The sequence below is a fragment of the Dendropsophus ebraccatus genome, chromosome 2 (assembly GCF_027789765.1).
Source record: "Dendropsophus ebraccatus isolate aDenEbr1 chromosome 2, aDenEbr1.pat, whole genome shotgun sequence".
Classification (NCBI taxonomy): domain Eukaryota; kingdom Metazoa; phylum Chordata; class Amphibia; order Anura; family Hylidae; genus Dendropsophus; species Dendropsophus ebraccatus.
In genome coordinates this window covers 201,361,376-201,433,464 of record NC_091455.1, presented here as the reverse complement: position 1 = coordinate 201,433,464, position 72,089 = coordinate 201,361,376, and the positions used below count along the sequence as shown (strand labels likewise).

The 72,089-nt window shown below is 44.4% G+C and overlaps 3 protein-coding genes across 4 annotated transcripts in view; 1 reads left to right on the top strand and 2 right to left on the bottom strand.

Moving 5' to 3' along the window:
* LOC138784217 (mycolipanoate synthase-like) overlaps positions 1-2,751 on the bottom strand; it is a 15,229-nt gene extending 12,478 nt beyond the window's left edge. The window contains exons 1-3 of the mRNA XM_069959724.1: positions 2,681-2,751; positions 1,360-1,439; positions 736-889 (exon numbers count right to left, since the gene is read on the bottom strand). Coding sequence (XP_069815825.1) covers positions 736-889; positions 1,360-1,417 — 212 coding nt within the window. The 5' untranslated portion in view covers positions 1,418-1,439; positions 2,681-2,751. The remainder of the gene's footprint in view (positions 1-735; positions 890-1,359; positions 1,440-2,680) is intronic.
* A 16,669-nt stretch (positions 2,752-19,420) lies between these two features.
* Positions 19,421-26,577, top strand: LOC138783858 (patched domain-containing protein 3-like). Its single transcript, XM_069959127.1, has 4 exons — positions 19,421-20,200; positions 21,554-21,675; positions 22,047-22,192; positions 23,800-26,577. The coding sequence occupies exons 1-4, from the start codon at positions 19,460-19,462 to the stop codon at positions 25,659-25,661; spliced, it is 2,871 nt and encodes a 956-aa protein (XP_069815228.1). The 5' UTR covers positions 19,421-19,459; the 3' UTR covers positions 25,662-26,577.
* A 7,431-nt stretch (positions 26,578-34,008) lies between these two features.
* Positions 34,009-68,043, bottom strand: YME1L1 (YME1 like 1 ATPase). 2 transcript variants are annotated; one of them, XM_069959120.1, is made up of 19 exons: positions 67,869-68,042; positions 60,495-60,626; positions 59,905-60,070; positions 58,776-58,868; positions 58,530-58,639; positions 57,663-57,813; positions 44,817-44,900; positions 43,614-43,696; positions 43,229-43,319; positions 41,822-41,974; positions 40,569-40,701; positions 40,382-40,444; positions 38,546-38,658; positions 37,574-37,729; positions 36,908-37,059; positions 36,672-36,798; positions 36,516-36,589; positions 35,573-35,659; positions 34,009-34,244 (listed from the first exon to the last, which is right to left on the bottom strand). In XM_069959120.1, the coding sequence occupies exons 1-19, from the start codon at positions 67,899-67,901 to the stop codon at positions 34,101-34,103; spliced, it is 2,145 nt and encodes a 714-aa protein (XP_069815221.1). In that variant the 5' UTR covers positions 67,902-68,042; the 3' UTR covers positions 34,009-34,100. The 2 variants fall into 2 exon arrangements, with proteins under 2 accessions (XP_069815221.1, XP_069815222.1); XM_069959121.1 differs by lacking the exon at positions 44,817-44,900 and having other exon boundaries at positions 67,869-68,043.
* Between the last annotated feature and the right edge of the window lie 4,046 nt (positions 68,044-72,089).

Below are 72,089 nucleotides of genomic sequence, written 5' to 3'. Positions count from 1 at the left end.
CTCATCTCTATTCATTGCTATAGCTAAATAAATTAAACTGGTACTAAAGTACAAGTGCAGTGTATAATAGTAGGGATCTGCTGATCACTCTGAAAGCCCCCTTATGGGACTAGTAACATTTAAAATAAAATGTACTGTATATAAACTATAACAAAGAAATACCATTAGACCTAGACTTCTGGTAAATTTCACTTAAAGGGAAAAAAAATGTTTTCAGATAAACTGGTGTCAGAAAGTTAAACAGATTTGTAAATAACTTCTATTTAAAAATTTCATATATTCCGGTACATATCAGCTGCTGTATGTCCTGCAGGAAGTGGTGTATTATTTCCAGTCTGACACAGTGCTCTCTGCTGCCACCTCTGTCCATGTCAGGAACTGTCCAGAGCAGTAGCAAATCTCCATAGAAAATCTCTCCTGCTCTGGACAGTTCCTGACATGGACAGAGAGAACTGTGTCAGACTGGAAAGAATACACCACTTCCTGCAGGACATACAGCAGCTCATAAGTACTGGAAAACATGAGATTTTTAAATAGAAGTAATATACAAATCTATATAGCTTTCTGACACCAGTTGATCTGAAAACAATTTCGTTTGCTTCACCGGAGTTCCCCTTTAAAAAGTCTCCCCTGGTTTGTTCCTCGGAAGCATGGCTATTTCTGAGTACCACAGTTCATAAAATTCAAGGTAAATATTTACATTGAAAAAGGTATAAAGTGAGATAATATACTTACCCCTCCACAATGGCAGCGCGGCTAGTACATATTTTTCCTGGTTTATCGTGGTCCGCGTCATACCAACGTTTGACATTAAATCTTTCCTCTGGGATCTCTATGGTGCAGTTTTTTCCTTCAACAAGAACTTTCCAAAAGTTGTCAATTCCTTCACCTGTTCAATAGTAATATGGCAGAAGGGAGAGATAAACGTTTCATCCGATCCAGATACCGGAGAGTTACACCATAGTAGCACCCTGTATGATGGACTGGATGCTTGTTATATAATCGCTGTATAGCCATCAACCATCTATCATAGCCAAAAGCTGCTATGCTTATAAGTAAATTGGCGCCAACATATAGTCAGTGTAAAGAGTGACTGGACCTAGATGGATTTTCCCATTGAATAGAGGCCCTCATAGAAAAGAGTAGGAATAGCCCCCTCTGCGGGTTAGGGATGGGAACTTTGCTCACATCAAGACCAATACAGGCCCTGTAGTAACCGTACTAACTCATAACTTTTAAAGGGGTTATCCAGTTATCCAGAGACACAAATACATTTGGCTTTCGTTCATGTTAAGAATATATTATACACAATCTCTATGGTATTACATTGTATTGAACACCACACAGTAAAACACTTACCCCCCGGGAAATGACATCCTATACCAACTACTGCTATCTGATCTTCTGGTTCATCCATTTTACAGATTTTTCTTGAAGACCTGCAAGACGATAAGAAATCCGTCCTAATAGAAGAATTTTTGGCGAAGATTATGTTTATATCAAGTTTTTCTATCCTATTAAAATCTCCTGCTGTACTTGTACTATGTTCCCACAACAGCTTTTTTTTGGCCGTTTTATGAACAGGTGTCATTTAGACGTCAAAACGCGGCCTCAGATTGTGTCCTCTTGTTCTTGAGTTGTTTTTTTTATTAAAAACACTTCCCTCCTGAACCATATTTAGTCCTTAATATAGCTTGACATATTTAAAGAGGTACTCCGGGCTATGTGAATTTTCAGTGTATGCCCGGGGAGGGGATGGATATAGAAGCTGCCGGTCACTTACCTCCCTGGTTCCAGTGCCGGGTCCTGCCTCGGGCGCTGAGTGGCGGAGCTGCCTTGAGACGTCACGTCTCAAGCCGCAGCTCAGACCAGGAAGTGGCAGCCAGATGGCAGAACGGGGCAGCGCGATTCGGGACCTGGCGCTGGAACCGGGGAGGTAAGTGACCGACGCTTCTATATCCACCTCCTCCCCTACTGGACACTCAAAATTCACATAGCCCGGAGTACCCCTTTAAGCTATATTCCCACAACGTCTTTTTTTGTTTGTTTATTTTAGCCGGTTATCATTTTGGCATCAAAACGCTGCCTTTTTATGCAAATTTCGGTTATGATTTGCTCAAAACTGCCGCTTTTTGGTGCCAAAATGACGGCCATCCCAAAAACAGCTGCGAAATGGCCAAACACAAACAATGTGAGAACATAGCCTATAAGGTTTCAGTCATGTCCCCCCTTTCCTGATACGTTTTAGGCCTCACACCTTCCACCATCTTTGTAGCCATCTTTGCACCCGTTCTATTTTATCGATGTCCTTTCTGTAGGTGAGGTCTCCAGGACTGGACACAGTATTCCAGACGTGATGTCACTAGAGCTCTATACAGCGGGATCACAATCTCCCTCTTCCTACTGGTTATACCAATTGAACCTATTCTGATATAACAATAACATATTAACATTATTTAATAATATTTAATATTATTATTATTATTGTTATTATTGTTATATCATATTAACTTATTATTATTAATCATCATATTAAGATATAGATATAACAATAACATTGATGTCACAAAATATGGTAAAAATGAAAAAAAGTTGCAAAATCAGATCAGGCCGGTCATAAAAATAGTGATATAAAAGAACGACAGGTCAGGCGGTTAACCCCTTCCCAGGTTATACTCACCTCCTGATTTGGCATACAGAGCAGGACAGCTATATCTCTCAGCTGCAGCCTATATACTCTGTTAGGTCCTCAGTGAGGCTGCTCTCCGCAGTGCTGGGATCTGTCTATAAATAAGGAGGTGAGTGCTTTGAAGTGTGTTTCGGGATCAGACCACTCCCATTATCAGGAATTACACAATGAGGAAAGAACAGAAAAAGGTCAATAGTGAAACAAGCTAGAATTGGGTCAACCATGACCAATATACGCAGTACTGTTATTGCTATGTTGTATCTGGATTCATATTAGGAGAATCATAGACTTTCAAATTTCTATGGAAGAGGGTGTGTGCCAGAACAGAATGTAGGTTATAGAGATCGGGAAACACAACCTGATGGTCAAAAAAGAAGAAATAACCATCTAATAAAAACTTTAAATAAAAAAAAGAAGAAATAACTTGAGTGGTGTCTTATTGCTGTAGGTGTATCATTTCACCAGTAGAGGGTGGAATTGTCTACTTTTTTAATATGATGTGGGTTCGCTCTTAAATTGCCATTGTAGTCAGTTTAATCTCAGAAAAACTGACTTTTAAAAAAAATGAAAATCAGACGCCTTTTTAATATTTTTAACGTTGTGTGAACATAGCCGTACTTTGCAATTTCACTTTGCATTCACTTCCTATGCGACTTCTGAACATTTTTAAAATCAAGCATCCATTAGATGCAAAATCTGCAATAATGTATCTCCTGCGTAATTTTTTTGAGCAGCTGGTACTTTTTATGGGCTACGCAAAAATTTACGGTTGTTGCACAAATATTATATTAGGCGAAAGCGTCTTGGTCAGTGGCGGATTAAATGTACCCTGGGCCCCGGGCAACCTGCCCCCCCCCCCCCCCGGTCAATCCGCCCAAACCGCCCACATTATAATCCACCACTGCCCCCCCCCCCCAATGCTGTCCCCAATAAACATAATGTTTGGTCCCTTGCTGCACAGAGGATGTCAGGAGAGGAGGGGGCTGATCTTATAGGGGAGGTCACAGAAGCACAGAGGATGTCAGGAGAGGAGGGTGCTGATCTTATAGAGGAGGTTGCAGGGTGCCAGCAGCACAGAGGATGTCAGGAAAGGAGGGTGCTGATCTTATAGGGGAGGTCACAGCAGCACAGAGGATGTCAGGAGAGGAGGGTGCTAATCCTATAGGAGAGGTCCCAGCAGCACAGAGGATGTCAGGAGAGGAGGGTGCTGATCTTATAGGGGAGGTCACAGCAGCACAGAGGATCTCAGGAGAGGAGGGTGCTAATCCTATAGGAGATGGTCCCCCTCTCCCCCCCCTTATAGATGGTCACCCCCTCCCCCCCTTATAGATGGTCGCCCTTTCCCCCCTCTCCCCCCCCTTATAGCTGGTCCCCCCTCTTCCCCCCCTCTTATAGCTGGTCCCCCTCTTCCCCCCCCCCCTTATAGCTGGTCCCCCTCTTCCCCCTCCCCTTATAGCTGGTCCCCCTCCCCCCCCCTTATAGCTGGTCCCCCTCTTTCCCCCCCCCTTATAGCTGGTCCCCCTCTTCCCCCCCCCTTATAGATGGTCGCCCTTTCCCCCCTCTCCCCCCCCCCCCTTATAGCTGGTCCCCCCTCTTCCCCCCCTCTTATAGCTGGTCCCCCTCTTCCCCCCCCCCTTATAGCTGGTCCCCCTCTTCCCCCCCCTTATAGATGGTCGCCCTTTCCCCCCTCTCCCCCCCCCTTATAGCTGGTCCCCCCTCTTCCCCCCCTCTTATAGCTGGTCCCCCTCTTCCCCCCCCCCTTATAGATGGTCCCCCTCTTGCCAGCAGATAACACAAGAAAAAACAAAACACAACTCATCTGCCGTCCGTTTCCCCTGTCGAGCCTTACGTCTCCTTGTCTGTCCCTGGCTGATGTGCGGCTGCCGGGGGTGTCCCGTCCTATCCCCAGAAGCGCGTGCATCAGAGAGCTCCCCGTGCGCCGGAAGTCACAGCCACAGGCGCAAGTGGAGCTCTCTGATGCGCGCGCTGCCGGGGATAGGACAGGACACCCCCGGCAGCCGCACATCAGAGAGTCAGTGGTGGATTATAATGTGGGAGGCGTGGCGTGGGCCCCCTGGAGCCTTGGAGCCTTTTTGGATCGGTTACATAAGGAAGTTCTGTGTACTCTGTCATATTTCCTTGCTTATAGTCCATCTCTTTGTTATTCCATATGGATTAGATGGAAGTGACCTCTGAACTATGAGTAGCTGCCCTGCCACCAGGAAGTCAATAAACCTTCAAATACCTGGGCTATCACATTAAAGGTGGCAGCCACTTAATAGAAGTGGCTATATAAAGAAAAATACTTACAATGTGAACTTGGCGCTGATGGATCAGTTATACAATGACATTTTGTGTGTTGTCCTATTTCCTTATTTACAGTCCATCTCTTTGTTATTTTATATAGATTACACAGAAGTGACCTTTAAAATGTCAGTAGTTGCTTTGCAACCGTGAAGTCGATAAACCTTTGAATAGCTGGTCTATGAAGTCGTTTTCACTATACGGTATATTCACTTCCTTATAAACTTTGTAACATAGTTAATAAGGTTGAAAAAAGACGAGAGTCCATAAGGTTCAACCAACAGAAACCCTACTGAAACCTATTGATCCAAAGGCGATCAGAATAATCCCTGGATCAACATTGTATCACATGTACTCTATTGCCCATAACTTGTATATATATTGTTTCAAGAAAAGCATCCAGGCCTCCCTTTAACTTATTTAATGACTGAGCCAGGACAACATTATGTGGCAGAGAGTCTAATGCATCCCATTATTTTATTAGCCTTGGCAGCCGCTGCCTGGCATTGATCATTATAGATAAGGTTACTGTCCACCAATACCTCTATGTTCTTTTGGGAAGACGTTTTACCCAGTGTTTTATTATTTAGCTATATGTATTATTTCTATGGCCCAAATGCATAACCTTACATTTATCCACATTAAACTTCATTTGCCACTTATCTGCCCAAGCCTCCAGCTTCTACAAATCCCTCTGTAATATGCTATTATCCTCCTCTGTGCTGATTACTTTACCCAATTTAGTATTGTCTGCAAATATGGAGATTCTACTCTGTAGCCCCTCTAAAGGGTCATTAATAAATATATTTTTTAAAAAGTGGACCCAATACTGACCCCTGCGGTACCCCACTAATAACTAAGACCCAATCTGAGTATGTTCCATCAATGACCACCTTCTGTTTCCTATCACTCATTTACATATATTTTCCTTAAGTCCCAGCATCCTCATTTTGTAGACCAGCCTTTCATGCGGCACAGTATCAAATGGCTTAGAAAAGTCCAGATACACAACGTCCACAGCCTCCCCCAGGTCCAGTCTATAACTGACCTCCTCATAGAAGCCGATCAGATTAGTCTGACCAGTCTATAGGCCCTTATAAATCCATGCTGGTGCTGCGTTATAAGATTATTTTTATTAAGATACTCCAGTATAGCATCTCTTACAAACCCCTCAAATACTTTACCCCTTTGTTCTATGTGGTACGCATCTGATACCTTATTTGCTTCAAGTCTAAATTACTTACAACTGATCTGCTCTAAAATCAGTGTAGGACTGACATATGAATAAGGATATTGTGCACATATACTGTATAACTGGTATAAATATGTATTCTATGGCCAAGTTCACACAACGTAAATTTTCAATAAAAAATGCCCATTGCAACACTGGCCGCTATTTATTGAAAATAAAATAACATTGTGTCCTATGAAATCCAGGCCAGAGAGTATACAGTCTATATAAACTCTGGTTAGGATTCCATGCAGTTGCATAGAAAACTGAAATGTCAGTTTTGTGCGGCTGCTATTCGCAAAAGCCTGTACTTTCTTGTAAGTGTATGGTGATGTAGTAATGATAAAGTTCGCCATAAGATGTTGCTATCGTAAGTATATATACTTAGTGGCAGGGCCGCCATCAGGAATTTCGGGGCCCCATACAACCAAAGTGTCTGGGCCCCCCACATTAATAAAAAAAAAAAAAAAAAGTGTGTGTTCGCCCCACGCCTTGCTGGGAGGTATAATTTGGTTCAGATCAATTCTAGAGAACTGGCTCATATTCCCCATTTTCCCCAGTGGCTTAAAATGTAACCTCTGTTATACAGTTATAAAATTGTAGAAATTAAATGTGAACAAGGTGCAATTCAAATAGACACTTACTTGTATAGCTGCCTCTTGTGCTCTGTATGCAGTGCATTATATTCACCCCTGCAACGTACAATTTATAGCGTGTCTACAAGCCCAGCGGGGCTCATTATGATGGAGACTAAAACTTATACAAGAGTGGGGTAGGGGTTCCCCTGTATTCAGAATGCTGTTAAGTACTAGGCAATGCCCCGTTTGGGGTTATTGAATTTCGAGGGTCTGGGGGGGGCTGTTTGATTTGTATTTGTTCACCAATATCCCCCCCCCCCCCCCCCGGTATGCTCACTAACATAGAATATGTTGATAAGGCTAATATAATGAGGCTGTTCCATGTTAGTGAGCATATACAAATCACCCCCCCCCCCCAGGCAGACTAGTTTAGCTCACCCAAGCCAGTGATAGCGAATACATGGCGGTGAGAACGCTTTCTAGGAGATCCTGTTTGTGCAGCAGAGGTGTCTTTATCCTGCTCTGCATAGACCCTCGAAATTCAATAATCCCAGATGGGGCATTGCCGAGCACTCAGCAGCATTCTGAATACAGGGGAACCCCTACCCCACTTTGTATAAGTTTTAGTCTCCATCATAATGAGCCCCGCTGGGCTTGTAGACACGCTATAAATTGTACGTTGCAGGGGTGAATATAATGCACTGCATACAGAGCACAAGACACAGCTATACAAGTAAGTGTCTATTTGAAATGCACCTTGTTCACATTTAATTTCTACAATTTTATAACTGTATAACAGAGGTTACATTTTAAGCCACTGGGGAAAATGGGGTATATGTGCCAGTTCTCTAGAATTGATCTCACACACAGACACCAGCACACATGTATACAGACACCAGCACACATGTATACAGACATACAGACACCAGCACACATGTATACACACATACAGACACCAGCACACCAGGGCACGATGAAGTTTGAACTTCTGCAACCTGGAGAAATCACCTGATATCACCTGCAGTCCTATGTAACACCACATAACACAGTGGTATATCTGAGTACAGATAATGTAGTAGATTTCACCTGCAGTCCTATGTAACAGCACAGATAACACAGTGATACCTCTGAGTATAGATCATGTAGTAGATGTCACCTGCAGTCCTATGTAACAGCACAGATAACACAGTGATATCCCTCTGAGTACAGATAATGTAGATGTCACCTGCAGTCCTATGTAACACCACAGATAACACAGTGATATCTCTGAGTACAGATAATGTAGTAGTCACCTGCAGTCCTATGTAACACAACAGATAACACAGTGATATCTCTGAGTACAGATAATGTAGTAGCTGTCACCTCGGGGCGCCCCTACTAAATGATGTTCTACAAAATAAGAAAAGTGTCATACAGTGACTCACCGGTGACGTCTTCTTTGATCTGAGGCGTCACTTTCCCTTTTCCTCTCCATCCGGCCCAGACCTCCATGATGATTCCTTCCAGATACGTTTCATCCCCTTAGAACCTGCGAGACAAACAATTTAGGCTCCGCACATTTCTAGCAACTTCCTTTCCTTTCTCCCCCCTGTAGGCTCCCATAGTAACTGCGCTGTGTGGGATGTCCCCTGTATGTAGGATCCCCTGCTGTGCCCCCTGTATGTAGGATTCCCAGCTGTGCCCCCATGAGCTAATAATGCCCCTAGAGGTGGCCCCCATGAACTAATAATGCCCCCAGAGGTACCCCCATGCACTAATAATGCCCCCAGAGATGCCCCCATGAGTTAATAATGCCCCCAGAGGTGCCCCCATATACTAATAATGCCCCCAGAGGTTCCCCCATGAGCTAATAATGCCCCCAGAGGTGCCCCCATATACTAATAATGCCCCCAGAGGTGGCCCCATATACTAATAATGCCCCCAGAGGTGCCCCCATATACTAATAATGCCCCCAGAGGTGCCCCCATATACTAATAATGCCCCCAGAGGTGCCCCCATATACTAATAATGCCCCCAAAGGTGCCCCCATATACTAATAATGCCCCCAAAGGTGCCCCCATGAACTAATAATGCCCCCAGAGGTGCCCCCATGAACTAATAATGCCCCCAGAGGTGCCCCCCATATACTAATAATGCCCCCAGAGGTTCCCCCATGAGCTAATAATGCCCCCAGAGGTGCGCCCATACACTAATAATGCCCCCAGAGGTGCGCCCATACACTAATAATGCCCCCAGAGGTGCCCCCATATACTAATAATGCCCCCAGAGGTGCCCCCATATACTAATAATGCCCCCAGAGGTGCCCCCATACACCAATAATGCCCCCAGAGGTGCCCCCATACACCAATAATGCCCCCAGAGGTGCCCCCATATACCAATAATGCCCCCAGAGGTGCCCCCATATACTAATAATGCCCCCAGAGGTGCCCCCATACACCAATAATGCCCCCAGAGGTGGCCCCATATACTAATAATGCCCCCAGAGGTGCCCCCATACACCAATAATGCCCCCAGAGGTGCCCCCATACACCAATAATGCCCCCAGAGGTGCCCCCATACACTAATAATGCCCCCAGAGGTGCCCCCATATACTAATAATGCCCCCAGAGGTGCCCCCATACACCAATAATGCCCCCAGAGGTGCCCCCATACACCAATAATGCCCCCAGAGGTGCCCCAATACACTAATAATGCCCCCAGAGGTGCCCCCGTAGACCAATAATGCCCCCAGAGGTGCCCCCATACACCAATAATGCCCCCAGAGGTGCCCCCATACACTAATAATGCCCCCAGAGGTGCCCCCGTAGACCAATAATGCCCCCAGAGGTGCCCCCATATACTAATACTGCCCCCAGAGGTGCCCCCATACACTAATAATGCCCCCAGAGGTGCCCCCAGACACTAATAATGCCCCCAGAGGTGCCCCCATACACTAATAATGCCCCCAGAGGTGCCCCTAAAAAAAACAAACATCCTACTCACCTAATCCGCGCTGTGCAGGCAGCAGCTCTTCCTCCTCTTCTTCGGGCTCCATCTTGCGAGCCGCAGGGACGGGACTTCCGGCAGACGTGATGACGTCACATCATCACGCCTGCCGGAGGGGCACATGACCACGGCCCGGCCTCCCATAGGCTGCTGGTATGAAGTGCCGGCAGCCTATGGGAGAGAATACAGGAGGAGGACGCTGACAGGTCCTTCTCCTGTATTCTGATCGCTTTGATGTTCCGCCCGCTGTGCGGGCGGAACATTAAAGCGATCAGTGCATCCCGAGAAGCTGCGTGGCCGCAGCTTTTCGGGATGCTCAAAAACAGTTGGCAAGGGGGGCCGTGCGGGCCCCCCTAGCGTAGCGGTCGGGGGGCGGCGGCCGGCGGGCCCGCCGGGCCCCCTACCGTGTCTCTTAGGGTCCGGGCCCCATACGGCAGTACCACTTGTACTGCCCTATCGGCGGCCCTGCTTAGTGGCTGCACAGCTAAAGTATGGAAAGGCTTATTGTTTGCTTGTGTGTCACATGGATCTGTGGACCTATGAGAGTGTCTTCTTATTCTGTCCTATCATCTCCTTCTTTACTTCTTCTTTATGCATTCTTTACCCATTTACAGCGCACCTTACAGGGAGCTAAGATAGGAAGTCACGTGGGTAGAGTAAGTGTGTGTGTCTTTGGATAATGGACTTTGTAGGGTAAGGACGCAAGCTAGCTTGATCCCTACAGTGGTTTATTTGGGCCCTGGCCCTCTGCCAGGTCCCCAGCCTTAGTATGCAGTCTTAGGCAAGTTCCTGTACAGTGAGGAAGCAAGACAAGATGCACCAGACAGTTTCTCCTCAAGTCACTCTACTTAGCACTATGCAGTGTTAAACCCTTTAAAGGAAAGGGAAAGTCAGAGATCATCTCAACCCACACCGTGGACTAGGAGAGTCAAAGTGCAGGACAGTATCCACAAGGAAGCATAATGCTAGGAACTGCTCCGGATAGAGCAAAGTTGCTAGAAGCCTATGAACTCTATCTCGCAGTATGGGTGTGGACAGGGAACCCTTAGCATTCCACTCATCCCAGGTAACAGGGTCTGGGACTTGTGTCAACCACTAGGACGGGTCCCCCTGATGCATGGGCACAAGTATTCTCTCTCAAGTCTCCTTCTATTTTCTACCTCCGAGTACTAATTGGGTTGGGACTCTCACAACATCATCCTCTCTGTTCTTCTGATTCTTCTACCTCTCAACGCACAACTCAGTCGACACGATGGTAACACCCTCTACACTCTCATCACAGATCTGGATCCTGAACTGTTAAGTGTCCTATCAAATATGAAGTACTTTGTCAATGCAAAACTGTATGTTCTGCTGCACACAAGTACCTTCAGAGTAAACAAGATTTTATTTATGGTAAAGAGACTCTGTGATTCTTCTTTCCACACCAACACAGTATACATTCACTCCTTGGGACATTTCCCCTTTCTGTGGGTGGAAGTGCCAATAGTCCTGGTGGGTCACTACTCCACTCCGGACCACCGTGATAACAGCCCAAGGGACCCAGTGATAGCTCGACAGGTCACTGACCACAGGGGAACAAGGTATAACTGGCCCTTTAAAATAAAAACAGGTGTGCCACCATACCAGTGTGCCCAACCGGCACTGGCATCACAACATAACACCCTTGGGTCCGGCTACATCTCGGCCATCAAGCATAAAGCTGGTGTCACACTCTACCACCTAGCAAGTGACCGGCCGTACCACCTCCAGATCAACGCGGGGGTGGCTCACCACACAATGAAGTTCTGTGTGCTGTCCTATTTCCTGATTTACAGTCCATCTCCTTGTTATTCCATATGGATTAGATATAAGTAACCTTTAAACTATCAGTAGTTGCCTTGCTACCAGTAAATCGGTAGACCTTCGAATGCCTGGGCTATTACATCAGAAGTGGCAGCCACTTAATGAAAGGATTAAAAAAACACATTGTGAACTCATATTTCCTTGTTTACAGTCCATCTCCATATAGATATCCCATATAGATTAGATATAGATTAGTGACCTTTAAAATACCAGTAGTTTCCTTGGCGCTGGATCATTAGAGATAGATTTTACTGCTATTCTGGGCTAGCCCTCATTTTTATGTTTTCACTATACAGTACGTTCACTTTCTCATGAACTGTGCTGTTATTCTGCTGTCAGATATTAAGGTTTTGTCAAGAAGAAAACTAGGTCTATACTGATGTATTATGTTAAATGAAACATATTTCAAATTTACAAACATTCATTTGGAAGATATATACTCACTAATCCCCCATGTGCTGTGTTTTTCCATAACCTGATGCCTTTAGTTAAAGGGGTACTCCGGTACTGATAGATAAAAACAATCAATCATAAACATAGTTTTTACATTTACCATCCCTCCGGAGTCTGTCTCCGTTTGAATTTCCTGCTGTTTGCAGGTCCCTAAAGCTCCAGTTGGTGTCTTCATTTTTTCTTTACTTCCTGGTTTGGGCTTTCCCATGATGCACTTTGTCTCCTGTGATGTCTAATAGCCCTATTTCACGGAACGATTATCGTTCATAGACTCGCTCCAATGACCGCTTGTTAACGAGCACTTAACGATTTTTTTTAATGCGAACGATAACACATAATACGAGTGGGAACGTGAACGATATCTGTAGTGTAACGATTTTTTTGCGGTCGTTACATCGTTACATGGTCGTTTAAAACTTGGGGAAATGTAGGTAGACATTTCAAGAACGACTGAAAGATTTTTTATTCAACGAAAAGATTAGCGAATTATTGTTGAAAGACCAACGATTTTTTTCTGACATATTGAAAAGAAATAGTGAATGACTCAACGACGATTTCGCTGTTGTCGTTCGCTCGTTTACAGCTATTCCACAGAACGAATATAGCGGTCGTATTTATGAACGATAATCGTTCAAAAAACTTCTGTGGAATAGGGCCTTAACTGACTCTGTAAAACTGTTAGATGGCTTACAGCTTGCTCAGCCAATCAGAGCTGAGCAACCTGAGTCATCTGACAACGAGAGGCTGGACCAGGGGCGTAGCTAGGATTCATGGGGCCCCATAGCAAAAAAACTGTATGGGGCCCCCCTCCCCTACACACTATATATATATTTTATTTTATTTTTTATTTTTTATTTTTTTTCTCGGTGATGTGGCAAAAAAAATAAAAAATCCAGAAAGCCAATGTCTGCTTGTTCTGTCCTTCCACTGTATGTATGATGGTGTAAGTAATAGAAAATGTTGTAGTTAGTAGGTCTATGGAATGCATGTGCAGTACTCACATGTTGATCCTCAGATGTTTCTTGGTTTCTTTCTGGTTCAATTCTGGTCTTATTCTAAAGTGGTCCCTTAAGTTGTCACGTTCGATGGAGCTAGCGATGGAATCGTCAAAAAACCAGTGTGCTCTCTAAAATAGCTCTATGGCTTTCAAAACTGTAAACCTCCCTATAATTCCTTTTTTGACCCTTTTTATGTTTTGGTCCGAGGGGCTGAGTGAGCAGGCATTTTTTTTGTACTTTTAGGTACCACATTTGCATATATATTTATCTTTTTGATCGTATTTGATTCAATCAAGTCTATGTTTCTGTGTTAGTGTAGTGTACGAGTGTTCGCACTTTGTGTTAGGCCTATGTTTCTGTGCTCAACAGTATCACCGGCCTCCTTACTCACACATGAGTATGAGGACCTTCCAAGGAAGGCAGGTTTTTTTTAAATGGGGTCCATTTATTTGGATTTCTTTATTTGAATTTCAACTTCCAAATTTAACCGATCCCTACAAAAATTGATTTAGAAATTTTGAAGAATTGCTTTTTAACGGATAACCTTACTCACAACTCATCCTACAAATTGGAATGGTCTTAAGGGGGTTAAGTAAAACTTAATATATCAAGAAAAAAAAAAAAATCTTAGCAAAACAATAACAAATATTACCTAGCAGATTATCTGGATGTCAATAAAGTTCTTGAACTAAATTGTTTTATGATATGTCTACTTGTTCACTACATTGTTAGTCATAACTTTTATTGCTGAGAGTGACTTATCACTTATCACATGTTTTCATTGCTTCTAGTTGAGTAAACTACTAGTTCACTTCTAAATATTAAAAATGCCTCATGGTCAGACACATTGCATGTAGAAAACTATGGTTCTTGCCTTTAGTAAGATTGGTGAGGAGGTCGGAAGATACCCATGGCGGTTCCTAATAATCCCTCTGGCGTTAGGAACTGGCTTTACTTCTTACCTCAAAGACAAGCAAATGAAATAGAAGATCAGTTCACACCAGTTGGAGGCGCAGCTAGGATAGAACGACAATTTTGGAGAAACATGTTCCCACCAATGGCAACAATTATATAAATTTTGTCTCATAGATACAAAAGAAGTTGTTTATTTCTGAATTTTCCCAATATATTGTCCTCAATGTAAGGACCTTAAAGTTAGGACAATACAGAGGGAGGCGATTTGTACAGCAGTGAAGACTATTTTAACCCCTTAAGGACAGAGCCTGAAATGGCCTTAAGGACAGAGACAAATTTTATGAATATGACCAGTGTCACTTTAGTCATTAATAACTTCGGGATGCTTTTACCTATCCGGCTGATTCTGAGATTTTTTTCTCGTGACATATTGTACTTTACATTTCTGGTATAATGGAGTCGATACTTATAACAAATCTTTATGAAAAACACCAAAATAACGTGAAAAATTGTGAAAAAATGCATTTTTCCAACTTTCAAACCTTTCTGCTTATACAGAAAATGGCTATGCCACATAAATTATATATTAAATAGCATTAGCAACATGTCTACTTTATGTTGGCGGCATTTATTAAACTATATTTCATTTTTTTAAGACAATAGGAAGCTTAAAACATTAGCAGCAATTTTCCAAATTTTCTGTAAAATTTCAGAATCAGATATTTTTAGGGACCTGTTCAGGTTCAAAGTGTATTTGAGGGGCCTGTATGTTAGAAAGCCCCACAAAGCACCCCATTTCAGAAACTGCACCCCCCAAACTCTGCAAAAGCACATCCAGAAACTTTTTTAACCCTTTAGGGGAGTCACAGAAATAAAAGCGAAGTGTGTAAGAAATTTGAAAATTTTTATTTTCTGTGCAGAGATTTTATTGCAATCCAATATCTTTCATAATGATAAACCTATTACCAGAGAAATGCACCCCAATATTTATTGCCCCGTTTCTGCAGTTTATAGAAATACCCCATATGTGGCCCTATTGCGCTATTTGACGCAACCCCAAGCCTCAGATATAAGGGAGCGCCTAGTGAATTTCAATGGCTCCGTTATTTTTGGTCATTTTTGACCGTACCACTTCAGGTTGGCAGAGGCTCTGGGGTGCCAAAACCTAATAAACACCCCTAAAGGGACACCATTTAGAAAACTGCACCCCTCAAGGAATGTAACAAGGGGTGCAGTGAGCATTTGGACCCCACAGGTGCTTCGCAGATTTTCAGAACAATGTGGTGTAAAAAAGGAAAAATTCTATTTTTTACACTAAAATGTTCTAGCTTTCATTTTTCATTTTTACAAGGGGATAAAAGAAAAAACACCAAACATGTAGCGCAGTTTCTCCCGAGTACAGAAATACCCCACATGTGGACATAAAGTGCCAAGCGGGCGCAGGACGAGCCTCCAAAGGGAAGGAGCGCCAATTGGCTTTTGGAAGCTGGATTTTACTGGAATGGATTTCAAGGGTCATGTCGCATTTACAGAGCCCTCGTGCTGCCAAGACACTGTAAACCCCCCACAAGTGACCCCATTCTGGAAACTACACCCCTCAAGGAATCTAACAAAGGGTTCAGTAAGCATATGGATCCCACTGGTGACATGCTCACTACACCCCTTGTTACATTCCCTGAGGGGTGTAGTTTCCATAATGGGGTCACTTGTGGGGGGGGTTCAACTGTCTTGGCAACACAGGGGCCTTTTAAATGCAACATGGCCCCTCGAAATCCATTCCAGCCAAATCCAGCCTCAAAAAGCCAAATGGCGCTCCTTCCCTTTGGAGGCTTACCCTGCACCCGCATGGCACTTTATGTCCCCATGTGGGGTATTTTCGTACTCAGGGGAAATTGCTCTACACATTTAGTGTTTTTTTTTTTCTTTTAACCCCTTGTGAAAATGAAAAAATCAAGACAAGATCAAAGATTTAGTGTAAAAATTAAACATTTTTTACACTAAATGTTGGTCTAGCCTTGATTTTTTTCCTTTTCCACAAGGGATTAAAAAAGAAACTGAACACAAAACGTGTAGAGTAATTTCCCCTGAGTACGAAAATACCCCACATGTGGACATAATGTGCCATATGGGCACAGGGCAAGCCACCAAAGGGACAGAGCGCCATTTAGAGGCTGGAATGGAGGATGGAGGCCATGTCGCAATTACAAAGCTCCTGTGCTGCCAGGTCAGTAGAAACCCCCGACAAGTGACCCCATTCTGGAAACTACACCCCATAAGGAATCTAACAAGGGGTGCAGTGAGCATATGGACCCCACTGGTGACGGGCACATAAGTGGAACATGTGCCATGAAAATAAAAATAAAAAATTTTTCATTTTCACGGCCCAAATGTGGCCGTCACCAGGGGGCCATATCCCCACTGCCCCCCTCGTTAGATTCCTTATGGGGTGTAATTTCCAGAATGGGGTCACTTGTGGGGGGTTTCTACTGTCCTGGCCGCACAGAGGCTTTGTAATTGCATCATGGTATCCTCTAATGGGAATGGCGGCCATACCTATTTAGCTGGGGAAAAGGGACAATTCTAATTTATTTGGGGGTATTAGGCCAATTATTAGTTTATAAGGTTGAAAATGACAGGTGTCCATCAAATTCAACCTGTGTTGATCCAGAGGAAGGCAAAAAACCCTTGTGAGGCAGACGACAGTAGCCTCATCACAGGGAAAAAATTCCTTCCCGACTCCATAATGGCGATCAGAATAATCCCTGGATCAACGTGACCCCTGAAATAGGAATAAGGGACAGAATTTAGATAATGTAGAACCCCAATGACGTGTGGTGCGCCTTGGAGCGATCCAGTATGCAGAGGCCGGGGTGATCAGGACAGGCGTCACACTGGAAAATGGTGTCCTTCCTGATCCCCCTGTTACACCACACTCTGCACTTCTTCTGGGGTCTCCTGTTTTCCAGTGTGGGGGACGTCACCTGGAAAATGTTGCCCTGGTGCGATACGGGGTCCTTCATATCCAGAAGCGCTGGGTCCGTTCCATGGCTGCTAAATATTAGGTCTCTGTTACTGCTTCTGATATTTTCGGATCGTGCCGCAAGCTACAGTAGCTCGGGCAGCGAGGGACCGGAAGAGGGGGTGCTGGTATAAAAGTCCCCCCCGTACAGGTGGTGACCTTTATCCAGCAGTGGGAAGATCAGTTCCCGAACGATCTCCCCACTAACTCGGAGGATGGGGGGGGGCTGGATTTGGGTGTCCCTTCCTTCATACACTGTAATGGTACCTGCATACTGCGGAATGGCGAAGGATAACCCTTTGTGCATTCCGCAGCTGGCACCCGCCGGCGGACTGATGCGGGCGCGCGTCTCTGCCCGTGTCACACTCCATTCTATGCACGGGCGGATTCTGCCCTCTGTCCAATGAATGAACGTGTTCATTCTTTGGACGGACAACGGAATCCGCCCTTGCATAGAATGGAGTCTATGACACGGGTGGAGACACGCGCCCGCATCAGTCCGCCGGCGGGTGCCAGCTGCGGAATGCACAAAGGGTTATCCTTCGCCATTCCGCAGTGTGCACGTACCCTGGATCTGTAAGTGTACCCTGAGGTACTCTCACAGAGTTTGTAGAATTTCACGCCATACCGTCGTCTCTTATTGGGACGGTACTGGCGGAAAAGACGTGTCTGGGGGGCAGCGTACGCTACGCTACCCCCCAGACACGTCACTGGATGATGAGGATAATGAGGATGAATGGAGGAAAAAAGGATCCCCCCAGTCATCCTCACTGGCTGTTTCGGTGTCGGAGGCAATAATAACATATGCGTCCAACGCCGAAAACACCCTGGGGGGCCATCTTTATACAGGGATTAGTATATGGGGTATGTAAGTGTGTAGTGGTGCAGTGTAAAACTTTATTCCATGTAGTGTGGTGTAGTGTAGTGTTTTTTACGTGTTTTTTTGACAGTAAGAAAATAATATCCCTACGCCAAGAAAGGAGCTGCTGATAAATGCCGCACTTAGATTGCCGAGACCCGCCGAACCCGAGGACCCGAGTGTTTTCGAAGATTTCCGACGCTGGACGACCGAACCCGAGAGTGAAGCGAAGAAGACGCGAGGATGGCACGGACCGCAGATCTTCGCTCCGGACGGCCAGATCAGGTGAGTATGGTACACCTGCACCACACACACCTGTTCTGCACCCCTCAGCTACCTAGCAGTTTTTTTACACTTTGATCGCCGTGATGGGCCGGCCGGTACTGGCCGGCCTATCACGGCGATCGTGGGGGTGGCATCGGCGCCATCTTCCCCCAGTACACTAATGGCGATTGGTGCTATCTCGGACAGCACCAATCGCCATTGCTTTCCGGGTCACCGGGTCACCGATGACCCGGAAAGCTGTTTTCAGCTGCTATATGCTGATCTGTATTGATCAGCATATAGCAGCGATCGTCGGTACGGGAGAGGTTAATCACCCCCCGTGCCGACGAGCAGAGATGGCCTGCTATACATTATAGCAGGCCATCTTCCCCGACCGCTGTGTGTGAACACACAGCGATCGGGGAAACATCGGGCGTAAGTATACGCCCGTTTGCGTTAAAGCCCACCCTGTGGGGGCGTATACTTACGCCCGATGTCGTTAAGGGGTTAAGCCAGACTGTGCCAGCATAATACATACGCCAGTATCAGGCTCCAGTATTAGGATCACAGCATAATACAGACCGCAGTATCAGGCTCCAGTATCAGGCCCCCGGGACATTACAGACCCCAGTATCAGGCTCCAGTATCAGGCCCCCAGCATAATACAGACCACAGTATCAGGCTCCAGTATCAGCCCCCTAGCATAGTACAGACCCTGGTATCAGACCCCCAGCATAATACAGACCCCAGTATCAGGCCCCCAGGACATTACATACCCCAGAATTAGGCCAGTATCAGGCTCTGACCAGCAAAAACAAATCTAGGTGATATTCCTATACTTTAATAGCATTAGCTATTAACAGGTCTCATTCAATATTACATATAAAGAGACGTCTTCATAGGACACGAATGACTTCTTATAATTTTACTTGACTGAAACTAAAAGAGAGTAACAGTCTCTGCAATAAAATATGCAACACAGACCGTACTGAGCGATGACAGATGCTACTAAACTGTAATACATTTGTAAATGCCAGTTGGCATATTGGAAGTTTTCCAGTGATCATTTATATTAAACCATAACAAAAAGATAAACATTGGGATGTCAAAAATAATGAATAATTCTATGTATTGATTTTGCGCCATCTGTTTCATTATCAACCATTAAAAAAAGGTGTTCGTAGAGGTGTAATAGCAGATTATAAATTAGAACCCTGCGGGTGTGCTTACATATTCCGTGACTATATTAGTGCCAAGTTACCTTGGAGGACTGTGTAAGTGCTAAGGAGCATTCACAGTCACTGTATACTTTCCATGCCATGTGCACAGACCAGCAGAACATGAACTGGTGCTATGCGGACTGCTTAGAAAGGCCACTTTCTTTGGGGTTTCGTAGACTGGGTAAACTTATCGCAAGGAACCCTTGGTACTTTGTGATTATTCCTATCATTTTATCGGTTGGGTTAGGAGTTGGGTTATGTTTCTTGGAAAAAAGAGAAATCAATAAGTTGGAAGAGCTCTTCACTCCAGAGGGGGGTATCGCAAAGGGTCAGAGGGATTTTATCAAGATACATTTCCCCATGAATGAATCAGGCCAGTTCTCGATACCGCGACTCTATACGGAGGGCACATTTGCTTCTCTCATCATCGTAAGCACATCAGGAAATATACTCAACTGGAGCAATTTTGAGGAACTTCTGAAGCTGGATGCAACAGTGAAAAACCTGACCTCAAAGTCTTCTATGAGATTCAGTGACTTGTGTGCCCAGATCGATGGTCCATCCTGCCTCCCAGCTAACCCTCTACTCAATTCAATGAATAGTACAGAGGATATCCTAATAACATACCCAGTGCTATCCAATGGGGAGTATATCGGACTGTACATTGGAGGTGTGATGCTAGGTCCTGATGACCACCTACTAAAGGCCCAGGCTCTACGGTTCCTATATTATCTAAAGGATGAAAATGGTAAACTCCAAAGCAAGAGCTCGGAATGGCTGGAGGCCTTCATGACATTTCTACCCCACGAAATAGAAAAATTACATCTGAGGTCTCTGGTGGTAAGTTAAAGGATTCTTTTATGAAGGTTTGTTTTTTGTTGTTGACAAAGTGTGATGGCTCAGCCACTAGGGTAATGCATCTCCAATATATGTAGTGCTACTAATATATTATAAAATTATTATAAAATATATCATATATTATAAAAATATTATACAGCAAAGGTTCTTGATGAGTTTATAAGACCACGTCTTAAGAAGAGTTAGTACCCCCTTGCAACCACAGCTTTGTAATATGCCCATACACTTTCAATGACTTTTAGTCAAACATTAGTCTGACTTCTCTCCCAATACTCCCAGCTGTGTGTAAATGGAGATGGGGAGGTAAGACACTACCCGACTCCCCTTGTAGCAGATTATATAGGGTCCTTTACTTAGTGTTTGAGTGAAGCTCATGGGAGAGAAGTGATGATCGAACTTACCAAACATTCGGGTTCATCCAAACCCAAACACTCTGTAGTTGACTCCTAGTCAGGCTGGTTTGATGCCACCCTAGAGAGTCCTGGAAAACATGGATACAGCCACAGGTTATGTTCCCACAACATCTTTTTTTAGGTGAAAACAGCCGTTACTGGATAATGACGGCCATTACTTAGTGTTTGAGTGAAGCTCATGGGAGAGAAGTGATGATCGAACTTACCAAACATTCGGGTTCATCCAAACCCAAACACTCTGTAGTTGACTCCTAGTCAGGCTGGTTTGATGCCACCCTAGAGAGTCCTGAAAAACATGGATACAGCCACAGGTTATGTTCCCACAACATCTTTTTTTAGGTGAAAACAGCCGTTACTGGATAATGAACTGCGTTTTTCACCTAAAAAAGATGTGGGAACATAGGCATGTGGCTGTATCCATGTTTTCCAGGACTCTCCAGGGCGGCATCCAATTTCTCCCGCCAGTAGGAGTCAAATGCCAAACAGTTCGACAAGGTTTCTCAACACTACCGTAAAAGACTAAGCCCTCATTACACGGGCTGATTCAGAGTAGCAAGCCTGTCCGGTCTGCGCTTGCTTGCTCTTCGTTCCCCGCTCACTGCCAGCGCTATTACACATGTTGACAGCAAGCGGGTAAGTGCGCGGGGGGGGGGGGGGGGGGGGGCAGCAGATCGTTGCTATCGTCTTTCTTCTGTCAACATGTTTAAAGACGTTAAAAAACAATGATCAGCCGACATCATGCATGTTGGCTGATTGTTGACTTTTATTACACAAATCGATTATCGTTTGTAATGGCCGATAATCGGCCAAATATGCTACATCTAACCCACAGCCATAGCACAGTGATTGTGACTTTCCTTGTGTAAATGGATATAACCATCTGTGAAAATAACCAACATGCTCCTCTCTGCACCAACCACAGGTTTACCACTCAACATCTATTTCTCTACAAAAGGAGTTTGACAGGAGCACAGAAACTGGTATCCCTCTCTTCTCTATCACCTACGTTGTGACCATAGTCTTCTCTATACTATCTTGTATCAGGTAAGTGAATATCGGAGCCCACAATAAAGCATGTAACATTCTAGGTCAGTCTCATCACCATGGATGACACTCAAAAATACTCATCCTGCTTCATATTGTTAATCCATGGATCCCAAATTTTGCGGAACACATTTTTTTTTATTCAACCTATAAAATCCAGCATTGATAACTCTGACAGCACTTCTTTTGCCATCGTAAGTCTTATCCCCAGAAATAACTTTTTTTCCTCCACCCAGATCTTCTTTAAAAAAAAAATGATTATTGTGCACAGTGCTGCACAATAATCATTTTTTATAGAACTTTACAGGTGCAATTAAAATTGTTAGTTGAACTTAGTAACATCATATAAAATCTGTTCTGCTTTGTTTCAGCTTTGACAATGTAAGAAATAAGATTTGGTTGACTACAATTGGAATGATATCTCCCGGATTAGCCATATTGACCAGTTTTGGGCTGCTTTTACTGTGTGGAGTACCATTTGCAAAAACTGTTGCATACGCACCCTTTCTTATTCTTGGTGAGAGAACTTTTTTTTTTTTTTTTTTTTTATATTTTCACAAGTTTAAGTTTATAAAATTCTGTAATATATAACTAAATTTCTTAGTTCAAAGTGGTTCCTGTCCCGAGACATTACATTTCACATTCTGCATTCTTTAGAACAATCTGCAGTGTCAATGAGCTAATTCTAAGGCCATCAACTGGTTTCAGAAAGTTGTACAGATTTTCAAATTCCTTCATTTTAAAAACCTCAGTTCTTCCAGTACTGTATGAGATTCCCTGCAGGAAGTGGTATATTCTTTCTGGCACAGTGCTCTCTGCTGCCACCTCTGTCCATGTCAGGAACTGTCAGGAGAGCTTTTCTATTGGGATTTGCTACTGTTCTAGACAGCTCCTGACATACACAGAGGTGACAGCAGAAAGCACTGTGTCAGAATGGAAAGAATACGCCCCTTCCTGCAGGGCATACAGCAGTTGATAAGTATTAGAATAAATGAGAAGGGGAGGATGAAAGAAATAATGTGTACTTACCTCCAGGCTCCAGTATTGATGACAGTATATCGCAGCTCCATTCCCCTGTTCCCCGACTGCTTCCTGGTTAGCAAGAGGCCCTTTGATGTGATGTTCCAGGCCCACTCAGACAGTCAGCAGCTGTAGCAGTGTCCTGCCTCGACCGCTGACTCGCTGAGTGGGCGTCTCTGGTCCTCTCTCTAACCAGGAAGGGACCACGGAGCAGAGCTGCGTTATATGGGCATCATCAATGGAGCAGTAGAGGTAAGTACTAGAGATGAGCGAACCGGGTTCGGGTTTGAGTCGATCCGAACCCAAACGTTCGGTATTTGATTAGCTGGGGCTGCTCAACTTGGATAAAGCTCTAAGGTTGTCTGGAAAACATGGATACAGCCAATGACTATATCCATGATTTCCACATAGCCTTAGGGCTTTATCCAACTTCAGCAGCCACCGCTAATCAAATGCCGAAAGTTCGGGTTCGGATCGACTCAAGCATGCTCGAGGTTAGCTCATCTCTAGTAAGTACACATTATTTCTTTCATCCTCCCCTTCCCCGGCACTTTGGCAAAAAAGCCCCCTACCCGGAATTCTCCTTTAATTTTCCATTATGTATATAGTTACCACAAATTGCACAAGTCCAGTGTGGCAGTAGTAAAACATTGGTATTTTTTAGGTCCAGTTAAAATCCATAGGTAGAACAAGGTGCAGTACCATGCTGTCCACCTAAGTTGGTGCGTTTTTTGGCTCCGTACTGCTCCCTTATTAATGGCTGCAATGCTGGGATTGTGCAATTTGTGTTTGCAATAAAAACAATATTAAATAAATGAAAGACCACGCCATCTAAAATGAATGTCCAAAAACGTGTTCACATTGGGTAGTTCCAATGGTTTTGATGCCAAACAAGGATTTTTAGCATCGTAAGATCACTATGGACCCATTCTGGCTTATGGCCATATTCTTGTTTGGGCCATTTATATGGCACCAACATTATCTCCAGCAGTATCCAGAATTGATTCCTTCATCTAATGGAGTCTTATAGCCCTGTATTAGGCACATAACGCTCAGCGTTTGCATTCAATATCACAGTGTATTCTTGCTTTTGTCTTGCCATAGGAGTCGGGGTGGACAATATGTTCATTATCATCTCCTGTTGGCAGCAAACAAAGGTGACCAGTACGATTGAAGAACGTATGGCTGACACATACCGTGATGCAGCCGTATCCATCACCATCACTACTCTCACGGATGTCCTGGCGTTCTACCTCGGTATAATGACCCGCTTCCCCTCCGTCCAATCCTTCTGCATCTACACGGGAACTGCTTTGGTCTTCTGCTATATCTACGGCATAACTTTCTTTGGCGCTTTACTGGCTTTGAATGGGATGCAAGAAGATAGCAACAGACATTGGCTAACTTGTATGAAAGTAAATAAGAAAAAGGACGATAAAAAGAGCGTTTTGTATAATGTATGTTGTGTTGGTGGCTCCTATCACCCAACGCGGGAGACTGAAGTTGAGCATCCAGTTACCGTATTCTTTTACAAGTACTATGGCCCACTTCTTACAAAACCTTGGACAAAAGTATTGGTGTTAGTCTTGTATCTGTTATACCTATCCGCCAGTATTTATGGATGTGTTCAGATACAAGACGGAATTGACATTCGAAATTTGGCGAGACCCAATTCTTCTCTGACCCATTACTATGATTTCGAAGCTGTCTATTTTTCTAAGTATGGCCCAAGGGTCATGGTGGTAGTGACCAGTGAGGCAGATTACTGGGATATAGAGACTAGGGAGATTATTGAAGCTTGTATGATGGCGTTAGAAAAGAACCATCACATTGCCAAGAACTACACCGTGTCTTGGTTGAGAGTGTATGGGAAAATAGCTAAGGAGGCAAATCTGAATATAACCACAAAGGAGAATTTCCTGAAACATTTAGGTCAAATCTATCAAAATTTTTCTCAGTTTCAACAGGACATTGTAACGGATGGGCACGGCATTAAGACATCCAGATTCTTCATCCAGGCCATTAACATAGTCACCGTGGATGACGGTAAAAACATGTTAACCCACTTACGAGAAGTCACGGCCAACTGCAATGTCGAAGTGTTTGTCTATCATCCATTGTTCATCTACTTAGACCAGTATGTCGTCATTATCCAAAGCACAATTCAGAATATTGTGGTGGCGACGGTGGTCATGCTGGTCATCTCAATATTGTTCATACCAGACCCATTGTGTTCCTTGTGGGTGACATTTGCGATCGCATCCATTATAGCTGGGGTGACCGGCTTCATGTTCTTCTGGAAAGTCAACTTAGATTCTGTATCGATGATAAACCTGGTCATCTGTATTGGGTTTTCGGTTGACTTTTCAGCTCATGTCGTATACGCCAGTGTTTCTAATAGAAAGCCGGATGCAAACCAGAGAGTGATTGATGCCCTGCATGTCTTGGGTTACCCGATTGTACAAGGGGTTCTGTCGACAATTGTAGGGATTGCTGCTCTTTCTTCGGCACAAAGCTACATCTTTAGAACCTTCTTTAAGATCATGCTCTTTGTCATCACGTTTGGGGCTCTTCACGGGTTAGTATTTATTCCCACATTTTTAATAACAGTAGGAGCTTGTAGAAAACCGGGGAGCGGCAAAGTAGAAACTGAAAATGACGAAGGGAAGCATACAAAGGTTTTGCCCCCCGCAGTTATTTACAAAATTCATCCATTAGCGTCTGATATCCAGATGAAAAAAACAGAGGTGAGCTTGCCAGGATATGCCATTTCCACATCCAACGTGAAGGACAAGAGTAGTCTCGACAAGAATTGTTACTGTATGAGTTGGCAGGGAGGTTTTTACTCTGTTGTTCATGCAGACGTCAAACATAAGGACGAGGATAAAGCTTACACACTTGTGGAATATAGAAGGAAAATGTTGGAAGTTTACCTGGAAGATAGAACTGATCAGGACTGCCGCTAAGAGTCCTATTACATGAGCCGATGAGCTGTGTAAACAGGCGCCAATCTCGAAGATTAGGGCTTGTTTACACAGTCTGTTACTAGGCTTAGTAGACACACGGGAAGGGCCGTATAAAATTAAAAAAAAGCCGGATCCTTCCTGTAGTCTCCTGCTTCCATCATTCGTTGGGTACTCATCCCCTATTACAAGTTCTGCTCCCGGAAAGAAGGACAAAACTATGTGATAAGCTGAACTTTCTGTTTGTCAGGTTATCACTGGTCCTATTACACAGGGCAATATCAGCCTTTTTGGCCAATGGTGTTGAGCGAACTTGACGAACTGTTTAGGTTCGGGAACGTTTTCCAAACACGAACACTCTGCATTTGACTCCCAGAGGTGAAGAAGTTGGATGCTGCCCTAGGGAGTCCTGGAAAACATGGATAAAGCCATAGGCTATAGCCTAAATGCCAAGAGAACGTTGAAGAACTTGAGTAGTTCGGCAAGTTTCCTCAATGCCACCAATAATAAATTTTAAAATAGGGCTGTTAGTAATATTGATACTTAAAAAAAAAAAAAACTACACAAAATTCAGCAAATATGTCCTTGTCGTTGCATTACCATAGAACTGGGCACTGTATGTGGTATCTATGTAACCTGCATATGCGAAGGTGAGAAGGTTTCTTACCTGAAAGACCATGAACGCCCACTGTAAATGAGACAAATAAATGCGCCAGGGACACATACTGTTTTTTTTTAGTTTTTGTATTTTTGCTAATGAGGCCTATTAATAAACATCTATTACAATGTGTTTTATTACATTAATAATAATTCATATAATCACATTTAATCATTAAATATTAATCATTATCAAAATATGAGCTGTGTAGAGTACTGAAAAAGAGATATTATACCTGAATAATAGATAAATATAATAAATATGTCAATAAAATTAACTGTATCATGAATTTTCCTTTATATTATATTTAATTATGTGTAAATCTGTAGTTACTTTAGCCTTTTAAGCATATTTACCTTGCTGTAAGATTTGCTTTGACCGGTGTCAGTCCTTCTATAAATGTTACTGGGTCATGTGGTGATTTTTTACTATTTTTTTTGTTATATCTTGTCCGCTGTACATTGGTGAACAAACATCCACATAGTCTTCCTTAAATGTGACTATATTAGCCATCTCTTAGGCACTACTATGTAGAAAGGTATTGGATTTTATAGTACCCTTAAAGTGTCCCTGTCGTTTAAATGTTTTTGCAGAAATCAATAGTCCAGGCGATATTAAGAAACTTTGTAATTGGGTTTATTAGATGACAAATGCATTTTTATAATGAAAAAGCTGTTTTAAGCTCTCCCCCCCCCCCGTTTTCATGATTGTCTATAGAGAGGGGAGGAGGGAGATGAGGCACCAAAAAAAGGACAATAAAGAGTTAATTTACAGATACATCACCAGGCTATCTCCTCTGACCTCTGAATACCAGCTTTTACACAGCTCCCACTGTGTAATCCTTTGTTCTCTGCTCCCTGCACATAACCCTGTTTACACAGGAAGATATGAGGCCGACGATGATAAATTTTAAAACCTGCTCAAAAGACCCGATCAGCCGAGGATGAGGAGTTTCCCCCCCCCCCATCCTCAGTTGATCGACATCACTTTTACATGGGCCACAGGAGGGTTTCTAGCAACACTCCTGGCTGATAATCGGCCACACATCGGTACAAGGCCCTTAAAGGAGTACTCCAGCGGGGGGGGGGGGGGGGGGGGAACGTTTTCGCTGGGGAGGAGGTGGCTGAGGGAAAAGACGTCTACTCACCTCCCCGGTTCCAGCGGCGGGTCCTGCATTGCGGCGCTCCAGTGCCTGGTTCCCGTCTCAGGTCCGCTCAGCCACTCAGTGACAGAGGCGGGATCTGAGCGGACTTTAAACGGATCCCGCCTCCTTCACTGAGTGGCTGAGCGGACCTGAGACATCACGGTTCGGGCCCGCGTCAGACACCCGGAAGTGACCGGGCACCGGAGTAAAGAGGTTAGAAATGTACCATTGTCTGTAAGGAAAGCTGAAGGTAGCTAAGTATATAATGTTTATCCTCTAAGCCAGTGATGGCTAACCTTGACACTCCAGCTGTTGCAAAACTACAACTCCCATCATGCCTGGGCAGCCAAAGCCATATCTTTGGTTGTTCAGGCATGATGGGAATTGTAGTTTTGCAACAGCTGGAGGGCCAAGGTTAGCCATCACTGCTCTAAGCTGATCTGATGTATCTGAGAAGATAGTACTGCACATGCTCGCCCTCTACTGTCAGGACCTAGCAAGTGCATATGCTGCATGGTGTAAGCCAGGGTTGGGGAACCTTCGGCCCCTCCAGCTGTTGCAAAACTACATTTCTCATCATGCCTGGACAGCCAAAGGCTGTCCAGGCATGATGGGAATTGTAGTTTTGCAACAGTTGGAGGGCCAAAGGTTCCACATCCCCGGTGTAAGGTTACAATGACGGCTTTGAACTATAACTTGTGAACCATTGGACATTGGATACGCAAATCTAACTAATTCATCCACAGCTAATTCACACAAACTGACGCATAGTGCATACTGACCTAGCGATAAATCTATCAGACCACAACCAACACTAGACAACGAATAGGTGGAACCAATTCCACCACTAGTGTAGGGAATCGCTCCGCTGGGTAAGGGGGACGCCCTATCCTAGCGGCTCTTTTGAGGCAGGGTATAATAGGCTCATATATTCTGACTTGACCTAATTATCCCTCTCTCTAATTTTTGTTAAATCCCTGACCCGGGACTATTCACACTGTACATATTTGTTAGCACCTTAATAAATCCCTGCTTGATATAACTCTTAGCGTTGGTCCACCACGTGTTATTTACAGTTTTTCCTTATGTTTGTTTTCAGACAGTGGGGACAAAAAATCCTTACTCATTTTGTAGGACTGCAATACTCGGTTAGTCTATTTAAAAAATCTCCAAACTTCCAGTACTTACCAGCTGCTGTATGTCCTGCAGGAAATGGTGTATTCTTTCAAGTCTGACACAGTGCTCTCTGCTGCCACCTCTGTCCAGGTCAGGAACTGTCCAGTGAAGGAGAGGATTTCAGCTGCTCGGGACAGTTCCGGTCACAGACAAAGGTGGCAGCATGGAGCGGTTTGTCAGTGCTACAGGGCAGTTCTGGTTCCATCCCCTGAAATAGACAGAAGGAGGAATAGCTGTGGGGGCTCAGCCTAATAACAGCAGGGAGACCACAAAAATCACCTACTCAAAGGGTTAAAGTGGTGGTACTGTATAAACCCCCACTCGTATCAAGGACGATTATTGATAATGACATTGAGTGTATTTTTCCTAAATGTGCCAAATATTAAAAACCTGATACGGTATAATAAATTATCCTTAATGACACGTCCATTTATCCAGCGTCGCCTCCTCAACGTTTACGCCAATACGGCCGCGCCTAATACTGTTAGTTTTATCCATCAGGTGTCTTAGTCAAAATAAACTACTGATCCGTAGATAATAGGAAAAATAAACAGGTAAATGGTGGCTACAGACGTACGCGGAGTCCATGGGGCAACGCGGATATGTAGTCACAGCTTAATGGTCTGTATTGGGATCACAGATCATTCTCACATTTAATAAGTTTTCGGATATCTCCCGTCCCTAAGATTTTAAAAGTGCACCTGTCATAAGGAGAATCTTTTGCCATCTGATAAGTTTTGATAGGTCCGGGTCTGAGTGTTCGGCCTGCTCCCCGCTCTGTGTCAGTGAAAGTGTCGGGCTCCATAGACTAATGCGGAGTTTACATGGAACGATTATTGTGCGAATTCGCACTATAACGGTCAAATTCAAACGATAATCGTACATGTAAACGCAGCGAGCGAACGACGCGCAAGAAATCGTTCATTTTGATCTTTCAACAACTTCTCAAATCGTCGTTGATCGTTCGCAAAAAATTCGTTCGCAGATCGTTCCGTGTGAACAGCCGTTCGCCGATTCAACCAATGTGTGTGATAGGCTTTAAGCGATCGCAAAACGAATTTCCGTACGATATATCGTACCGTCTAAATGCTATGCTGATCGTTGAAAAAAAAAAAACGTTACTCCGACATCGTTAATCGTACGATCAGGCGAATTATTGTTCCGTGTAAACTAGCATTAGAGCTCTATATTACACATGCCGACTACAGCCCGATCATTTAAGTAAATGAGTGCCGATCTGCTAGACCGCCACCCATTTATTGGACCTATTAGACGGCCCAATAATCAGGCAGTAGGGGCTGTATGGACATCGTTAGCGATGTCTATGCAGTCCTTGCCCAAACACCTGACACCTTACCTCTCCCTGCTCCCGGTCTTCTCTCCAGTGCTCCGCAGCTTCCCGATCCCGGCAGCAGCAGCCTCTGAGTGGCCTTGACAGGCCGCTCAGCCAATCACAGGACGGGGTGCGGCAGAGCACAGGAGAGAAGACCAGGAGCAGGGAGAGGTAAGGGATCAGGTGTTTGGGCAATCAGTCGTCAGCCACGCATCCCTATTACACGCAGCAATGCACGCTTGGCACCCAACGATTTAAGGTCCAAACCTAAACCAACAATCAGACGATGATCGTTTCATCGCCTGATCATTGTCTCTGGTACACGGTGCAACAATTGTCTGAATCGGCCCGATTCGGACAATTATTGCTCCGTGTAATAGGGCTCTTACATTAGGAGCCCGACTAATCACGAAACACAGAGCAGGGACAGGACCACGCTTAGCACAGTCTTCTCCCGGCTCGCTCTCACAATCGGTACAGGTCTATAGACTCTGATCAAAACATTTGACATGTCAATTCTCCATTGTTGTCCGCTGGGTGATGGAGGATATCCTGCTTAGTTAAAGAGGCAAATGTGAACAAAGGCAAAAGAAAACACAAAACCTACACGGCACACGTTTCATCATAAGAACTTTGATTTATTTACATATTTAAACATCAGCTTCATACACCTCAATGTACACAGGTCGGACTATGGGCTGCAGTCCAGAGCGGACCATAGTAAGCAGAAGATCCACTGTACAACAGGGCGGTGGGTGGCAGCGACACTTATACACTGCTCGCAGTAAAAATCACACAAAATGTGGAATCATCATAAAATGTCTCTGGCACACAATAAAATGCAACGTTGTCAAAGATCATTCCTTAAAAAAAACAAATCTTATTTTAGGCTGATACCAGCCAGGTGCACACCGAACATAGCTCCGAGTCATATACACATTGTAGCGTCGGTCATTACAGGTAACAGAACGAGACTTGAGGAAAGCCAAAGCCGGACATGTTCCCTTTTATTCAAATGGAAGAGAATAAGCCATACTTTTTTTTTTTTTTTTTTTTTAGCTATCCAGGGTTTAAAAAAAAAAATAATGGCTGCTTTCTTCCAAAAACAGCACCACCCCTGTCCTCAGTTTGGGTGTGTGGTATTGAAGCTCAGTTCTAATGAAGTGAATAGAAAAGAACTGTAATACCGCACACAACCTGAGGACAGGGGTGGCGCTGTTTTTGCAAGAAAGCAGCTGTGCTTTTTCTAGTCTAGAGAGACCCCTTTAAAGGAGCCCCCTGTTCAGGAGATAGAACCTCACCACCTACTTGGCTGATCTGACACATGAACCATTATAGCTAAGTGGTGATAGACACAGAAGAGACACATCAATGGCACCACAATAACCATGTCTTCCTCCTCCACATTTAGGGTACGTTCACACGTTTCCCAAAGCAGCAGCATCTGCAAACACAGCGAACAGGGGTAGAAGCCGGCAGACCCATACATTGTGTAGTGATCATGCTGGGTCAAAAGCTGAAGCTGCAGTAACCCAGCACGGCCTCTACACAATGTGTGGCGCTGTCTGCTTCCGGCTCCATTCAGTGTGGCTCTGGCTTATAGCTTATCGGCGGGGGTCCTGGGTGTCAGTCAGACAGATAGGATTGGCCAGGGGTAGGGAACCTTGGATCAAGACTAGCAAGACTACAACTCCCATCATGCCTGGACAGCCAAGGTTCCCTACCCCTGGGATATGCCATAAATGAAAATGCCCTTCTGCTGTGGTTACAGACAGGCTGGAGGGGGCTCCGCAGCCACCTTAAAGGGATGGGAATACCCCTTTAATGACTCAGTGACAATGTAATCTGCTCTTGAATGTTTTATTAAAACAACCGTTTTTGTTGTTCCCCACATTATAGACTGGAGACCCAACTGCAAGAAGAAAAAAAAAACCTTTAAGGTCATACTGCCCATACAGAATGTAAAACCTACTAACGGTTAAGGTTATTACATAGGTAGGTATGTGTATAAGTGTGTGCCCGCCTATAGGATTCTCAGTGTCATTCTAGATGTTACTGAGACATGATGCTGGCGGCAGAGAGTACAGCAGCCCCCTCATACCGCAGCACTCCGCCAACCTGTCAGGTTATGTGCCATATAGGTAAGCCTGTTCCTGTTTAGTGGTAATGCAGAAGGGTTACCCTATTATTCCCAGGAGATGAGCTCATGTTTTGCTACCAAACAGGCGTACGACCTTCAGAACTCATCCGCCTGTAAGTACAATGTACTCCTATAGTGTCCATATATCACTAGGCAGCAGATCAGTTATACAAGGAGACACGTCAGGCCTGTGAGGTCACATGATCTGTACAATATGTGTGACTATTTTATAATGAGTATAGACACCCCCCCCCCCTTTCTATACACTATCTTGTGCTCCCATGTAATCTAGTGACAAGAAGCCGCTGGCTGCTCATAGTCACATGGACACTGAAGGAGAACGGTTATTCTTAATAGAATAAAAAATCATAGAAACTTTCTCAAACCAGCCCTTGCTTCTCTTCCTTGTCGTCTCCTGCCCTGGTCATGTGATGGGATGCACCGGTGAATGGCTTGTTCTTACAGTCGGGGGTGAGTTCAGACCTGGCGGAACTTTTATCATTGCAGATCTGCGCTATTTCCACATGTATTATAAAAGTTCAGTCTCGGCACTCACCATAATGCTTCATAATATTTATTGTAGAAAAAAAGTTCATCACAAAATTACAACAGCAACAAGACGTTTTGGCGTCAAGCCTGCCTTAACAGTTGAGGAAGGCTTGACGCCGAAACATACTGGTGCCGTAGTAATTTTGTGATGAACTTTTTTTCTACAATAAATATTATGGAGCATTATGGTGAGTGCCGAGACTGAACTTTTATTATAATACTATTGGGAATTTTTTCTTTTTTTTACTTCGAGCACCACCTATAAACACAGAAGTGTCGTCTTAAAGACTTTTCTATTTCGACATGTATGACGTGAAGATTTTACGCCTATATACCGAAAGTAGAGATGAGCAAATTAGATTAGTTTGCTTCTTACAAAGCAAAACTGATCTGCGCTCATATCCCCCAGACTGTGGGCTCTGTGCAGAGGGAGGATACCACCTGGAATATATGGATATGGCTATGCTGGATCCATATTTTTCAGGCGGTCCCCGGGCGGTATCCTCCCTCTGCGCGGAGACGGCAACCTGTGGGGGGTGAGTGTGGATCAGTTTTGCTTTGTACAATGCGAAACTAATTTGATTCGCTCATTTCTAACTGAAAGGGTAAAATCCACAGGGGAAAAAAAAAAAAATCAACTGCATTAAGTTTTTACCCCATTCATTTGGTGTAGAATTTGCTGTGCAGAATAGGCAATCTAAGTCCTCAGCCAATCACAGTACAGCTAGCAGAGTTGTATCCTGTGACAAGCCAGACACCTGTGTTTCTATCATGTGACCAGGAAAGATGTGAAGCCCTGGAAGGAAACAATGGAGGTTTCTATTGAATAAGAAAACAGAGATGTTGAAGACTGAGGAACAGATACAGAAAGGTGGATAACTTTGACTATACAATGAATAACCTTTAGTTGCTGAAATTGTAAAACCCCTTTAAGACCCATGATACCGGTCACATTCAATTAGACATATGTTTGCTTTCTGCTTCCGGCCATGAGTATCTCCCCCCCCCCCCACTCCCTCCGAACCCATTCAAGTCCTTTACAAGCTCTAAGCAGTGCGGCTGGTATACATGACTATACACATATCGACAGCACCGAGGCCTTGTTCTTTGAATGGTGGCTGTACAGAAGGGATGGATGCAGTCACAGTGACAATGTGCTGGACTATCTCCTGTCTATATGATGCAATATGACATCACTATAGTGTCAGTTACCTATATACCCTGCCCTGAGGTCCACACTTCGGCTTTGGATGGACACAGGCCTCTGTTTTCAAGGTGCTGCCTAATTCGATGAAGATGAAGCCGTATAACTCGAGGAAAGAAAGGACTGGATATGTAAATTCAGCAATATTTTGGCATAAAGAGTAGCGTGTAATATAAAGGACGAGTTCTGCCGATACGATAAAACAATGAGGAGCTCACAGTCCGTAATACGGAAGGTATCATCTAGCGTTCAGCTTCTTGCCTTCTAACACTATCTGAATTTCTTTGGCATCCAGAGTCTCATACATTAGTAAAGCCTCGGCCAGGTTCTTGTGCTCCTTTGCGTGAGTTTTCAGAAGGTTTTTCGCCCGTTCATAAGAATCCTAAGATTGAAAAAATATGTTTATTTGTATTTTCTTTAAGACCAACAATATATAATGTAATCTTAAACTCCGCTACAAAAAAATCCAATAATCCAAAATCTGACACCTATTAGGCAGATATACAAGATGCATCAACCTCATCACTGGGAAGTCAATTCTTCAGCAGCAATACAACTAAGGGTACTATTACACGAAGCAATTTTTTGACGATTAAAGATTAACGAGAAACAAACTCAAATGACCACTATGGCGAACAACCTGAAATCGTTCACCCAATTACATGGAGCGATGATCGTTACTTATGATAGTTATTGTGTTCGTCCTGTCCTCGGCACAGCGTTCGCCACTACTGAGAACGACCAAAGGACGTCTTTATTACCTGTGAACTATTTGCAAACGATCAACGATAAAAATAGGTCCAAATTCTATTAAACGACCAGTGATTTCTCATTGGTCATTTAATCGTTGTCTGCTATTACACTAAGCGATCTATCAAATCCGAACAATTTTTCGAACAATAATCTTTCTGTGTAATACCACCCTAAGCCGATTCAGTGATATCACCCTGCCACGGTATACAAATCATTCTCACTAGAGATGAGCATATCTGGTTACCGGTGGCTGAAAAAAGTTGGATGCAGCCCTAGGGAGTCCTGTAAAACATGGATATAGCCTGTAGCCTGACTGTAGCCATGTTTCCCAGGCAGCCTCAGGGCTGCGTCTAACTTCTTCGGCCACTGGTAATCAAATGCTGCACTCTTAGGGCCCATTTACACAGACAGATTATCTGACAAAGATATGAAGCCAAAGCCAGGAATGGATTTGAAAAGAGGAGAAATCTCAGGCTTTCCTTTATGACATGATCTCTGTTTATTGTCGGTTCCTGGCTTTGGCTTTAAATCTTTGGCAGATAATCTTTCTGTGTAAATGGACCCTTAGGTTCGGGAAGAAACCCAAGCGTGGTTGAGGTTTGTTTATCTCTAACTCATCCAGTTATGTTCCTAGCACATTACATCAAACATATCCACAGCCCCCTCCCCCATCAGTCTACCTGGTATTATCAATGTATGAAATAGCACAGCAGACTACGCTACTCCATACAGATCCTTCTAATAAAAACATATAATGTGTTATATATTATAACGGCAGCCCATCGATACCAGATGCCACTGTAAAAGTATACCGTAGCATCATTTAGCGGTATACATCTCGATGTGTTTACCTCTGTATAACGCTGCAAAATGCAGTGTGACCAGACCATGGCACATTCCATCCCAGTAGCGTTAGCCTCATGTTATTAAGCCTACATACAATGTTGCCCATCTTACCTTTAACAGAGTCCGAACTTCTTGTTCAATAGCAGCCTGTGTTTCTGGGCTCAGTTTCCCGATGTCAGAATAAGTCATTACCCCAAGCTATAAAATACATAAAGCAAAGCATGATAAATATACAGAAACCCCCCACACTGGACATATTAGCTCCTGCTTACTTGAAGCAATAGGTGGTGTTCTGGTTTAAAATTTAAAGGGAGACTACCCATTCACGACCTTCACATATAAGCCAGAAAAGAGAGTCGTACAAGGGAATATAATAATTGGCCACTGGAATTACAGCTGAACCCTATCAAGAGCTGGTTAATGCTCAAATAAAAACTGGTATGGTTAAAGTGACACTGTCACCCCCTTTCTGGATGACGACTTCTCTCTACACAGCTGTAAAGCCTAAATTCTGCAGATTTCATACCTTACTCTATTATAGATTTTTTGGTGCTTGGTCCAGTGAAAAATGCTTTTTATCATTGGTAGTTTTGTGCCACCTGGGCGGGGCTTCACGTCCACGGCGCCACTTAGCCTCACCTACGTCGGCACCGTAGACCCGTCCCTCAGTGACATTATCAGCATCTAGGCCCCGTCCCCTCTGCGGCCAATGGAATAAGCCAACCTAGAGGGGGTGGGCCTAGACTTCTAGGCTGGCCCTTTCCAACAGCCGCCCATGGGGCGAGGCCTTTACACCAATGACATCATGGAGGGGCAGGACCTATGGCCCCAATGTAGGCAAGGCTAGGTGGTGCTGCGGATGTGAAGCCAAACCCAGGTGGCACAAACAACGATAAAAAGTATTTAAATGAATATGAAAACTGCTGAATTTAGGCTTTACAGTTGTGTAGAGAAGTCCTCATACAGAAAAAGTGATACTGTCACCGCTAACTACTCACAGCTCCATGTTGTCATAGCTTATCACTGGCAGTTATATGAAACCTTTTCACTGTACCTTTTCACTCATTCCAAATCTTGTTACCATCAGTTTTGCTATTTTGGTCGCGCTGTCAAAGTCGCTAGAAGCCCCTAAAAGCAGAAGAAGAAATATCAGGTCTATAAAACCTCGAGATCCGTGTTTTGACGTAGCTAGACTCGGATGGGAGATTACCTGTAGTTATGTTTTCTGGCCCAAAAATGATTTCCTCGGCCACTCTGCCCCCCATGCTGACGTCCATCTGTGCAAGAAGCTGGGACCTGGTCTCACTCCATCGATCGTTCTCCGGCAGAAGAGACACCTACGGAAACACAAGAAGCAGCAGCTTGAGGATAACGCTTACACACCGCCATAGTATGTCTGGTTTTGACCTCCTGGTGATCTAGCACTGTATGATGGGCATGACTCACATGACCGAGTGTTGGCCCCCGTGGCATGATGGTCGCTTTATTGATAGGCATTGCATCTTTGGTGAAGTACGCAATGATAGCATGTCCTGACTCATGATAGGCAGTGATGGTTTTATTCTTGTCATCTATCTCCACGCTTCTCCTTTCAGGGCCTGCAGGGGAAAAAGCCGTATAATAAAAATCCTATTAACACAACATGAGATGGCAAAGTGCAATGTATGATCAGGTGAGGAGGTCATGGATATGCAGACTTGGGCCGGGTTCACACTACGTATAACACCGGCCGTTCTGTGCCCTGGCCGGGTCACAGAACGGCCAGTGTTACTAAAGATCATCCGGATAATCTTCACTTTTGCTGAAGTCGCTGCACACAATGGAGCATGTGGCCGGAGCCGCACGCTCCATTGTGTGAACTGACATATCTTCTGCGGCCACTATTCAATGAATAGTTTTTCGTGTGGCCGGTTGGAATCTTGGTCGGAGCGTATACTGTGTGTATACACTCCAGCCGGGATTCCATTCATCCCTATAAAACGCATGTTTTGTATACATTGCAACAACGGACGTGATTTACCCTTACCTGCACAGCATTCTTGCTACATGGGCATTGACCCTTACATAGAGTTTTTCGTGTATTCTAAGCAATGTATGTAGCACTTTACGCACCCATGAGTATTTTATCCTTGGCAAACTCCAGTTCCCTCATTGTGACCATGTCTTTTCCATCCACAGCGGCTTTCAGTGCAGCCTGGTTAACAAGATTCTCCAACTCCGCTCCAGAAAAGCCCACAGTGCCACGAGCGATTATCTCCGCATTAATAGCTGTAAAGACAAACCATTCAGTGTTACAGTCATGCAGACATGTCACTAATTTAGTCAGGGGTCTCAGTGCTGGGAAACCCCTGAGATTGTTAGATGTAGCCGGGTGAAGCCACAGGTGAGTGTGTCACTCTCAGGACCCTATTACACAGGACGATTAACGTGCAAAAAATCGTTATATAGTTCGAATTTAAACGATAATTGTTGTGTATAATTGCAGGCAACGATCAAAAATCGTTCGTATGTGGTTAATCGTTGATTTAGATTTGAACCTAAAATTATCGTTAATCGTTCGCTGTAATTCCACATTTATTCGCTCAAGTTCCGCATTTGTTCACTAATCGTTCAGTGTAATTGCACATGGTTCATTGTTTTGCTGGAATCAGAAGGAATAAATGACCTTAGTAACGATCATAACTAACAAATATTGTTCTGTGTAATATGGTGAACTATTTCAGGTTAACGATATACAATCTCTTTTGCGATCATTTATCGTTAGTCGTTAAAAATCGCTCCATGTAATAGGACCCTCAGGCTGGGCATTCATTTACTGATGGCAGGAGACGGGCTCTATGATAAGTCTATGGAGCCTGTCTGCAGCAGTCAGTCAGACTGAGCAGCCAGCTAGGAAGTGATGCGTTCGGCCACATGCTTCACCCCCCCCCCCCCCCCCCCCATATCTGATAATCAGCGGTGGTCTCAGCATTGAGAATACAATGAGCTGCTAACATGGTTATATGCATTATAATGGTGACAGGTTCTCTTTAAAAGGTCTTTAAATCAATAGAAATTCACTTAAAGAAAATGTGGGAGACTCACATTGGTCGTACTTGATCTTGCTCAGGTACCATTTCAGGATTTCTGTGCGTCCCTTCACATCTGGCCTGGGGACTGTCACCTGCATATCAAAACGACCAGGGCGTACTAAGGCACTGTACAGAAAAACAAACGTAAAAAATTAAGCACTAAAGTCGCCAATCTGACAACTTAAAGTGAATGTAACGTCTAAATTTTCAAGTCAAAGTCAAACACTAAAACTTGTTCTTTTATTCTAATCTGTTACTATCTTCTGATTTATTTATTTTTTATTTCACACGTTTTGTACATTGTAATGGGGGCTGCCATCTTGTTAACAGCATTTAGTGACATGCTTTACAGCAAGAATCATGGACATAGACAACAATAGACAGTCTGTGCCCTTGAGATGAATGTGAAACATTACTGAGCGCGCTCTGTGACCTTTGAAGAGGTCATTGCACAGGGAGCTGCTATTGTCTCCTCTATCTACTGGTGTCACATGATGCTGTACAGATCACTTTACAGCAGCCTCCTCTTATCACCACAGACACAACAGGAAGTCTTAGCTTAGCTTTAGCCCTAGTGATGAAAATGAAAATGGTAAGATTTTAGGATTTATTTAATAATATAGATGTAAAAAAAATGGAAAATTAGAAGAAAAAAAAAAGTAGTAATAAAAAATTCTTTAGAAAAAAACCCTGTGTAATATAAAAACATTATTAAACTATAAGTCATTGCCTGATGACACATTCCCTTTGATTTACTGCACAAAATACAATGCTATGAAAAGCTGCTCAAGTCCATTCGGTCTACAGCTTCTCTTTAGTTCTCATGAATGTGCCTCTAACCTTAGACCAAATTAGATTTAAAAGGGTATTTACATCTCAACTAATTTAGTTATGTTATACTTGTAGGACTCAAGTTAAATATATTTGCAAGTACATTACTTTACCAAACTTGCCTCCTCCTCCTGATACGCTGCTCTGTCCCTCCCATTGCCGACAGCTTGTGTTTTAGGTAACTGACCACTACCCTGCTCTAAAAGCAGTGGTCAGACCGAAACATATATAGTGTCATAAGTGTACATATACACACACCTCATAATATATACAGTGGTACCTTGGTTTAAGAGTAACTTGGTTTAACAGCGTTTTAGTTTAATAGCTCAGTTTTTCAGTTTAAGAGCATTGCTTTGGTTTAAAAGCTCCCTGTACTGGGTGGGAGGGGGAGTGGGGGAGGGGTATGGTCTGCATAGCAGGGTCTACATCACTGTACTCTGACCCAGGAAGTCTCCCTCACCTTCCAAATCATAGCAGATCCACTTCAGGCTGGGGCTTACATCAGGGGACAGGACTGTGGAGGTAATCTCTCCATAGCTGTAACCCCTCTCTCCCCGGACAGAGAGTGCTGCTATACTGTGCCCACATCTGTCCTGCTCATTCCTTCATACTCCCTGCAGTCTTTGTCCGCCCTTGTGTTTTCCATCCTCTCCATTACTGTACAGAAACTTATATTATCACATATTCTGCTGTTTCTGAAAGTTTGTTTCATCTGCTTTACATGTTATATAGAATAATAAATCATTATTTTTGGGGTGTGGAACCAATTGTCTGTATTTATATGTTTTCTTATGGGAAAATGTGCTTTGGTTTAAGAGTAGATTTGGATTACAAGCGCGGTCGCGCAACGAATTATGCTCGTAATCCATGGCACGACTGTATGTCTTGGCACCCAGACAACAACCATTCAAAACTTTTGACATGTCTATCATATCAAAGTTTTTTGTTTTTTTTTATAAAACCCCCTTGTAAAAAGTTACACAATAAACAGTGTTTAAGTTCAGCAATATTTACGTACTTATCCAAGGCTTCTGGGAAGTTTGTGGCTCCGATGATTATGACACCTTCATTGGGTTTAAAGCTGAAATATAGGATACAAATACAAAGATTTGGTGTAAATACTAGAGGCGTACTATAATCCGTCACCTACAACACAGTGCTGTGCACTTTACCATCTCAATTCACCAAAGTGGAGAAGCACGTACCCATCCATCTCTGCTAGGAGCTGGTTAATAGTCTGTCTAGAGTACGGGTGCATGGGGGATTCAATCCTTTTACCGCCCACAGAATCCAGCTCGTCAATGAATATGACACACGGGGCGTTGGTTTTGGCTTCCCCTTTGAAGAAAAGAAGAAAAAAAAAAAAATTATAAAAGAGATAAATGATGCACATAGCTGCAAATCCCCCTTATGTTACACATATACTACAAGCTCCTAATGTACCTAAACATATAAGTGCAAACTCAGTTGCACATGTCGATTTTAGATGGTTTTGAGAAATCGAGTGTTCAGACCCTGACCGATCAGAAAAAAAGTCTGCAATCGATCACATGACACAGATCTAGGTGAGAGTGTGCTTAGACCGCCACACAATGTAAATCTATGGGGCTTATTTAACCAAAGAACAGAGAGTGTAGCTCGTTCTACAGATCGGAGGTGGCTTGAATACAGACTCCGACCGACCATAACTTCTGACGTGTCCATAGTGTCAAAAGTTTTCCAGATTGGCAGATACACTGTTGTGTTTTTTTTTTTTTTCCTAAAATCAATAGTCCAGGCGATTTCAAGAAACTTTGTAATTGGGGTTATTAGGCAAATATGCCATTATCTGCATTCAAAAAGCATTTCCCCAGGTCCCCCCCTCCCTCCTCTCTCTTTCACTGCTCATTATCAGAAAATCTCAACTCTTTTACATCAGTCGTGCCCCTGTCTGTTCTATGGAGAGGGGAGGGGGAGGAGAAGGGAGATTAGTCGCCAGCAGAGAGCAGAGAACAAAGGATTACACAGTGGGAGCTGTGTGAAAGCCAATATTCAGAGGTCAGAGAGGTCAGTGCTAACTGTCAGAGGAGATAGCCGGTGATGTAGCTGTAAATTAACTCTTTGTTGTCCTGTTTTGATGCCTCATCTCCCTCCACCCCTCTCCTCTCCATAGAGAACCATGAAGACAGGGGGGATAGCTTCAAACTGCTTTTTTTTTTTCTTAAAAATCGCCTTTACTATTGATTTCTATAAAAAAAAAAGTATACATATACAGTATGGCATATACTGTATATCAAACATGTGGCCCCACAGCTGTTGCACAACTACAATTCCCATCATGCTTTAGCTTTGGCTGTCCAGGTATGATGGGAATTGTAGTTTTGTAGGCAGCCAGCTTGATACCTTCTAAAATTAAATTTACATTGCAGGTAATGAAAAGCTGGAACAATATCCACAATGATGAACGTGCGCTACGTACTGAATAAATTCCTTATGCGACTTGCTCCGACGCCTACAAACATCTCATCAAATTCAGAGCCAGAGGCGTAATAAAAAGGGACATCAGCTTCCCCAGCCACAGCTCGAGCGAGGAGAGTCTTCCCTGTTCCAGGAGGTCCAACCAGAAGGATTCCTAAGAGAAAAGGCTCGGAAGTCAGTTTCCACCAATCAACATACTGTTTATATACCAATTGTGAACAGGGTATAAGCTGATGTACACAAGTCCTTATCTGCAACATTGTAGCTTATTTGTAATGCTGAGGGTGAATCACAGCTGACCTCTGATTAACCCTCCCAGCATTACAAAGAAGCTACAAAGTTGCAGATACAGCCAGTCAGGCACTTGTTTACATCAGCCATCTCAGAAGGTGTGTGTGTGGGTGGGGGGGGAGGGGGCGATGGAGAGAAAAGCTCACACACAGAATTTTGTGTCTTCAGCAGAAAGCAGCAGCTTAGAACTGGGGGGGGGGGGAGAGACTGAATTGATAACAACAAGTATGGAAGAATTTGTCAGTCTCATCATGGGCAGCAACATACGAAATTATGTTTAAATCGAATACCCCCCTTTAAGCTCAATTTCACCCACAAAACATTAAGGTTCAAGTTTGGTTGAGGACTGGTGCACAACTAGTTACAGTAATCTGGGTCCACACACCCATGGGTCCATTACATAACATAAGGGATAGGCAACCAATCATTTTTGCCCAGCAAACCCCTTTAAAGTGTCACTGTCATTTACATTTTTTTGCAGAAATCAATAGTACAGGCAATTTTAAGAAACTTTGTAATTGGGTTTATTAGCAGAAAAATGCATTTTTATCATGAAAAAGGCAGTTTGAAGCTCTCCCCCCTGTCTTCATGATTGTCTATGGAGAGGGTAGGGGTGGAGGGAGATGAGGCACCAAAACAGGACAACAAAGTGTTAATTTACAGTTACATCACCGGCTATCTTCTCTGACAGTCAGCGCTGACCTCTGAATACCGGCTTTCACACAGCTCCCACTGTGTAATCCTTTGTTCTCGGCTGGCAACTAATCTCCCTCCTCCCCTCTCCATAGGTTACACAGGGCTTGACTGATGTAAAAGAGTCAAGATTTCCTGATAATGAGCAGTGCATGAGAGATGGGGGGGAGGGGGGGGGACCTGGGGAAAGGCCTTTTGAATGCAGATAATGGCATATTTGCCTAATAAACCCAATTAAAAAAGGTTCTTAAAATCGTCTGGACTATTGATTTCTGCAAAAAAAAAAAAAAAAAAAAAAGACAGTGACACTTTAATATTCGCCAGTGACAGCTCTTAGGTCGTATGAGGACGAGGTTACAGATCAGTGGACATGGCCATACATAAATATTCTCCGCTATCTCTGTGAATCTAGAATGAGCCGTACCTTTGGGAAGTTTGCCTCCCAAAACGGTGAACTTCTGAGGATTTTTCAGGAACTCTACTACTTCCTGTAGCTCCTGTTTTGCTTCTTCAACCTGTTCGGATATAAAGCCATGAAAATTCACCAATTCTGACAATCACAAAAAATGTCAACAGAGACTGAAGTCTTATTCTCATCAAACAAATGGTTGATGGAAATAGCAGAAATGTTTTAGAATGGTCAGAGAATACAATTGCCCAGAGACCACACTGTTCCTACCATGTCAGTGAGCAAAGAGAGCAGCTATAGAGAGTCTCCAGTGTGAGGGATTCCCCCCAGAGACTGGCCAATACTACAGTGGGCAGCACGCCCTAATCCTGGAAATGCTGCCCCCGTCATCTGTACTCACCCCTTTCACATGTTCAAAGGTCACATTTTTCATCTGGATCGGATCGACAGCTGCATCAAGGCCGGAGGTGGCTCGGAAACGAACTGCAGAAAATTGAAAATTAGAAATTCATGATTCTATTAAAAAGTGTTTTCAAGGGGTGGTTCACGGAAAACATTTTTTCTTTCAAATCAACTGCCACAGATTTGTAATTTACTTCTATTTAAAAAAAAAAATAATGTCAAGTTGTCCAGTACTTATCAGCTGCTGTATGTCCTGCAGAAAGTGGTGTATTCTTTCCAGTCTGGAGAGCTAGGAGAGGTTTTCTATGGGGATTTGCTACTGCTCTAGACAGCTCCCGACATGGACAGAGGTGGAAACAGAGAGCACTGTATCAGACTGGAAAGAATACACCACTTCCTGCAGGACATACAGCAGCTGATAAGTACTGGAAGAGTGGAGATTTTTTAATACAAGAAAATTACAAACCTCTGGCACCAGTTGATTTCAAAGAAAAAAAATATTGGTGAACTACTCCTTTAAAGGGTAATAAATCACATATTTATGTTAGACGTATTTTTAAGACCCCCCCCCCCATAATACAAATAAATAGATAAGACAGGATCCGCCATTTAGAATAGATGAAGGTCAGAGCTCTCCTCCTCTTCCATGTGACTACATTGTGCAACCATGGATCACCACATGTGGGCACAACTAAGATACAACACATGGCCTCCTTGTCTGTGACAGCGAGGCGGTAGTGGGGGGGGGGGGGTCAAGGGGCGAGGAAGGAGAACACTTTTCATGCTCCCTTTTTACAAGGTGAATGATAACATATTAGTTGTGAATTTATTCTTACATTTGCAGAAAGAACAAGAAGGAAAAGGCAGGTGGCAGAGTCCTATGTATCCAGCACAGAACAGACCAATAACAAGCATCTCAGATGAAATTTAAAGTGAATTTGGCAGATGCCATTTACGTTCCATTTTATGGACACTGCTAGGTAGCTGTCAGGTCGAAGAGACACATGGGGGAGATTTATCACACATGGTGTAAAGTGAGACTGGCTCAGTTGCCCCTAGCAACCAATCAGATTCCACCTTTCATTTTCCAAAGCGTCTGTGAGGAATGAAAGGTGGAATCTGATTGGTTGCTAGGGGCAACTGAGCCAGTTTCACTTTACTTCATGCTTGATAAATCTCCATGAAAAATCTGATATCTCACCTGACAGAAATGGGGTTTTTGACAAACCATAGATGCCAAGTAACAGCACAGCCAGCAGGATGTAGCGGGTTCTTTTCAGCGATTCTAGAAAAATATTGTCAAAAAGAGGAAAAAAAAAAAAAAAAAAAAAAAAAAAAAACATCAAAACGATTAAATGTTATTAAAGAATCAAAAAGGGCTCTTTACATGGACACAAACAAGCACAGACCAGCGAGACCAACGCTTGCTAGCAGGACCTTTACAAGGCGAGATAAATCGATTGCTCATTGAAATATGTTGCTATCGGCCGCACATCTCGTTTAGGCCGCGTTCATACTGGGTTTCTGCAGTCCGTTCACCGGGTTTGTTTTAAAATGGTTACTTTTAGCGTACATAAAAACATGGTCAACTACGTTTTTTGTGCACGTTAAAATAAAAAAAAATTACAAAAAAAAATAAAAAGGGGAAAAAACGCTTTTTTTTTTAATAATGGAAGTCAATGAAAAAACATCCAAACAGTTTGCACACAAATGCATCCATTTTTTTTCCATAAAACGTATACATTTAACAGACTGCAAAATCGCAGTGTGAACCCAGCCTTATACAGAGACAAGTGCGGGCAATAAATTTTACGGCAGCGCAAAAGATCAAATCAGCCAAGAAACGGGCGTCTGTTTGCTTTACACAGGCAGATTATCAGTGATTATTCTTTCCTATGAACCATCGTAAGTGATCGGCCGTGTGATGTTTCCTAAACCTCATGCACTTTGATGGTGCAGATTTCCCACGCAGAATTTGTGTACGTGGAAACCTGCAGCATTTCCACCATGTGTGTCTGTAGCCCATACATGTAAGGTAAGTGTAAAAGTGCCGCGCCGCTCCTCCTCCTCCCCGCCTCCTACCTCTCCCCTCCATGCGTCCAGGTCCCGGGCGTCCGGTTTGCGGGACCCGCGTCCCGGGCCCCGGCAAGGTGTGATGGTCCGGCCCCGGGATGGCCCTCTCTGGATGGGGTCTTGCTGTGGCGGTTTCCGGCGCCGATTCGGCTCCTATCGGGAGCGCTCGTGGCCTCGGATCCGGCCGGCGGTCATGTGCGGTGACGCGGCCGAGGTCTTCTATCAGCTGACAGCCGGGAGCCTATGAAAGCGGGGGATGGACTGCACTCTCGGACCGCGTCTAAAGTGATGGACTTGCTGCGGTACGTGCGGCCCCTGGAGCTCACTATTTACCTCCCTGCCTCCTGTTTGACCTCTGTGCCCTGCAAGTAAGGTACTGTGCCTCTACCCTATCTTTGCTGTTGCTGCGGACATTTCCAGGGCTGGATTTCGGGTGATAAGGGGGTTTCAGACTCAATGCATAATGACCTGACTTTATTATAATTATGCCCCCTGGGTGCTAACCCTGCTACCCTTTGGCTTGCCTTTTTAAGGTTTCCCTTTGTTGAAAGGACGGAGTGCTGCTCTGTGGCTGCATCTTGGCTTCTTGGGGGACCGGCAAGTCTATCCGTGGCTGGATTGTAGCCTGAGGGGTTTTCTCCCTGCACCCCCGAAACATCTGGGAAGTAAAATAACTGTACTCGGGCTGGTAAACGAATACCCCTGGTGACTTTTCCCCATGGCTACCAAAGCTCAGAGTAAGAAAGCAGGCAAAGGGACGACGGCCAAGGAGCCCATCTCACCCCCCAAGATCGGGAAATATTTGAAATCCCCGGGGCTTAATAAGTTGGATTCATCTCTTAATACGTCTGCCGGGGAAGTTTCTGTTGTACATCCTGAAATTCCCGGGGGAGAGTCGGGGCTTGGAGGAGGGGTAGATTCAGGAGTTTTGAAGGAGATCTTGTCAGAGATATCCAAATGCAGCCAAGCTATAACTCTCCTAACTACCCAAGTGGGGACTGTTTCATCTGATATAATGTTGGTCCGGCAGGACCTTTCTAATATTCGTGATAAAATGGGAGCAATGGAAAAACAAATCTCACCCCTGGAAAGCTCTGTGGCTCTGGTTCAAAAGGAGATGAATCTACTAAAGAAAGATAATTTGGGGTTGAAGGACAAGTTAACTGATTTGGAGGACCGCTCCCGTAGATCAAATGTCCGTATTGTTGGTCTTCCAGAGGGGGAGGAGGGGCAATCCCCGGTGGTTTTTTGTCATAAATGGCTGCTGGACTTATTTGGGGCAGACTCCTTCTCTCCCCTGTTTGGTTTAGAGCGAGCTCATAGGATCCCTGGGAAAAAACCCATTCCTGGGGCGTCCCCTCGAACTATGCTTATTAAGGTCCTTTGCTCCTCTGACAGAGACGCTATCCTGAAGCTTGCTAGAACAAAGGGGGATATTTTTTGGAATGATGCTAAAATTTCTTTTTATCCTGATTTTTCTAGGGGAACGCAGGTTAAGAGAGCCTCTTTTAGAGAGGTTAAAAAACGGCTATCTAAGGCTGCTCTTCCTTTTTCCCTGTTATTTCCAGCTCGGCTCCGGGTGGTGCATAAGAACTCTGTTCACCTTTTCGCCTCTTCTGTGGAGGTGGATAGGTGGATAGAGGCAGAGGGCATCGAGTGTTAGGTTATCTGCTAATTTTAGTCCGGATCTAACTTAATATTGATATGTTTTGAATTGATGCACGGGGGGGGGATGTCGGGGGGGGGGGGGGGATGGATGGGTTGGTATAGGTGTAGGATGAGTTGCTGCTATTGTTGGCAACATTGGGGGGGGGGCTTTGGGGGGGGGAGGGACCTGGACAGAGGGGTTTTTTTTTTTTTTTTTTTTTGTTGTCTTTAAATGGCTCCGGTTAGAATTTTGACTTGGAACGTCAGGGGAATGGCGGACAGGGTAAAGAAATATGCAATTTGGGGAGTAGTTACGAGGCATTTACCCGCAATAGTAGCCCTGATAGAGACCCACATATCAAAGGATGCGGAAGTTATTTGTAAAAGATGGGCTAAATATGAATTTCACTCTGCCCTGTCCTCCTTTTCCTCTGGCGTCTCAGTCTATGTTCACAAAGCGATTGATTTTGAGCTGACTTGTAAAAAAATTGATCCGGAGGGCCGTTATATTTTTTTGTATGGTAAATTAAATGGGGTGGCGGTGATTTTGTCTTTTATTTATATTGCTCCTCCTTTTAGAACGGTGATACTGGAAGCATTGATTGGGTTTGCAAACAACAAGGAATACACTGCACTCTACTCAATGGGGGATTATAATTGTGTATGGGATTCTCAGAGGGACCGTAGGGGGCGGTCGACCGGCCGTGGCCTTGACCCCACCCCTCTCAGGAGGTTTTGCTCCGAGGCGGGTTGGGTCGACGCATGGCGTAGGCTGTACCCCTCGGGTACGGGCTTTACTTGTTTTAGTACTTCTCATCAAGCGGCCTCCAGAATAGACTTGGTTATCTGTGAGGAGAACTCTGTTCCTTTTATAAAGAAAATTAAATTGGAACCTAGGTCAGTGTCGGATCACTCTCCGATTTTATTGGAGGTTGAATTTAGTACAAATGTAAGGGCCCGCAGCCCATTTCGGATGAACCCACACTGGTTTAGCGTTCTTGATAGAAACAAAGAATTCTGTAGTGAAATATCATGGTTTTGGTCTGTTAATAAGACATCTACACCGGTTATAATTGCCTGGGATGCGTTGAAAGCATACATGAGAGGTATCTTCTTTAGAGATATCCTGGTTAAGAAGAGAGAGTTTAGGAAAAAGGAACAGGTTGCGTTGGAGGAGGTAGAGACGGAAAAACTACGATATGAGCAGAATGACTCACAGGAGTCCTGGTTAGCGCTACAAACTGCCCAAAAGAACTATGAGACTCTTCTGAGAGAAAAAGCCCAACAGAGAATTTTTTTTCAGGGCCAGAGTAATTTCACTGCAGGGGGAAAACCCAATAAGATCTTGGCGAATATTCTCAAGGGCAATTTAGAGAAGGCCCCCTTCAGATCTTTGAAAACGCAGGGGGGGGTAATGGTAGATACGGATTTGGAGATTGAGGATGAGATTGTCTCCTTTTTTTCCAATCTCTATCAGTCAGAAGCCTCCCCCAGCACTGAGGAGCAATCATTATTTTTGAGCAAATTGGATTTACCAGCTTTGTCCTTGGAGCAGAGGGAGGGTCTGTGCGGAGATATCACCCTGGCGGAGCTCGGTGAGGCGCTCGGCTCTTTTGTAGGTAATTCCTCTCCGGGGTCGGATGGACTGCCGTTTCAGTTCTATAGGGAATTATCTGGTGTCGTCTTGCCCATTCTTTTGGATGTTTTTAATGAATCCTTGAGGGGAGGGAGGCTACCTCAGTCTATGAGAGAAGCTCACATAGTATTAATTAAAAAGAAGGGAAAGGATCCTCTTGAGATAACATCTTATCGCCCAATATCCCTCCTTAATACTGACGTTAAATTGCTAGCTAAAATTTTGGCTCGGAGGCTAAACTCCGTTATTACCAGCATTATTGGGGAAGAACAGGGAGGCTTTATGCCGCACAAAACAGTTCATGATAATATCCTAAAGGTATTCGCTGCCATCCAGTCAGATGGTCCTGGGCCCCGCTCCATCCTGTCACTCGATGCTACTAAGGCGTTTGACAGGGTGGAGTGGGGTTTTCTTTGGTCAGTTCTTGAAAAAATGGAGGTTAGTGGTTCCTTTTTAGACTGGGTTAAGTTGCTGTATTCCGACCCCACGGCTAGATTGATTATTAATGGTTCCCTTTCCCGTTCTTTCAGTTTGTCTAGAGGAACCCGTCAAGGGTGTCCTCTCTCCCCATTATTATTTGCAATTTACATGGAGCCTCTGGCGGAATGGGTAAGACGGCATGCGGAATTCCAGGGGTTTGGCCTTGGTGGCGACTCGAGTAAAATCCTACTTTATGCGGATGATGTTCTGTTGTTCATGAGAGAGCCGGTGAGAGCTCTTCCGGGGTTTGTCTCCGCACTAGAAGACTATGGTCGCTTTTCAGGCTTGGAGATTAATTGGGGGAAGTCTTGCCTGTTCCCATTAGACGAAGAAATAGAAGACCCTATAGGGAAAGTTAGGATTCTTAAAAAATCGGATGCATTAGAGTACCTAGGAGTGCTTATCACTAGAGATCCAGGGAAATATGGGCCTGCTAATCTGTTCCCATTTGAGCGGAATTTAGATAAGCGTATTAAAGTCTGGATCAGGCTTCCGCTTTCCATGGTGGATAGAGCTGCAATTATAAAATTGGTAGTTTTACCACAGCTGTTGTTCTTCTTCGGAGCCGCTCCAATCTGGATTAGCAACGCCTGGATCCGTCGGATCGAAGTGAAGCTTGGGAGCTTGATATGGGGCAGGAAGCGGGTTAGGCTGAAGTATTCTGCCTTCGCCGCTCCAAGCTGTAGAGGTGGCTTCGGCATGCCGAATCTTCGACTCTATTTTGTTGCTGCACATTTTTCACGTATTCTTAGGGGAACTAATTATGAGGTGTTTGCACAGTTATTGGTTTTGAGTAAACACGATAGCTGGTTTGAGTTGTTGGAGTCGGGAAATTTGGTGGAAGGAATCTTTAAAAGGATCCAATTTTGTGTGCTTATTAACAAGGTTTGGGTACATATTAAAAATATTTGCGGGATAATGGGGAGCACTTATCTCACCCCTATTTGGAATAACTCTTTTTTTCATTCTTTTCTTAATATCCCTAGTTCTTCTTTTTGGATAGGGAAAGGTATCACTCGGGTTGGCCAGATATTTGAAAATGGATCACTTATTAAGTTTCAGGTACTTAAGGAGATATATGGTTTGGATACTACTCACTGGTTTTTCTATAAACAATTAGAATTTGCAAAAATCCACTCTGGGGAGGCACTTGGCTTCAAAATTTGTAGCTCGGTTTTGTTTAATAGTTTGGTTGCTGATCCGGCATGCAAGAAGTCCCTTTCATTCATATATAAATTGCTGATTATGGAGGTGCCCTGCAAGGCAACAGATAAATGTTGGTCCAGGTGGAGCGGCCTCTTGGGAGATATAGGTGAGGAGGGGCGTGAGCGGATCCTTGGAAATCTAAATAAGGTATCCCTTTGTGAAGCCCATAAATTTATCCAGTTTAAATTGTTACATTGTGTCTATTACTCCCCTAGACAATGGAGCAGAATGGGTATCTCAGGAAAAGCTCAATGTCCCAAGTGCGATCTGGAAAATGCTGATATTGTGCACCTGCTTTGGTCCTGTTACAGTGTTGGGGAGTATTGGAAAGACGTTTGCGACATTCTTGATTGCAGGCTTCAATTGAAGATTCCCAGGGATCAGCTTACTTTAATCCTAGGAGATACTAGTGGTATTGTGAAACATGAGAAATTTATTATAAGGGCGCTGTTCTATGCTAGGTTAGTTATTCTTAGAAATTGGATAGCGGCCATTCCTCCTTCTGCCCGAGAATGGACTAACCTGGTTAATAAAATTATGTCTTACGAGCGTGTTTGGTATGCAAGGAAAAAAAATGGTGCTCGCAAATTTCAGTCTTTCTGGGGGAAATGGGCTCAGGAGGGGTAGGGTGGTTTTTTTTTTTTTTTTTTTTTTTTTTTTTTTTTTTTTTTCTCTCTCTGTCCAGGGGGGGTGGTGGGGGGGGGGGTATGTATAAAAATATTTGTTATGTGAGTAGGCAACTACGCTTTGCTGAAATGACATTTTTTGTATTTGGTATAATTATTGGAATTTTTCATAAATAAATAAGGATTAAAAAAAAAAAAAAGGTAAGTGTAAAAAGACCAAACACAGCAAGAAGAAACGTTTAGTGTACTCTCAAGCCTTGTAGAATCCCAAAGCGCCCCCTGGTGGTTGTAAAATTTAATCAAAAATTGGCAAAGATTTTTATTTTGTTTCCTGTACGAAAATTATCATGTGCAATAAAAAAGAGGATTTTTTACTCACCGTAAAATCTCTTTCTCGTAGTCTTCATTGGGGGACACAGATACCATGGGTATAGGCTGCTGCCACTAGGAGGCGCTGACACTAAGAGAAACAAAGGAAGTGACTCCTCCTGAGCAGGATATACCCGCCCACAGGCACTGAGCTAAACCAGTTTGTACAAGAGCAGTAGGAGAAGTCAAGAACAGGTAAAGTAGGAATAACACCAAAAACGGAGAAAACTACCATACCGAGGAAAAACCCCAAAAGAAAATGGGTGGGTGCTGTGTCCCCCAATGAAGACTACGAGAAAGAGATTTTACGGTGAGTAAAAAATCCTCTTTTCTCGTGCGTCTTATTGGGGGACACAGATACCATGGGACGTCCAAAAGCAGTCCATGGGGTGGGAAAGATAACCGCTAGACAAGAGCGCTTGGTGAGAAGGCACAGAATAGCACCAACACAACCATCAACTAGGAATAGAGCAAGGGATGATGCTGAATGCATCAGAGAAAACCCCTACAGGTCCGCAGCAAAGGAAAAAATGTCTAGTCCCTGGAGCAACGTGCTGCACGGCAGACAGAGTGGGTTGTGTCCGTCCTGGAAGCCAGCAACATGATGTAACATCGAGTCCAACAGAACTAGTAGGCTAGATGTGGGGAAAAAAAGCAGACGCCCAGCCAAGTGGGTGACCACAGGCGGCAGGGACTTACTCTGAGGTAGAATAGAATAAAAGGCAAATACAACCATGACGGGAGAGACTGGAAAATGTTTCATGGCACATAGAGGTCTAAGGCGTCAAATAAAGGAGAGAGAGGACTGAGCGTCTCTCATAGAAGGTGCCACATGAGATGCAGGAGAAGCTGCGTCCTTGACTATGGAGCTGGGAAGAATGGCCAGGCTGGAAGCTCCATGGGCCTAGGAGTACAGTCTTCACTGAGAAGACAAAACTTGAGCACAAGAGAAGCCATGGCCTATGACATGAGTTATCCCATCTGAGAAACACATGTTAATAAGAAGAATCAAGCTGTCCAAGCATAATGCAGTCCAGGGAAGGAAGGAAAAACAAGATCAGAATCTTGAGTAAGTTGTCCTGGAAGGAGTACAGTAGTACCTGGTACCCCGCAGTGCCCGGCAGAAAAGAGGAGCAGAGGAAAGCCGGTAAGCCGGGGAAAAAACAACTCCATGGGCTGTTAGAGCCTTAGAAAGGAGGTTGATCATATAAAACACTCCGCTCCAAGGAAGCCTAGAGGTACTCGAGAGCCTGGAGTCCCAGAAGAAAACTGTCAAGGGAGGTCAAGGTAAGGCTGATGGGCATGGGAGTTGTCACAGGACAATGGGCACAACAGGTAATACATAGACTAGAGTCCATATGTAAACTAGATCCAGAAACCAACGCCTCAAAGGGTGAGCAGAGACGTTGCTTGGTAAGAGCAGAACAGCAAATGTAAGTCCTGCCAGATTGGGCCAGTGAACAACCCTGTTTCCAAGGAGAGGAAACCCTTAAGGGATTAAGTTCTCAAGGAATCCACATGGGAGACAACATAAGGGAGGGGGATGGCCAGTCAACAACAAGACCAAGGACAAGGAATTCAAGCAGGAGTGCTCATAGAGGCCAGTGAGGGTCAGAAACCCACACCTGCCTGTCGGAAGAAGCTATTACGGAATAGCAGTCCTCAGGAGGATACTTATACTAAATATTCCATCCTCCTGGAGGAGGGAAGGGCTGCTTGAAGATTTTCTGACTGAGTGGTAAAAAACCAAACCCAGGATGGGGGGGGGTCATGCACAACAGTGCATTAAGCCAGGGAGAAGGAGTAATGGTGTAAGCGGGAGCACTGCAAAACCCTGAACTGAGAGCAATGCTTCATAGTCCATATGGCCAAGCAAGGACACCTGGAAAAGCTAGACCACGAAGAGACCATACACCTATGCTTAGGATGGTAGAGAAACAGTGCAGGCAGTAAACATGAAATCCTCACCCTGTGACACTGCAGCTGCCTAAGAGAGAAGACTAAATACTTGCCATGTTGGCCATAGGCAGATGCAGAAGGAGAAGTCCTAAAGTAGCACTGTGATAGACATGTAGGCAATTGATGTCCTACATACACCAGGGGTAGAAGAAAACCTTTTACTGTTTTACCTGAGGAGCAGAGAGGCCTCACTTCATCCAGATCAAAGAGGGGACGGCCTAAGCAATTCAAGCCATACTACTGGGGAACAGCCAGCGAGACAAATGCCAGAACATGGTAGTTATGCCCAGACAAAGGACAGAAGAACCACCCTGACAGTACCAGGATGAAATAGTGACCGGATCTGTATGCTGCCGGCCACTCAGAGGACCAGAGTATGAGAGTCCAACAGTCCAGGGGCAGGTAAAGCGAGGGGTTCTGTACCTCGTGTAGTGGGACACGTAGCAGGATGCTTGGGCTTTAGAAAGGATACAGCCCAAGAGGAATACAACAAGGTTACGCTGCCTGAGAGCAGGTAATGAGACTTGTTAGTGGAAACATATAGAAGACAACATGGTGTAGTAACAAGTTGCCCCATGATGATCCCCTGAAGTGACAGGCACAGATCATGGAAGTCCTACGAGGATGAAAGGTAATATACAGGGTAACACGAGCAGAGTAGCTGCAAGCAGTAAGTAACAGAAGACCAGCATTCAAGAGATACAAATACCTGGACTGGAAGCAGGTAATGTGCCTGGTCAGACCTGTAAACAGAAGCCTACAGTGTGTGCCCTGGGAGCAGGGAAGAGATCAGGACTGTGTCCCTATGTAAATGAGGACTGGATACGAGAACTGCCCAGCATCACCAGGATAGTGAGCAAACCTGAAGGTTGTGTATTACATCGTGTAACAGAATACCACAATCTGTGCACACCGAACTACAGGTAATGTAGTTGGAGCCATATCATGCAGCAGAGGGGAGAGGTCTGAATAACCTTGTACCACCACCTGGGAGGGGGTAACATGTCCAGTTCTATGTCTGTGACATCATGTAGTAAAGGAATCTATGTCATGAAGATGAGAGGCAGGTCTGAAGCACCGCCCGCTAATGGGTGATGTGAGTGACAGGACTGGAAGCTCTGAGTAACACCGGAACAACGACTGGCAATGGGTGATGAGTCTGGTCCCATAACCTGTCTAACAAACCATGTAGCAGACGGTTCTGTTGTGAGAGCACAGGAACACAGCATAGTAATAGGTAATGTGTCTGGTTCCATGTCCTGCTTGCGACATCATTTAGCAAAGGATTCTGCCTCAAGAACACAGTAGTCCCCTTAGGAACGGTAATGTGTCTGGTCTCATGTCCTGCTTGTGAAACCATGTAGCAGAGGGTTCTGCTCAGAGATAGTTTGTCAACGAGTAACGTGTCTGGTTCCATGTACATACCGTGACACTGTGTAGCAGAGGGTTCTGCTCAGGGCACAGATACACTGTCTGGAAACAGGTAACATGTCTGGTTCCGTGTACTTACCATGATACTGTGTAGCAGAGGGTTCTGCTCAGAGCACAGATACACTGTCTGGAAACAGGTAACGTGTCTGGTTCTGTGTACTTACCATGACACTGTGTAGCAGAGGGTTCTGCTCAGAGCACAGATACACTGTCTGGAAACAGGTAACGTGTCTGGTTCTGTGTACTTACCATGACACTGTGTAGCAGAGGGTTCTGCTCAGAGCACAGATACACTGTCTGGAAACAGGTAACGTGTCTGGTTCTGTGTACTTACCATGACACTGTGTAGCAGAGGGTTCTGCTCAGAGCACAGATACACTGTCTGGAAACAGGTAACGTGTCTGGTTCCGTGTACTTACCGTGACACTGTGTAGCAGAGGGTTCTGCTCAGAACACAGATACACTGTTTGGAAACAGGTAACATGTCTGGTTCCGTGTCCTGCTCGTGACACCGTGTAGCAGAGGGTTCTGCTCAGAGCACAGATACACCACCTGGATAGCGGGTAACGTGTCTGATTCCATGTACTTCTCGTGACACCATGTAGCAGAGGGTTCTCAGAGCACAGATACGCCACCTGATAGCGGGTAATGTGTCTGGTTCCATGAACATCTCGTGACACCATGTAGCAGAGAGTTCTCAGAGTACAGATACACCGCCTGGATAGCGGGTAACGTGTCTGGTTCCATGTACTTCTCGTGACACCATGTAGCAGAGGGTTCTGCTCAGAGCACAGATACACCGCCTGGATAGCGGGTAACGTGTCTGGTTCCATGAACTTCTCGTGACACCATGTAGCAGAGGATCTCACTGAGGGCACAGAAACACTGTATGGTGATGGGGAATATGTCTGTGCGTATGTGGTTGGAGGGGAACCAGAGTGTCTGTATATAAGTATTAATGTAATCTTATATATATATAAAATCTGACACAGAGGTGTCAACCAGCACCAAAAATGCTGGATCTGCAGACCAAGGGTTGCTGGAACATTATATGGAACATTGGCCATAATAAAACATGATGCAAGCCATTCTCATATATGTAATGGTGTAATAACCACTTCCACCAGTAGGTGGCAGGAGAGATGCATCAAGTGTCCCAAGCTGCTGGAATAGAAGGGTAGTGTGTGTGGTAGTTCCATCAGGAGACCGCACACACACACATGGCAGGGGGAGGGGGAAGCAGCATCCCTCAGTGCAGGCTCTGGAGAGAGCCAAAAGGGGGAATGCCACGGTCCGCGCTGCACCCGAAAAGGGGCGGGGCCTACCGGGAGGGGGCGGAGCATCTTACTGTGAAGGCTCCACGGAGAGCCACAGGTAAGATTAAGGTGGGATGCTGAGGCCCACCCGACTCCCGAAGGGGGCGGGGCCTGCCGGGAGGGGGCGGAGCATTCCAGTGCTGGCTCCACAGTTAAGAAAAAAGGCGCAATTCTCCGGGCCGCGCGGCACCCGGAAGGGGCGGGGCTTACCTGAGAAGGCGGGGCATCCCCAGAGCAGGCTCCAGTGAGAGCCAAACATAATGAGAGGTAATGAAGAGGGCCGCGCAGCGCCCGAAAAGGGGCGGGGCATATCAGGAGGGGGCGGAGGTAGCCCTGTGTGTACTCTGGAGAGCCACAATATAGGGAAAAAAGGGCAGGATGCCGCGGCACCCGGTAAGGGGCGGGGCTTAGGGAAAAGGGGCGGAGCATCCTTTAGTATGGTCTCTAGAGCCACATGAAAAGGAAAAGTGCGGGAAGCTGCGGCCTGCGCAGCACCCAGTCAGGGGAGGAACATCCCTCACAGTGGCACCCAGAGAGAGAGACACTAATAAAAATAAAATGGTGGAGAGGGCTGGCCTGCTACCGACTGAGGGGAGAGGAGTATCTGCCTGGGGAGGGCTGCAAGTGACTGGAGAGGGAGAGCTGCCTATGTGGAGTAAAATGGCGGCCTGGGAGGGAGGGCAGGGGGAATATACTCACCTATATAGGAGCACATACTCACCATTGTCGTCTTCAGCCGGTGGGTGCCTCACCTTAACGCGCCAAGCTTTGGGGGGCGAGGCGGGAAGGGGCTGTGCGGATACAGAGTCCGCAGAAAGGCGACCAGATAGTCAGACTGATCTGGGGCCCTGGTGTCACGTTGCCGGCCGGTGGCGACCGAGGGGTCACAGCCCATTTACATTTATGGTCTGTTCCCTGGTCGCATAGTGGGGGGATCAGGGTGAGTTTTAGATAACCCACCGTGCCCAAGAATCCATAGGACCTAGAAGGAAAAAGAAAAACCAACTAACTAAACATAAAGGAAGAAACTGGTCTGGAGAACCCAGACCTGTGTCTGCCTCCTACTGACACTAAGCTAAACTGGTTTAGCTCAGTGCCTGTGGGCGGGTATATCCTGCTCAGGAGGAGTCACTTCCTTTGTTTCTCTTAGTGTCAGCGCCTCCTAGTGGCAGCAGCCTATACCCATGGTATCTGTGTCCCCCAATAAGACGCACGAGAAAAAATATATATATACATGAAAATAAAATCCTTGCAACAATTTCTTTAAGTTCCTCCCCCAGCAGTAAAGCTTGCTATTTCCATACCAGTGGTCCTCTGAGTGAGGGCTTGAGCTTTCAGGAAACCCTCAGCAAAGCCGTTCTTGAAAGCATCCTGCTGCGATTCTGGAACATTCTTATTTTTAACAATCTTGTCCAAGTTTTCTACATCGGGAACTCTGTCCCTCATCAGGAATCCCTTAAACATAAACAAAAAAACCTATAGACATTTTCACAAGCAGAACAAAAAACCCACCAGTCTGTATACTAACCAAATAAATGCAACAGTAGGAGGGCTGCCAGTTTTTCATCAGTCAAAATAAATAAATAAATCTGCTAAATCAACTGGTGCCAGAGATTTTACTTCTATTAAAAAAATCTCAAGTCTTCCAGAACTTATCAGCTGCCTTATGTCCAGGAAGTGGCGTATTCTTTCCAGTCTGGAGAGCAGGAGAGTTTTTCTATGGGGATTTGCTGCTGCTCTGGACCGTTCCTGGCATGGACAGAGGTGGCAGCAGAGAGCATTGTGTCAGACTGGAAAGAATACACCACGTCCTGCAGGACATACAGTAGCTGATAAGTACTGGAAGACTTGACATTTTTTTTTTTTAAATAGAAGTAAATTACAAATCTCACAAGTTGATTTAGGGTACAAACCCACACACCGTATATGCAGCGTATTTGCTGCGTATACGGTGTTTGGGTTTATACCCTTAAAAGAAAATATTTTTGGTAAACTACCCCTTTTAAATTAAACAGAAGGTTTCTGCACAAAACCAGATAAAGTAATCGCTCCAACCTAAACCTGACCATTACTATAGTAACTATATATATATATATATATATATATATATATATATATATATATATATATATATATATATATAATAGATAGACTGTGACACTTGTACATACTTTCATGAATGAAGGGGTGGCATTTTCTGCTGCAGCAATGCGCTCAGAGGTGGACTGCAGACGTCTGTCTCTTGTCTTCAGAGTCTTGAATCCCCGAGACTGTATATAACCTAAGAGGAATATCATGTAAATCACATTACAGCTACAGGTTTACATTCAAGCTGCTCTGATGTCTGGTAATGTATCAAGTTCTTTGTATATCTGATTGCAAAACAATCAAGTCCGCAAACATAGAGGTGGTCTTACCCGGCCAACGCTGGAGGTCTGTGCCGACGTGTTTCAGCGGGCTAGGCTGCTGCATGGAAAATGGTCGCAGAGCACTGAAAGGGCTTGGATACCCTAAAAAAAGAAAAATGGGAATGAATTCAAGCTGAAATTACATGTGTGATTATAAAGCTCATAAAACTATAGTGATGGAGCCTGCACCTAGGCTGCCAGGGACATTTCTGTATTCTATTGGACAACATATCAGGGAACCTCTGCTTAATAACAAACCAATAAGCAAATTCCAATTACATCAGTGTTCATATAAAAGCATTGTGTTCATAGAATGGATTGTCACCCAGCTGTCACTTATGGACTGTCACTCAGCTATAGGTCATTCTGCTATTTCTAACCAATATGTTTACATATGCACAAACAGGACTGCCACCAGGGGGAGCCAGAGGAATCTATACTCTTAGGATGTCGATTTTTTTTTTTTTTTACTGACTTTAATAGAATCTCCTATAAAGAGTCACATTAAAAAGTGATGTACCAGGTCAAGTATTTTTCTGTGCGTTTTTTTCTTCTGATGTGAACAGTCCCCTACTGTGCTCAGCGCTAATCTAATAGAAGCCTGGTGTTGATGAAATTGTAGGAATCTTTTTTTTTTTTTTCTATCAAACTATCTATTCAAAATTTTGGACATGTTTTTGATTAAGTATTACCTGTCCCCACTCCTGATCTGTTTAGCAAACACAAGCAACGGTCATGAAATTACATTACTTGAGCATCTTTCCTTATAGCTCTGTGACTTGACGTTCCTCAACTATTATTGCCAGAAAATGAGGACTTAAAGTGAATGTATCATCTAGATTTTCTTTTACCGATTATAGTCAGATACTAAAACTTGTTCTTTTATTCTAATCTGTTTCTATTTTCTGGCTGTCATTTTTTCCCCATTTCCCTTTTTGCACATTGTTATGGGGGCGGCCATCTTGTCTGAGCAGTTTTTAATTGCTTGTGCATTGCATGTATTTGCTAAACCAGACTGCTCGGGAGTGGTGACCGATCCCCCCTCTAAGTATGTGTGAGAAATCTGTCATTGCCGCCATTTGTGATACTAGGCTGTAAGACAAAACCAACATGTTTCTACAGTCCAGGTTGTACTCACCATTTTTATTTTCAAAGAAAGATTCTGCAGATACGTAGGACGTATACCAGCCGGAGGAGGTTTTCTTTTTATCGGAGACAAAGCCAGGAAGAAGCTTGTTCAGCAGTGTATCAAGGTCTGTGGTCTTCAACTCGGACAAGCCCAGGTCCCTGAGATTTAAAAGGGTCTAGAAAGAAAAAAAAAAAAAAAAAAAAAGAGGGGGGGGGGGGGGGATTTTTTACAATGACAGACTGATCAAGAAAGTTTAAGCCTGAGTTCACACTACATTTTTTTCATCAGTTTTTTTCAAAAACGGATGGAAAAAATAGATGCATGTGTGCACATTTGTTTTGATCCCTTTTTCCAGTGAATTATGTTATAGAATAAAAAAACGAATCCTTTTTTTTAACGTACGCAAAAACTTAGTCAACCTCATTATTGTGTCCGTTAAAAAAACGGATCCGTTTAGATCCTTTTTTTTTTATAATGAAATTCAATGGAAAAACAGATCAAAACACACATGCACACACGTGGAAAAAACGGATTGCAAAAACATAGTGTGAACCCAGCCTTACACACTGATGATGCAGCCAATGGAGAGTCCCACGTACCTCAGCGCTGTAGGCTTCAGAGTCAGGGGTCACTTCGCGCTGTAGAACCTGGGTGGAGGCCGAGCTGGGGAAGTATACTGCAGTCTTTGGAGAGTGGAAGGCAGTGATAAGGTGGCTCAATGGTACTGTAACCTACGAAGAGGAAAGAGGAGATATTCACCAGAGTCCGATACTGATTGTTTAACAGTAGCGCTTGTAGACAATATAATCTAATAACGTGTCACTACTAGCGTATGCCACCCCTTAGTGATCGGCGGGGATCCAGGCAGCCACAACCTGACAATAAGCGGCGGCACTGCACGTCGCACACCGCATGCAGTCTCCATCTTTGCACAGTATGGCTTCCATCTTTACAGGTAAGTAATATGAGCAGATGATTTGTGAAGCATTGAGAGTACATCACATCCACATTACCTTCCATGCACAGGAATAAAAAAAATACAATATATGAGATGAGGATTAATAAATACGTCACTGGAAACCTCAGTGTGTGGCGGCTCTATATCAGATATCGATTTCACATACAAGTGTAACAGGATCCCGTGTGGGTCGGTTACACAAGATGACGGGACTTTGACACAGAGAAGAGAGATACTGTCAGACAGGAGGCGGGTAAGGTCACACAGCCGGAGCGCCATCACCTGATCGCCTGTCACATTCCCCGGGTGCAGGCACAGACCGGCAGCTCCACTGTCTGACATAGCAGAGCTGAGCAATACAATAATACACAGGGGAATGGCTGTTATTAAAGTATTGTATTGCCCCCCTCAAAGGCTATATAAAGGTACCGATATACACTTATTAAGGAAATGTACATAAAGGGTTTTTTTCCCTGCACTTACTACTGCATCAAGCCTTCACTTCCTGGATAACATGGTGATGTCACTTCCCGGATAACATGGTGATGTCACTTCCTGGATAACATGGTGATGTCACTTCCTGGATAACATGGTGATGTCACGACCTGACTCCCAGAGCTGTGCGGCTGTGGCTGCTGGAGAGGATGATGGCAGGGGGACACAGGGCACTGGAGGGACAATGAGCATCCCCCTGCCATCATCCTCTCCAGCAGCCACAGCCCGCACAGCTCTGGGAGTCGGGTCGTGACATCACCATGTTATCCAGGAAGTGACATCACCATGTTGACCAGGAAGTGACATCACCATGATGACCAGGAAGTGACATCACCATGTTGACCAGGAAGTGACATCACCATGTTGACCAGGAAGTGACATCACCATGTTGACCAGGAAGTGACATCACCATGTTGACCAGGAAGTGACATCACCATGTTGACCAGGAAGTGACATCACCATGTTGACCAGGAAGTGACATCACCATGTTGACCAGGAAGTGACATCACCATGTTGACCAGGAAGTGACATCACCATGATGACCAGGAAGTGACATCACCATGATGACCAGGAAGTGACATCACCATGATGACCAGGAAGTGACATCACCATGATGACCAGGAAGTGAAGCCTTGATGCAGTAGTAAGTGCAGGGAAAAAGCACTTTATGTGCATTTCCCGTAAGAAGTGTATGCTGGGGATTTGTATAACTTTTGGGAGGCAATACAATACTTTAATAAAAATTTTTGCCGGACTTCTCCTTTAAGACGACTATTTAAAAAAAAAAAATGCCCAGAATACTGATGACAAACCTTATCTAACCATGGACACACGTTTTTCTGTTGAGAGGTCCGCATTAAAGTGCCATACAATGTCTCTCCCATCTGATCTTCAGATCAGGAAAGACTGACGCAACTCCATGTTAGCCAGTACTACTGCCCAGCGGCATCACATCCGTCCTGTACCACATACAGGACCCATTCGAACTATGAGGACACATGCACAATACTAGCCAGGTAAATGCACCTCAGCAACTTTATAAAAGAAACCTCTATGCATTTAGCTTTCTATGTGAAGTGACAGGTGTTCAGATTTCCTTTATTTCATCCTTTTATATAAAATCTGCTGACACATCAATCACCTATCTACTGTTATAAGGCTAATACATAAAAACACTATATACACAGCATTACACTGTATTAGCTCCATAGCCAGGTGGCCATTGGTGTACGTTCCCCCATTCTTAAGTACCCGCTGTATGGAGATATAGGTTATGGATGGGTAATAGATGATCCAGATCGGTAAACTCCCATAACATGTGACCTGTCAGGGGACACCTGGGATCTGAAGCAGTGAAACAGGAGACAACTGTGTTAGTGTAAGCAGCGTCCCACCCCGTGTACAACTGACCATGTAATGGGGACCACCAACTAAGATCAACAGGCTAATGGTCCTTTTAGACGGAACGATTATCGCTCAAATTTGCACGATAACTATCGCATTTGAGAGATAAACGTTCCGTGTAAACACAGCGAACGATCAAGCGACGAGCAAGAAACCGTTCATTTTGATCTTTCAACATGTTCTCAAATCGTCGTTAATCATTCGCAAAAAAATTCGCAGATCGTTCAGTGTAAACATTCTTTCAACGATTTCACCTGTGTGTGAGATAGGCTTAAAAAGCGATCGCAAAACGATTTTTCCGTACGATTCCGTTTAAACGCTGATTGTTATTAAAAAACACATTGTTCATTCAAAATCGTTAATCGTACGATCGGGCCAATTATCATCAGGCGAAGGACCATATTGTGCCCAAGCACGTGGGCTGTGGCCTACTATGTCTATAGACGTTTGGCTTGAAGAGAATATAAACCGGCTCCTGGACGGGTCGACCTGGTTCAGAGCTTTTACAGTACACTGTCTCACCCCGCAGGGTCACCTACAAATATGCAGAGAATGTCTCAGATTCTAAAAAGCAAATGTGTGAACAGCCAGCAATGTAACCTGAGCAGCTACCAACACAGTGCGAGAATACAAGAGAGCGGATGTAGAGCTCCGGTACCCGGTCGCTTCCTGGTGTCTGACATGGGTCCGAGACGTGACGTCTTTAGCTTTGGCTGTCCAAGCATGATGGGAATTGTGGTTTTGCAACAGCTGAAAGGCCTCGACACCTGCGATCACCAGTTTCCCCCCCTATCCTATGGGCGGCAGGGGACGTTCACCATGAGAATACCTGTCCTCGCATTATCCCAATCTCACACGTCGGATAGATCTGTGCTTGCCATCAGTGAATAGGAACATTGACGCTGCTCACACTCACAGCTGGGCATCTGGTACAATTGTATCACGTATAAGGAACTAGCTGTTTTACCAAGACTAGAAACAATAACAAAACGTAAAAAAAACAATATGACCGCACCTAGTATCCAGCTTCCTTATGTTGTTTCGCAGGTTTCCTGAGACGAGAGCTTTGGAGAGTTACGAGGTGTTACAAGAACTAACACGACGGACATTTTATAAAACGTTTGTCATCCGTCTGCACCCGCCCTATAACGCCCGGCTACAGGGAAGTAAGGGCCACTATGCTATCTAGATATCACCCAACACTTATAGCAAACATATCCATAGATGCGTATAGGACCAAACAAAGGAAGAGAGACACCTTTGTGCGTTCACAGACATTGTTTGGTATTGTGGAGAGCGGGACAAGTCTTTACTGTGTACAGCTGCTGCGCGGCCATATTTTGTAGCAGAGAATCCTGGGGGTGCTCGCATTGTATGGTCAGCTCTCCTGCCACACAGCACCAAAACCTCTGTAAGCACACAGTGACATTATACTGACTGTATAGTTACATAACAGAGTATTGTCTCCTGGTAAGCTTCAGAGCTGATAATAGAGTTAGCTAAAATGTATAATATAATTAGTCTAAGGTAATGGCCCTTATCATACAACCGGCATGATGGACAGATGTTTTACCTTGTGTGAGAAAGCATGGAGGGAGCATGGACCACAGTCGGGCCATATGTATAACTATGATTTAAACATAGAAAAATAATGCGAGTATATTGTAAATCTTCTTGGGATCATGACCCGTTGATTTTGTATGCTTTTTAAAGGGGTAGTAAACGGGTTTTTTTCCACTAAATAACACACGTTACAAAGTTATACAACATTGTAATGTGTGTTATTTATGTGAATGGCCCCCTTCCCCATGTTTCCACCCCCTGCCGCTAGACCTGGAAGTGTAATTCTGCATACTCACAGAATTACTGTCGACCACTTCAGTAACGGCCGCCATCTTGGGCCGAATACGTCACTCTTCAGGGGGGCGGCCTGACTTCTCCCGCCCTCCCTCATGCCAGCCCCCTCCAGCGCGTCATCAGCTGCTCAGCCACGATTGGGGCTACAGCCAATCTATATCCATGGGCTCATGCTGCCTGCAGATATCCTCCATGTGACAATATGTTACACAACCAGCACTTTCTTTGTGCTCCGTCCATACATAAGTGTCTGGTACAGATGAGTAGGCGGCTTCACTAGGGTTCATGTGCGGATGAACGATCGGCTTATAAATCCTGTTATCTGTCTGCTCCATGGAGAAGATGGATACAGCCCCAGGACCAGCTGAAAAACATGGATACAGCCATAGCCTTAAAGGGGGTTATCCAGAGCTACAAAAACATGGGCACTTTTCCCCCTACTGTTGTCTCCAGTTCAGGTGCAGTTTGCAATTAAGCTCCATTTACTTCAATGGAACTGAGTTTCAAAATCCCACCCAAACTGGAGACAACAGTAGGGGGAAAGTGGCCATGTTTTTGTAGCGCTGGATAACCCCTTTAAGGCTGTAGCTAAGGTTTCCAGCAGCTCCTTTGGCTGTAACCAACCTGTCCAAAGAGAGGGAAGAAGCCGAACGTTCAGCACTGTATGAACCTCAAAGGGGTATTCCACTGAAACATAACTTTTTATACATTTCTTCCCATGGTGAGACTAACAATTCCTTCCATACTTGTTATTATCTATTCAGTCTCCTTCCCCCAGTTCTGAGCTGCTGCTTTTTGCCAAAGACACAAAAATCTGTGTGTGAGCTTTTCTCTCCATCTCCCCCTCCTCCTCCCCCCTATCGAGACGGCTGATGTAAACAAGTCCCTATCTGCAACTTTGAGGCTTCTTTGTAATGCTGGAAAGGTTAATCACATCAGCAACTTGACCTCAGATTAACCCTGCCAACACTACAAAGACGCTACAATATTGCAGATACAGCCAGTCAGGGACTTGTTTACATCAGCTGTCTCAAAAGGGAGGGGGGGGAGGGGGAGACAGAGAGAAAAGCCCACACACAGGTTTTTGTGTCTTCAGCAGAAAGCAGCAGCTGAGAACTGGGGGGAGGAGACTGAATAGATAATAACAAGAATGGTTGTAAGGGTATGTTCAAAGTATATTCCATGGACTCTTCTTAAAAGTGACTGTACCACCAGGCCCAGGCTGAAGCACTGGAGGCGGACCGACCCACCCCCAGTGGGAAGAAACCCCAGCCCCTCCATGACGTGACTCCATTAAAATCAATGGAACTTTATCATAGAGGGGCTGGGGTTTTTTTCCCACTAAGGGTGGGTCAGCCCGCCTCCAGTGCTTCAGCCTGGGCCTGGTGGTACAGTCACTTTAAAGTTCCACCTGTCCCATTGATTCAATAGGTGCAGTGGGGACCCTCGCACTAGCCAGTCCCCCAACCCCCAACCCCCATCCCCCAAAGGACGTACGGGGATCAGTGTTATTTTGGGCAAGTTCCCAGGACCGGGACCGTCGGACACCGTGGGGGGGTGCAGTGAGTGTCCACTTGAACAGGAGTTATGGAGCAGGTGGATGTCGCTGACCCCTCGGGATCTCAGCCATGCACAGTGTGAGGGGAGGCTCCAGCTCAAGCCAGAGGGATGTGACTTCTTCCTGGACATTACCAACTAGTGAGTGAGGGGACAAAACCTGGGGGGGATGTGTATTATATATGTGTGTGTGTATATATATAGACATGTGTATATATGTATCATGTATGTGCATAGATATGTGTATAGGTGTATATATGTATTATGTATGTGTATGGACATGTGTATAGGTGTTAGAGATGAGCGAACCTGCTGAGGTTCAGGTTCGTATGAACCTGAACTCTCGGCATCTGATTCCCGCTGTCTGCTCGCTCCGTGGAGAGGGTGGATACAGCCTGAGGACCGCCTGGAAAACTGGGATACAGCCATAGCCATAATCCCAGTTTTCCCAGGTGGTCCTCCCGCTGTATCCCAGTTTTCCAGGCGGTCCTCCGGCTGTATCCACCCTCTCCACAGAGCGGCCAGACAGCGGGAATCAGATGCCGAGAGTTCAGGTTCATACAAACCCGAACCTCAGCAGGTTCGCTCATCTCTAATAGGTGTATCAGTGTGTGTGTAATTAATAAATATATATATATATATATATATATATATATATATATATATTATGTGTGTACAGACATGTGTAGAGATGTATCAGTGCATACATAGACATATACAGACAGTATATATGGGGGTGTATATGGACATGACCAACTAGCGAGTGACGGGGAGGGGACCAGACACGGGGGTATGTGTATACGTGTATCAGGATAGATATATGTGTGTATAGCACCCACCAGCCCCCGCTCTGGTGCAGCGGGGCCCTTCCCCCTAGGGCCTGCCAGTACAGTGGCACAATAACTCCCAGGATTATGCATGGAGATTGAGGGGAATTAAAAAAGTGAAAAAAAAAAAAAAGTTTTTAAAAATGTTAAAAAATTCATAATAGAATCCCTCTTTTTTCAAAAAAGTAAAAAATAATAAGAAACATATCTGACATTATTGCTGCGTAATTGTCCGAACTATATAAGATGGAACATAATGTAATTATATTTGTATTTTTACGCATTTTTTTTCCCCAAAACTTTATTAAGTATCGAATTGGTATCGAGCATCGAAATAAAAAAAAGTCTGGTATCGGTATTGAACTTATAATTGTGGTATTGTCACATCACTACAAGGGACCTCAGTGTGTGTGTGGGGGGGGGCCCAGTGGTCCCCGATCAGCTAGATTATATTATATGTATTATCATAAACATAGAAAAGCACAAAATACAATCCACACCAGTAAGGGTTAAACCAGTAATAAATATATATTATATATATATATATATATATGGGACAAAAGGTCATGGTGACAACTATATCCTGCAAAATTTGTTCCCTTCAACTTTCCCCTGCCAATTGCTTTCCAGCTGTCGCAAACTACAACTCCCATCATGCCCTGGGCATGATGGGAGTTGTAGTTTTGCGACAGCTGGAAAGCCACTGGTTGGGTGACAGTTGCCAGTGACATAATAAACAACCTCTGCCCAGCTGACAGACTACAACCCCCAGCATGGCCGCTGACTCTGTCTCAAACGTCACTACGTCACTCTAGGGGCACAGCGTCAGCGGATCCTTCTAGAAGAACATGACGCCACCACGTGATGTCACTCACCTGCGGCTGCACCGTGGTGCTGAGCGAGAACATGGCGTCCGCACACCGGGGAGGAGTTCAACCCGGTTTTTCACTGGATCTCCGGCCACTTGTCTGCGAGCCGGCGGCGTGATGTAACAAAGGTGACCAGGATAACCCGGCAGCCAGGAACTTCCGGGTCGGAGACGTCACTTCCGGATCTTGCTAAAGCTGCTGTCACTATGGTGACAGCTGGGCATTGGTGGAGGTGTGCGCCTCCTAGTGGTGGCTTGTGGTTGATGAACTCTGCCTAGAGCACTCAGGCACTACACAAAACTACAATTCCCATCATGCCTAGGCAGCCAAAGCTTTGGCTGTGCAGGCATGATGGGAATTGTAGTTTTGCAACAGGAAACACATTAAAGAATAGTATAAAGGAGAATAAATCTATACGAGTCCCTTATATTCCCTTATTTAGTAACAAGAAAATATTTTTTTTCATTTTTCTTTTATGTGGTTTTCAAATATAAATTTGCCAATCTTATACTTGATCGGCAGGGTTCAATTCAATGTAACTATGGACATCACTGCGGTCACAGAGACACGAAAGAGAGCGAGATGGCGGTCAGGGACTATTCATCACCGTTTATCAGGCAGGCATGCCTATATATTTACCAAAAGTCCAGATTTTGAAGGGACAATACTGTAAACTGGACCTTTCAGAACAGAGATTAACCCTTTGAGGACCAGGCCCAAAATCACCCAGTGGACCGCGCAAATTTTGATCTTAGTGCTTTCGTTTTTCCCTCCTCCCCTTCTAAGAGCTCTAGCACTCTCAGTTTTCTATCTACAAGCCGTGTAAGTGCTTGTTTGTTACAGGAATAGTTGTACTGTGTAATGGCGTCATTCATTTTACCATAACATGTATGATGGAATCCCAAATATATTATTTATGAAGATATAAATAGGTGAAATCGTAAGAAAGAATGCAATATGGTAACGTTTGGGGGGTTCCTGTGTCTACGTAATGCACTATATGGTAACAGCGACATGATATTATTATTCTATAGGTCAGCCCGAACACAACCATATGCAGGTTACATAGATTCTCTAATGTTATATATATTTTTTTTTTTATGAAATCCTTTTTTTTGGCAATTAAATATTACTAAAATGGGCCTATTGTGACGCTTATAACGGTTTTATTTTTTCACCTATGGGGCTGTATGGGGTGTCATTTTTTCCGCCATGATCTCTAGTTTTTATTAATACCATATTTGTGAAGATCGGACGTTTTGATCACTTTTTATTGATTTTTTTAAATATATAATGTAACATAAAATCGGTAATCTGCGCACTTTTTTCCCTCTTTTCGTGTACGCCGTTTACCGGTCGCAATGACGCTTGTTATATTTTAATAGATCGGACAATTACGCACGCTATGGTATATTATATGTTTATCTATTTATTCATTTTTATATGTTTTATTTATATAATGGGAAAGGGGGGTGATTTAGACTTTTATTGGGGGAGGGGTTTTGGGGTTGTGTGTTAGTGTTTTGAACTTTTTTTTTTTTACACTTTTGAAGTCCCTTTGGGGGACTTGTACATACATTACTTTGATTTATACACTGATGAATGCTATGCCATAGGCATAGCATTGATCAGTGTTATCGGCGCTCTGCTCATTGAGCCTGCCTGTGCAGGCTCAGTGTAGCAGATCGCCGATCGGACCGCATGGAGGCAGGTAAGAGACCTCCAGCAGTCCGTTTCAACGATCGGGACCCCCGCAGTCTCACTGCGGGGGTCCCGATCGGTAAGTGACAGGGGACTCCCCCTGTCACTTACACTTAAACGCTGCGGTCGCGCCGTTTAAGGGGTTAATGACACGCGGCAGCGCGATCGCTGCAGCGTGTCATTACCGGTGAGGTCCCGGCTGCTCACTGCAGCCGGCCCCCACCTCCTATGAAGCACGCTCCGCTCAGGAGCGCGCTTCATAGCGGGAATAACACCCATGACGTACGGTTACGTCATGGGTCGTCTGGGGACAGACTTCCATGACGTAACCCTACGTCCAGGGTTGTCTAGGGGTTAAAGGAGAAGTCCGGTGAAAATTTTTATTAAAGAATTGTATTGCCCCCCAAAGGTTATACAAATCACCAATATACACTTATTACAGGAAATGCTTATAAAGTGCTTTTTCCCTGCACTTACTACTGCATCAAGGCTTCACTTCCTGGATAACATGGTGATGTCACTTCCTGGATAACATGGTGATGTCACTTCCTGGATAACATGGTGATGTCACTTCCTGGATAACATGGTGATGTCCCTTCCTGGATAACATGGTGATGTCACTTCCTGGATAACATGGTGATGTCACTTCCTGGATAACATGGTGATGTCACTTCCTGGATAACATGGTGATGTCACGACCCGACTTCCAGAGCTGTGCGGGCTGTGGCTGCTGGAGAGGATGATGGCAGGGGGACACTGAGGGACACAGGGCACTTGAGGGACACTGAGCATCCCCCTGCCATCATCCACTCCAGCAGTCACAGCCCGCACAGCTCTGGCAGTCAGGGCGTGACATCACCATTTTATCCAGGAAGTGACATCACCATGTTATCCAGGAAGTGAAATCACCATGTTATCCAGGAAGTGACATCCCCATGTTATCTAGGAAGTGACATCACCATGTTATCCAGGAAGTGACATCACCATGTTATCCAGGAAGTGAAGCCTTGGTGCAGTAGTAAGTGCAGGTAAAAAAAAGCACTTTATAAAAATTTCCCGTAATAAGTGTATATTGGTGATTTGTATAACTTTTGGGGGGCAATACAATACCATAATAAAACTTTTGCCGGACTTCTCCTTTAAAGGGAACCAATCACCACAAAATTGTTTCCACGTTACCCAGACCCCCCAATAAAAATCAAGTTTGAAAGCTTTCCGTGCTGTATGTAAATTGCAGCTATCTAGTCATGAGGACGGTCACCAAGCACTTAGACCTATTTCACACGTCCATTGTTCTGTCCTCAATTGTGGGCACGCAATTGCGGACAGAACATAAAACCTATGTTATTCAATGGCCCCGTTCACACGTCCGTACGTGTATACGGGGCCGAGATCCATGCTGCAAAAAATCTGGACATTTTTGCGGCACGGATCGCTAGGGTTATTGAAGTGGGAACGTAGTGCTCCGTGAAGCACGGAGCACTACGGATGCACATTCGTAGTGTGTGCCGCGGGTCCGCAGTCGTGGACTGCACTACGGGTGTGTGAATGAGGCCTTAGTTTGTGTGTGATATTACATCTCAGTTCTACTAAAGTGAATAGAGACAATTTGTAATACCACACACAACCTGAAGACATGAGTGGCGCTAGTAACATAGCATAATACAGCCAGTAGCAGTGTTCCCAGACATAAATACTGTTTCCACGTTACACATTCCCCCCCAAAAATTAAGCTTGACAACTTTCTGCGCTGTATGTAAATTACCGCTATGCAGTCATATGGGCGGTCCTCTGGCACAAAGTAGTCACCAAATGCGCAAACATTCGTCTGTAAAAACGCCTCCCAGTTTCAGAGCCCCAAGCGTCACAGAGGGGTCCCGTGATGATGTCGGCCGGCAGGGAAGATTACAGAATGGCCCCTCCTTGCTGGGGGCTCAGGCACATAGAATCAGAGAGGTGTGTTTACAGATGATTGATTGCGCAATTGGCCGGAAGACCTCCCACATGACTAGATAGCGGTAATTAACACAGCGCAGGAATTTTTCAAACTTGATTTTCGGGGGGTATGTGTAACGTGGAAACTGAGTATTTATATGTCTGGAAACGCAGCCACATCCTGTATTATGCTATGTTACTAGCTTTTGACCCGATTTTGTGGTGATTGATCCCCTTTAAAGGGATTATACTGGATAAAAAAAGTAGAAAATTGTTGCCTTCTTCAAAAAACAGTGCCACTCTTGTCTTCAGGCTGTGTGTGGTATTACAAACTGGTTCCAGTCACTTCAGTGGAACTAAGCTGTAATACCACACACAAACTAAGGACAAGAGTGGTGCTGAATGGGCCTACGCTGTACTTTCTGTTTAGATAAAGCAGGGATGGGGAACCATCGGCCCTCCAGCTGTTTAATGCAGATGTGATGGGCATCTTCATAATTTAATGGGCATCTTTATAAAAAAAAAAAAAAAAAAATTTCACAGAGGTGTAAAAAGTTTTGGTTGGTCAGGGTCTTACTGCCGAGACCCCCA

Bases quoted from the DNA above. Each gene is read 5' to 3' on its own strand.
- LOC138783858 (XM_069959127.1), top strand. From the start codon at position 19,460: ATGTGCACAGACCAGCAGAACATGAACTGGTGCTATGCGGACTGCTTA. The intron at 21,676-22,046 runs GTAAGTGAATAT...GCTTTGTTTCAG, and splicing joins TCTATACTATCTTGTATCAG to CTTTGACAATGTAAGAAATA. The intron at 22,193-23,799 runs GTGAGAGAACTT...GTCTTGCCATAG, and splicing joins CGCACCCTTTCTTATTCTTG to GAGTCGGGGTGGACAATATG.
- YME1L1 (XM_069959120.1), bottom strand. From the start codon at position 67,901: ATGTTCTCGCTCAGCACCACGGTGCAGCCGCAG. The intron at 57,814-58,529 runs GTATGTACAAGT...TTTATGTTTAAG, and splicing joins CCACCCCTTCATTCATGAAA to GGATTCCTGATGAGGGACAG. The intron at 34,245-35,572 runs GTAAGATGGGCA...TTTCAATCTTAG, and splicing joins AAGTTCGGACTCTGTTAAAG to GATTCTTATGAACGGGCGAA.